This window comes from Chenopodium album, chromosome 15 (genome assembly GCF_948465745.1).
Source record: "Chenopodium album chromosome 15, dcCheAlbu1.1, whole genome shotgun sequence".
Lineage (NCBI taxonomy): Eukaryota > Viridiplantae > Streptophyta > Magnoliopsida > Caryophyllales > Amaranthaceae > Chenopodium > Chenopodium album.
In genome coordinates this window covers 20,535,073-20,607,161 of record NC_137848.1, presented here as the reverse complement: position 1 = coordinate 20,607,161, position 72,089 = coordinate 20,535,073, and the positions used below count along the sequence as shown (strand labels likewise).

Here is a 72,089-nt window from a genome sequence, read left to right as displayed (position 1 = left end):
CGAAAACACCTTTCCCCTAAGGGTTAACCATTCCCTTAATTAATACATTTTGACTTAGTGTTTTCGTTGTTTTGGGCGGCGAATCCATTGAAAATGGTTTTGAGGTTTGGTATTCACCATTGAAGTATCTTGAAAAAGAAAACGAGCAAGGGAAGATGAAGGTAAAAGCAGGGTCGGCCGGCTGGGAATGTGAAGGAAGGAGGAAAGGAAACCATTGATAATCATGGAGATGGGTCACAGTGGAGTAAGGAGGAAGATGATGGTGCTTTTTTTAAAAAAAAAAATTTCTAGAATGTAAAAGCTGAATTGAAGAAAAAATGGTCAAATTGAAATCAATGTTCTTGGGTTTGGGTAGGTGAGAGGCTGACAGCAACTAACCATATTTAATTTTGTCCACTTAACGCCCATGTAACACCATAAGTCCGTCCAATATATGTTGACAAAACTATCCTTACTTTTACACGCAAAAAGACGAATTTACCCTGATATAAACACCTCTTGTTTCAATCAGATATTAACCTGGGCATGCTCGAATTTAAGTAATGTGTTGCCTAATTTTTTACGCCTAATCTTATGCCTATCTTGACCTATTATGTTTTTAGAGTGTATACTCTAATGGGCTAAGCTTAGGGCTTGTTTGGCATCATTTTTGTTTTTCAGTTTCCTTTTTTTTTTAAAACCAAAAACAGGAAACAAGAAAAAGGTGTTTTCACTTTTCTGTTGTCAGTTTTCAAAATTATCATGATTTTAATAATTTAAAAAAAAAATTGATTCATTATGGGGCATATATCATATACTTTTAAAAAACAAAAAACCACAACAATGCCAAACGAACCCTTAGTTTCATGTTTAAGGTGGGTTTTTGGGTGAATTGGTGTCGATGGTGCTGCTGTAATTTAGTGTAGGGACTGTTGTATGTATGATTTTATTTGGGCATGTTCTCTCTTGAATTTTAACTCCAAAATGGTTTTATATGATGCCTATTAAGTGTATGTATGTTCCCCAATTTTTATTTCGCATTTAAAGCATATTTAGTTGGGTTTATATGATGATTTTTTGGACTTATATGGGGTGTTTTATGAAATTGTAGTTTGGAGTTTTGGTTTTATCAAATGAATTTATGGGATTTTTATTATGACTAAAATATATTAGCTGAAATTATATTTCAAATAAGTGATGTGCGAATTTTTGGTAGGGGTGAGCACGGATCGGATATCTGATCCGAAGCCCAGTTTCGGTTCGGATATCCGTATTCGAAAATTCCTATATTTGATATCCGGATCTGATCCTAAAACTTTCAGATATCCGAAATTCGGATATCCAAAAATTTCGGATCGAATAGCTCGGATATCCAATATCCGACCCCTTTAATAATATTTTTTTTATAAAAAATCCTTTTAATAATATTATAATAGTATTATATACATAATAATTTAATTGTAAATTTTTATTAAAAAGGTAAATTAAATTATTTTTGCAACAAGTCTCTAAAAATAAATACAGTAATTCAAATTCAAAGTAGACTAGAAATTTTAAAGAAATCAATAATACATCAAATGTTCTAAAGAAAATCAAAACAAAAAAAAAAACAAAAATTTATTATTGCAACTACTTGAACAACCATAACAACTCTTAAAATAGACTAGAATTTTTTTTAAAAAAAATAAAAAAAATAAAAAAAAAAAGAAAAAAGAATTTCACTAATTACAAAACAAAGATGGCTATCGTCGGTGTTACGAGAGCGGTTGTTGATGACGATTGTTGGAGAAAGGTGTTTCGTGGGCCGCTAGTAAAGCAGCCGTGGTTACGGTTGTTGATGAAGATCGTTGGAGCGGTTGTTGATGACGATCGAAGGAGAGAAAGGAAGTTGGTGGTGCGGTGGGTTGCAGAGATCGAAGGAGGAGACGCGGATGAAAGAGAAGAGATAGAGAGGGGTGGTGGAGGAAGAAAGAGAAGAAAGAGAGAGGAGGATGAAAGAGCAGATCAGAAGATAGAGATTTGAGGGGAGAGAGAGAGAGAGGGCGGTGATTTTGATTTAGGGTTTGTTAGTTTAGGTATTTAGGCTTTTGGGGATATTTGGGCCTTTGAGAGTATTTGGGATTTGCTGATTTAGTTTTTTTTTTTAAATTTCGGATAGGATATCCGACATCCGACTTTTTTTCGGATATTAGGATTCCGAAATTCCGATATTCGATATTCGATATTCGAAATTTTCAGATCGGATGCGAATCGAATTTTCGAATTTTTGGATTATCAAATACTTTTGCTCAGTCTTAATTTTTGGGTATTATAAACCCCTAAAGTAAATATTTTGATGTGTGTTTGAATATGTGTGAATTGTAATTGTATTGTTGACGTCGTAATGCTATAGAGAAGAATAACATTGTCTTTAGAATTACTTCGCCAAGATTTGTGAACGCAATTAATTGTTGATTCCGATAACTAATTATAGTCCTGAACTCAGACGATACCTTTTGTGATTTATTAAGTTGAAATGTATTTTGAATTGGAGTTTCAATTGAATTTAAGAAATTTGATTTTCTTATGCACTTCGAATTGAGTGTAAGACCATTTGGGGTTCTCTGCAGATTTCTGAGTGAAATATATTATATTAAGTATTTTAAATGATTTTTGAATTGTGTGTGGGGCCATAGTCGGGCGTGAGGCCGAGTTGCTTCCCAATGGTTAATGAACATACTAACTACCTGGATTGCGAGTCTTAGGTAGCTCAACCAGGGTTAATTGTTGTCGTCCGGGGGGTGTATAAGACCTTATAGGCTGTCTACCCATAACCGGAAGTTTGGCCAATCTTAGACATGGTATGTGCGAGATGACCGAGGGTTCGTCCTGACAAACCTTAGAAAGTGGATTGCGAATTCTGATGTTTTGAATGTTTTGAGTTTGAAATATTTATACTATGAAATTATTACTTATTTATAAGTTTATATAAATTATGATTGAAGTCAATTGTTTTAATATTGATTTCCCATTTTAAGTTTTTTATGAAATATTTCGTAGTTATTATGGTTTGATGGTTTTAAGTGATTTCTTTGGGTTTTCAAGTTGTTTGTGGTTGTGGTTTCTTTCTATTAATTTGAGTCTAAAATCTTCTATTTCTGATTTGAGGGAGAACTGTTAGTTACTCCTCACTGATTGTGGAACGTTATTATAATTTGCAGGTTTCATTTGTTTATTTGACCTAAGTGACGATGGGTTGGGAATTGAGAGTTTAGAAACCAACTTTTGGGCTTGTATGCCTTTCTTGTTAGCTGTTTGTTTAAGTGCTTTGAATTTGATTTAGTTTGATTTCAGTTTGGTCGATAAGGGTTGTTCTGCCCTTGGCTTTTGAATGTAGTTGATTTGCTTAAGTTTAAGTTCGTTCGTTATTTTCTTTTTCATCACTTAGTTTGCTCTTAAGTTAAAACAACTTAATTTGGAGGTGTGAATGAGTTAAACTTAACTTTTAGACCTAGGTTAAGCTTGACTTTGCCAATCGAAGTTGAGTAGCCTCTCATTCAGGCATATTTCCACTAACGCTTTCAGTTCTAAAAGAACGAGGTGTTACATAGCCTATGCTCGCAGGTTTTGGTGAGTGAACAGCAGCCCACGAGGTATTGTCGCTGCACATCCTTTGCTTAGCCCTCAATTCCATCGAGCATATTTGTGCCACGTCATCTTCTATCGTCCAATCATTTGACGACTTGTGTAATTTATATTTTCTTATTTCTTTTCTTTAATTATTTTTAGATTAGAATTTTGGATTTTATAAATACTCAAGGGATATTATTTTTCCCTTATGCCTTTTATATCTTTTATTATTTTACTTTTTAGTTTTCTCTCTAACCCTAGTTTCTCATGGCATCTCCATGGATTATGGATGATTCTTGGGTTTATTATTAATTCATTGAGGTATTTTTATTTCTATTTCTTACTTTTAATTATGTTTTATTCCTTAGATTTAGTTTTTATTATTTATTTCATGCTAGAGTAGTTTATTTCTATGGTTTGGGAATCCATGTTTATATAATGAATCTTGATTGATAATTTTAATATTTTGATTATTGATTTCTATAATTGATAGTGTTTTATTGTTAATCTTGCAACCCGCCGTTTGATTAATTATTGTTAATAAGAGTTTGAATCGAAAGATCTTACTTTTAGAGGCTTACTACCAATTAGCAATTTTGATTATGTTAGCAATTGAACTACATAAGTTGAATTGATAGCATTAAGACCCGACTGTAGGCTTAGCAATTGCTCTAGATTATTTGATTGATTGAATTTTTATTGATATTTGATTGATTTAGAACTGTAAACATGGTGAACCGTAACCCTAGGTCTATTTTTTAATTGTTTAATTTCTATTTTAATTTAGACTACTTTTCTATTCGAATTTCGTGACTTGTTTAGTTTCTCCAATTTCTTAGAGGTTAGATTGAATACCATCTCCTTGTGGATTCGACCCTACTTACCCTACTAAATTGTTAGTTGGTTTTGTTAAGAATTTATCTTTGACAGATGTACGACAACCTATCAATAGCATATTACTCCCCCGTTTTTAAATACTTGCTCCACTTTCCTTTTCCGGTTGTTTTTAAATATTTGCTCCATTTCCTTATTTAGAAAGCTTTCACAATATTTAATTAATTCCTCTCATCAAGTGGACCCAACAATATTAATTTCATATTCTCTCTCCTTCAATTCTTTCCAATACTTTTAATATTTTACAATTTTTTATTCTTCTACCGACCCCACTACCTCCATATTTTATTTTATCTAATTTCTCCTAAAACTCCGCGCATAAAGAAATGGAGCAAGTATTTAAAAATGGAGGGAGTAACTTATTTATTAAATGTAAAAATTAAACAATTAATAAGTTTTAGTCATAATTTTAAACAACTAAGACTGATTTTAAGGGGTTTCACATCGAACCAAAGACTGATTTTTAAAAATTCTTGACTCGGGTACCAGATTGGTCAATTTTGCAAGTTCGGACTGATTGTTGAACACTCCTAGTTGCAATAAATTTGCAACATACTCCACATTTTTTTTTGTTGATTTGTTTTCGAAATTAGAATAAACTTTAGCCTGCTCAATAGCCACTGGATGATTCTGTGGTAGTCATCCTTAAAATGACTATCATTAGCTTACTCAATAAAAAATTAGTACTGCATAATTATAGTCATTTTAAGGATAGAATTTTAACATAGTCAATAGTCAGGAAATTTTGTATTTTACCACCAAAAAATAACCCACTTTTTGAAATTATCACCCAATTTTTTTTATTTTAAATTACCACTCATAAAAGACCTACTAATTAGATTTCACCACCAAAACCTTTAAATCTAACATTTTTTTAAAAAAAATTTTCTTTGATTTTCGTGCCAAAAACATGCTCTTTAGAGGTTTTGGGGGGTCATTTTCGTCCAAAGGGTCCAATTGGAAGTCAAAATTGACAAATAATTAGCGAAAATGACTCATTTTACGTGTGTCACGCAAACGGAATTATCTTTCACTACGCAAAATAAGTTATTTCTAAAACAAGGTATCTTTTAGTACGCAAAACAAGTTGCTCCTCCGCTGTGTCCCCCCCCCCCCCCCCCTCCGCGTGGGTTGGGGGTTGAGATATCATGCTTGCATATCCATCATTTGAGTCTCTAATAATTATTCCCGGAATCTTTGGCGGCTCAGAGACTGGGCTAACTACCCAGAACGGCCGGTCCCACAGGTGGCTAATCATCGGTCCCCTTCTAGGAGGCCGAAGCCTTGACCCACCTTTCACCTTGGCTTGGCTACAGTGGTTAACGAGAACTTATAATCGAGGACTGAAAAAACGGAAGATAAGGAGAGGTCAAAAAATAGCTTTTTCTTAGTCGTAGGCCGGCTCCGAGATAACTTTAACTGAACTGCTCAAAGGACTCACTTTTTTGTGGAATGCTCGACCAGCGAGAAAAATTCTCACTCCCCCAAAAAGAAAACTGAATCAATCTGCCTCCGTCTTGAACACGTTCACGAACGCACTCGGAGTTCTGGTGACGCGTACTATGTAATCAGCCTAGCCTCTCCGCCCTCCGCTGCACCATCGACCGACTGGACCCCGGGGCACTTGCCGGAAAGGGAACTTTTGGATATTTTTACTTACCTCGACAACTTGATCCTCTTTTCCGCTCCAACCTTCCCCCATGGGGTTGGGGGGTCGCGTTCCATTCCCAATACTTTTCTATAGAGCATGTTTTTGGCTCGAAAATCGAAAAAAATAATTTTGAACGTTAAATTTAATGGTTTTTTAACGGAAAGTGATAAAATATTTTGTTTTTTTTTTGTTTTTTATGGGTGATTATTTAAAAGATTTTTTTTTAAAATGGTAATTTCAAAAAGTGGGTTGTTTGTAATTGGTAAATACAAATATTCACAATCTATCTATATGTTATACTAAAATAGGGTACACTAGCTCCATGGCTGACACATGCCCCTGTTTCAGTTTAGTTTATCTTTAGTTAAAAATTGTTACGTGTATATTTGTCAAAAATCCTATTCATATATATTATTGCATATTTTTACATAAGAATATTATATTATATTATAATACTTAATTTTATGGAGTTTTACATAATAATTTCCAAAAATAACACATGTCCCTATTTTAGTTTATTATAATTTTTATTTTTTGTTAAATATTGTTACAGTGTATTTTTTGTCAAAAAAAAATTTCATAAATATTATTGAATATTTTTACATAAGAAAATATTAGTAAAGTACTTATTTTATGGAGTACTATATAATCTTTCTCAACTGTAAATAAACATGTATAAAATCTTTTTCAAATAAATATTATATTTTTAACAAAAAGACATATATTTTGATTTGTATTAGTTTAATATAATTCCTTTTATAAGTTCTTTATATTATATGTGTAGGATATTTTGTACGTGAATTAACTTCAATTTTTAAAAATATTCTTATACGTATTATATTAAGATTACATTTTATTTAAATTAAGATACTAGCTTAGTTCCCAATATACTAAGATTTATTTAATAAATATAAATACTATTAATTAAATTTTAATAAATCAATTAACACAAAATTATGACTCTCATTCTTTAAGTTATGACATTGATCTTAGATTTAGCATTACTATACCCTACTAATTATATTTGTCACGAATATTGTCTCTATAAGCCTACATGAGTCAAAAGTACTAACTATTGAAATATTCTCGAATATAGACATTACTATACATTTGTTATGTACAATTAAAATTAGTCATTGGTTTAATAAGCAGATATAAGCACATAAACTTAAAATGATTTGTTAAGAAATCCTAATAACTTTTTTTTTTTACAAATATATAAATCCTAATAATTGACGTCTTACACTTTACTATAACACAAACTATGATATCATTAAAAATTATTCATCATGCATTTATATTCACCTTTTGTGTAAACATAATTACGTGTATATGTCAAATTTATTGTATGTTTGATATATATCATTAACAAAAAAAATTATTAACAGTAAAATTAATTATGAGAAAATACAAGTTTATCTTCTTGATAAACAAAATATGTTAATCAAATGACAAAAATGTAAATTAATAACAATTTTGTGTCATATATGAGTCTCATAGTTTTTTATTTATTTACCAAAATACCACGATAACTAAACAAAATGGCAAAAATGTAAATAAATCAATATAACTTTTTTGTCATGTATGGGTCTCACTATTTTTGATTTATTTACCAAAATGCCATGATAACTAGACAAAATTATTGATTTATTTACGATTTTGCCACTTAATAAACAAAATTTGTTTATCAACGAAATAATTGGGACTTCCTCATTGATTATATAAGATATTTTTACATACATTTTATCACTATATATATATATATATATATATATATATATATATATATATATATATATATATATATATATATATATATATATATATATAAACATATGTATATAAACATCTTTAATTTGTATAGTTTAGTGCATAAAATATTATCGGTTTCTCTATTTTTCTATAACAGTGGTCAATTACAAATTATGAATAATTAAAAAAAACTTGCCGTTTTATGAAGAATCTAGAAAATTTTAATGAATTAAGAAAATATTTATTATTACATAATAATCTTTATAGCCAATAAAAATTTCTATCCTACATATATTAGTCAACTTTATATTACAATTTAGTAAAAAAAAAAAAACTAGGTCAAAGGATGTTAACTAATTATACTTTTGAGGACAATGATGGTTATAGGGTATGAAAGAATGTTTTTAGCTGCAATATTATTGATGCCAAGAAAGTTATTTGAGCAGTTTTTGGCGCGGCTAATGTCTACACTATGATTATATAGAGGCTAATAGATTTAACTACATTCGAACACATCAAAAACAATTGAGGTCACAATTGTATAAGAATTTTGTTAATGTAGTTTTGAGAGGAGACATTGATCGATCCCTAATGTACAGGATTACAGATTGTCTTATCTTCGTCATTTGCTGATAGTGCTAGATATATGATGCAAACATTTTAGGATGCCATAGCTATATACATGCAGGTCGTATGGATATCCAGATCTCTTTATCACATTTACATGCAATCCAAAGTGACCAGAAATCACTAGATTTATTCATAAGATAGGACTTAGACCAGAGGATAGGCCACACATCATATGTAGGTTTTTTAAAATAATAATATAAGGCATGTAAGTGTATATGTACCACCCTATAAGAAAAACTATAATTTTCATTTTTAATATAGATTTTGGTACTAATTTTATATGTGTGAAACCATCATAGAGTTACTCGGTTAGTGTTATAGGGGTTACCCAGTTAGTGTTATAGTTGTTACTTTGTCAGTGTTATACTTTGTTATTTAAGGGTTACTAACTAAGTATAATAAGACTCTGTTCACTTCACCTTAAACTCTTAAAGATATAATATTTGGCAAAAATAATTTTAGTTTAGTATAAATAAGTTCTATTTGGTATATTTAATTTCAAGTCAGTAAAAAGCAGTTACTTTAAAGAAGAAATATAATAGAGAAACAATAAAAAAAAAATTATCAACATAATTTAATTCAGTAAAATTAATTTTAGTTCAGTAAAAATAATTTAAGTTCAGCAAACATAATTTAAGTTCAATAAAAATAATTTCATTTAAGCAAATATAAGGTGAAGTGAACCGGGCTTAGAGGTTACTCTATCAATATAATGGGGTTAGTTTGTAAGTGTCATAGGGATAATTACTCCGTTTTTTACAAGCGGTCACATAGTGTGACCAGCCGCATAGAAAATATGTTGTACTTGAGGGGTTCAGTTAGAAGTTACTTGAGGGGTTCGGTCAGAGGTTAGTTAAATACTCGGTCATTGCTTATTTAAGAGGTTACTCGGTCAGGGGTTACTCGAGGGGCTACTCGGTCATGAGTTACCCGAGTTACTCGGTTAGGGTTTACTTGAGGGTTTCGGTCAGGGGTTAGTTACTCGGTCATGGGTTACTTAAGGGGTTATTCGGTTAGGGGTTACTCGGTAATGGGTTACTCTGTTAGGGTTTAATTTAGGGGTTCGGTTAGGAATTACTCGGTTGTCATGGGTTACTTGAGGGATTCGGTTAGGGGTTACTTGGTCATGGGTTACTCGGTCAAGGGTTATTTAAGGGGTTACTCGGTTTGAAATAACTCGAGTAAACCCTGTTCGAGTAAATTGAGTAACCCCGGCCACACGGTGTGACTAGCCACACATAAAAATACTCCTATTTAAAAATGAGGTGACCCGTGGCGCAAATAGAAATGAGGGAAAAAAAATATGACTTAATGTGGGTATTGATTGTTAGTTCATTGAGTTGAATTATTTTCAAATATTTCCATACAATTTAAGAAAAAAAAAAAGAAAAGTTGTTTTTAAGTAGTATTTCGTATATCATTATTTTGACTTTTTGAGGGTTAAAAATGTATGATTAAGACATATTTATAAGTAAATTCATTATTACTCATTAAATCATTTTATTTTAATTTTTTTGTAAAATAAATAGAAGTATCAAGATTTGTAAGCCGTGCATCACACGGATGCTAATAAATACTCAATGTGCTCATGAAATTTCTCACACAAAAGTCCAATTGCTAATTAAGAGCACAAAATTAAAAACCCCAAAAGCCTTACTCTCTCTTTCTCCTCCACGCACGGCCATCGGAGGTCTTGCCACGAGCAGCAACGCTGTTGACCAGCAGCCAACGCCTTTATCTCTCTTCCCCTTTGCGATTGTCTGGCTCGGTTAGACACATGGCAAACTCTGAGCGACGAGCTAATTTAGAAGCTTTCCATGTGTTTGGGCTTTGATTTGCATTGACTTAAGGCACAAATAACCCTAACAAAGGTTCAAGGGCTCTTAGAACCCAATGAGATTCAAGTCCCAAAATGGTGGCCATTTTGACAACCAAACATCCGCCATTACCCAAATTCAAATTAGAAATTGTTAATTTTTTAGAATTGTTAATTAGAAATCACCTTTTATACATTATTTTATAATTTTGATTGTATATGATTTGATAATTATTCACATTTTTAAATTTCATTATTGATCAGAAGAAAAGGATTATTGATCGCTTTAAAAAAAATATGACTTGAAAATAAAATTTCAATTTAAATTAATAGTTTATACAATTATTTTTTTTCAATAGTTTGGATGGTTTGACTGTGTATTTTGGATTGTAAAACTTAATTATAAATATTAAACATATAAATAAATGCCTTTAAAGGTAATTTGTTATAAAACAATCAATAGCCAACAACCATATTTACCAAACAAATTTATTAATAGCCAACAATCAATCAACCAAAATAAAAAAGCCAATGCAAAACAACTAATTAGACCAATCAAGAAAAACAGTTAATTGCCAAACAAGGCTTATGTATTCAAGTATTTTAATAAGGAATTTTGTCAAATTATAGAACGACATCATTACCTTGTCCCCATAGAATGGCTTCGCCACTACACGAACAACAATTGAAGTAATTGAGTAATTCTACCAAAATTTCATTACGTGAAACTCATACTAAGTGCATAAATAAATTAAAATCTCCCTAAATTCAAAGTTCAAGTGTTTCTCTCCCCACAACAAGGATTGGCTCAAGTGGTTAGCAGTTTGATGTTGCTTAAGGAAAGTCCTAGGTTTAAACCTCACCGTATACATAAACTCTTTTTGGGACTTAGAAAACTGACCCACTATGAACCAGGTGTGCAACACAAGCCAGATCGATATAGTTTGGAGCTAAGCTCCGAAGAATCAAGTGGGCTCCTTAAAAAAAATTTGGCGTTTCACTCCCCAATAATTTTTTCCTCGTATTTTTTCATCTTTGTCAAGTAGCTTCAATGAAATGGGCTAAAATAAAAGTTATGACCTGCGCTGGACTGGATTGCAATTGATACCCGCGAAATTACATACTATCTCCGTTTTATATTATTTACAACGATTAGATATTTTTCCGTTCAAGTTTATGTCAAATCGTTGCAATTAATATGAATCGGAAGTAGTAAATAAAAGGAAAAATACACTTTAATAATCTCAACTATTGTCAGAGGTTTATTTTTTAATAATCCTAACTATGCCCTGACTTTGCCTCCAACAGTCCCAACTGGTCAACACCAAGTCGATGACTTGTTGTAACAGGTAACCAATACACGTGTCAGCACATGATTGGTCTAAAATAAAAAAATAAAAAATAAATAAATAACTGAAAATCTTAACAGCCACCACTACCTCCCCTTACGCCAATGCAAACGCCAAGGCCAACCCCCACCCCCAGTGGAAAACGGTCGGCCGTTTTCGGGGGGCCGTTTACCCTAACCCCCAAAAACGGCCGACCAGCCCCTCCTAAGCCCAGAAAACTAGCCTACCCTCCCTCCGTCGAAACAACCTCCCCAATCGTTGAAAACTGCCCTCCTCCTTTCCCCAACCCTCGAATTCCGCCCCCTAAGTGATTACGAGGGTGTGGGAGGGCTTGAGGAGGTGATGAAGGATTTTTTTTCTTTATTTCGATTTTCCGGTGAAGGGGGAGGGAAGGGAATAGAGTGGTTTAGGGGGTGGGGTGGGGCGGCTATGTGTATCACTAGTGGAAAAAATCTTATTTGTAACAAGCTATTCGTAACGGGCATATGATTTTCCGTTACAAATACATCATTTGTAACGGGCAAATCCAATGTCCGTTACAAAAAAGTTGTGACTTGGGCAGGAAAAGAGATATTCGTAACGGACAGATTGGTGCCCGTTACGAATAAGTAGTTATTTGTAACGGGCATTACTCTGCCCGTTACGAATAACCAACTAATCGTAACTAACAAGTTGTGTCCGTTACGAATAATGTTTCAAAATAAACCCTGAGTGTTTACATTCCCCTTTCTCACTCTCTCTCTCAAAATATTTCCCCTTTCTCTCTCCAATACTGAAGCATCTCCCGCGCGCGGTCGTCGTTCTCAACTCCATTGAAGCAGCTCCAAGCTCTGTTCGCTCAGTTCGGGTTGCCCATTTCTCTCTCTTGCTTTTGCTCCTATCATCCTCACTCTTCTCCTCCATTGAAGCGCACTTTGAGTTCTCCATTACACCGTACTCTGAGTTCTCCATTGAAGCACACTCTGAGTTCTCCATTGAAGCGCACTCTGAGTTCTCTATTAAAGCGCACTGCCGCCGCTCTTCATCTGCCGCCGTTTCGCTATCACATCTCCTCCCAGGTTAGTTGAAATGTCTGACGCATGCTTCGTTTTCCTACAGTTCATTCCATCTTTTGCTTACTTTAATTTGCCAATTGTGAATTTTAGGGTTATCATTGAATTTTTTTTTTTGTCCAGTTTGTTTATTTTAATATGTTTCCATGGTTTTATTGAAATGAATTATTGAAAAATCATTCAAAATCGATTGATTATGCAAAAGTCCTAATTAATTTCAATATAAAAATCGCAAATGTGATAATTCCAACCATTTTTTCTCTCTGTATTAGTCCTTAAATATGTAGTATATATTTTCTAAAGAAAGGGGGTTAATTGGTTAAAATGTAGTTATAATTGTTATGGGTCAATTATGGATGAAGGGTATTGAGGTTCGCCTGAACTCCATTTAATTCTGGATTTACTCTGATTTAATTCTGTTTCTTGGCCTAAATTGCTGCTGCTTGGTTGCCGTGACTCCATCTCTCACTGCCAAGCTCTCTCCATTGAAGCAGCTCAAGCTCGGTCCTGCTCAAGAAATTCCCAGCAGGTTCCTGTAAGCTCTCCTCCCCCGATTTCGTAACCCTTGTGTCAATTTGCTTAATTGCATTTACTTAATTAGGTTTTTTTTCCCCCAAATTAATTGATTGATTTTACATGTTTAATTTGATTTTTTTATTTTGCTGGGAAATGGGAGTGACTTGAAACTGATATTTCAGGAGCAGCTCGGTCCACAGCTCCCTCAACTCCATTGAACCAGTGCGGTCCTCTCCAATCTGTCTCCATTGAAGCAGCTCGGTCCTCATTTCAAGATGGTGATTTTTTGATGCTGAACCAGAAAGGGTTGCGGCTTAAATCTGACAATTTGGTATGAGTAATTAATTGTTTTGTAGCTTGTTTTTTTTTTGTTTAATTAGTACATTGCATTGAGAGTTTCTTTCTTATGATTTTTGTTTAATTTGCTTCCAATTTTCTGCCAATTCAAATTTGTTTTTTTTTTTTTTTTTGTTTAATTTTCTGTCAATTTTTGTTGTTTTTTTTTATTTTATGGATATTTGATGTAGTTTGCATTTCCGTTTAGTTTAATTTAGTTGAATTGTTGTTTTGATTTTGCATGAACATATCTCTGATTTGTTGATTGTTCTTGAATGTGTTAATATTTATTATGCATTATATCTTCATATGCCTAGGAGTAAATCTTGAATAGTCCCCATTTGGGACTGTTCTTGGAATTGTATTCTCACTTAGGATGTAAATGGTTGATTGTTTTTCGGAAGTAAAGGTAATTTCGTGTTAGCATTCCCTAATGTGTTCTCTGGGTACATACGTAATTAAGAAATTAATTATGTCGTGTATTTGGAGAACCATAGGGAAATGCTGCCGAAATTTCCTTAGGTCCGAAAAGTGGTCAACCATTTGCTAGTGGGAATACACTTCCAAGGATGGGTTAGGTTGGAGCGATAAGGACCTTTGAAATCATGCATTTGGAATGTGTTGATATGTGAAATTGAATATAATTTGTTTCTTGGGTGTTAATCATACATTGTTAGAAATGGACCGTCGTTGGATGTATAATGGTCCTCGAACCACACCAGAATACTTAGCTGGGGTCAACGAGTTCTGTAGAGTCGCAGTGCAACACCAATGGAGTACTCTCGTTGAACAAAGGCTAACCAAAGCAAGACCTATTTTCTGCCCTTGTCGTGATTGTAACAATGTGAAGAGGTGGGAAGACATTAAGAAAATAGAGGACCATTTGATTATTCGTGGGTTTATGCCAGACTACAGTCTTTGGTATTGGCATGGTGAAAAATTTTCTCCCATGGATAATTCTTCTTCTATTAACGACAATGGCAATGAAGCTGATGAGAGGGAGTCGAATGGGAAAGATAGAAGCCCCTTAGGCAATTTTGAAGCCTTTTTGGCTTTATATGCTCCCAAAAGTGAGTAAATGGTCCTATTTCATTGATTTCAATTCATAGAAACCAAAATATAAGTTAATTATGGATGTTGTGTGTTTTATTTTTATAATTTGGACCAATACATGAAAGATGGGAAAGATAGAAGCCCCTTAGGCAATTTTGAAGCCTTTTTGGCTTTATATGCTCCCAAAAGTGAGTAATGGTCCTATTTCATTGATTTCAATTCATAGAAACCAAAATATAAGTTAATAATGGATGTTATGTGTTTTATTTCTATAATTTGGACCAATACATGAAAGATGGGAAAGATAGAAGCCCCTTAGGCAATTTTGAAGACTTTTTGGCTTTATATGCTCCCAAAAGTGGGTAAATGGTCCTATTTCATTGATTTCAATTCATAGAAACCAAAATATAAGTTAATTATGGATGTTGTGTGTTTTATTTCTATAATTTGGACCTATAGATGAAAGATGGGAAAGATATAAGCCCCTTAGGCAAATTTGAAGCCTTTTTAGCTTTATATGCTACCAACAGTGAGTAAATGGTCCTATTTCATTGATTTCAATTCATAGAAACCAAAATATAAGTTAATTATGGATGCTGTGTGTTTCATTTCTATAATTTGGACCAATACATGAAAGATGGGAAAGATAGAAGCCCCTTAGGCAATTTTGAAGCTTTTTTGGCTTTATATGCTCCCAAAAGTGAGTAAATGGTCCTATTTCATTGATTTCAATTCATAGAAACCAAAATATAAGTTAATTATGGATGTTACGTGTTTTATTTCTATATTTTGAGCTTTAATTCTATAATTTGGACCATCACTTTTATTCAAATGATTGTTTTTATTATGGATTGTTTTTATTTTGTAACCTCATTTATATGGTGTTTTTTTTTATAGGATTATTGTCCAAGGAAAGCCCCGTATGATATTGACAAGTTGAATGTGGTTCGAGAACAATGGGCGCACTACTTTAGGACAAAGTATTTATTGAATGCATAACTATTTTCTTAGGTAGAACATTAGTAATATTATTAGTGTTGTTCGTTGTATGTGTTGGACAAATTTATACAAGTTCTTATTTGTAATATTATACTAGAATGTTTATATTATGTCGTATTAATTTTTACGAAAGTCGGTATAATTATTTATCTACAGGAACAGGTTTATTATAACAGGTTTTAATTAAAATATATTAATTATATATAAATACATGCTGCCGAAATTTAATCAAAAAAAAATTTAATTTAATGACTATTTGTAACGGGCAGGGGATTTGTCAGTTACAAATAACCACTTATTCGTAACGGGCGTTTTCGTTGCCCGTTACGAATAAGTACTTAATTATACACCATAAAACCTTATCCGTAACGGGCAGATAAAGTGTCCGTTACGAACAATGGGTTATTCGTAACGGGCATTTTTAGTGCCCGTTACGAATAAGGACTTATTTTAGTTCAAAAAGGACTTATTCGTAACGGGCATCTGAAATGCCCATTACGAATAACCGGTTATTCGTAATGGACAACGCCCGTTACAAATAATAATGGCCATCCGTAACGGCCGCATACGTAACGGACACTACCCGTTACGGATGGGCCCTTTTTGCCCGTTATGGATGGTGTTTTTTCCACTAGTGTATGGTGGTTGGGAAGGCCGGGCGGCCCTTATCAGGGGTTAAGGAGGTGGTCGGGTGACATCTGGTGGGTTGTGGGTTGATTTGACGGTGGGCAGTAGGTTGATTTCGCGGTGGAGGGCTGCTAGGCTTGAGATCCAACGAGAAGGATCTTATAATGAGAAGGATGAAATGTGCATTTATTTTGAACTAAATGTATATATGTTTTCTACAAAATGTGCATATTTGATTTTAGACCAGATACTTTTTTTTGCAATTTCTGGAAAAACGAAAACTTATGCACATTTTGCACAAAAAATATGCACATTCAATTTCGGTTAGATTTTTTTTGCACATTTTATTAAAAAAATATGCACATGCACGTAAAATCCTTCTCATTTTATGGAACTTCTCATTTGACCCTATATATATATATATATATATATTAGGATTATTTAAAAAATAAACCACGGCAATAATTGGGATTATTAAGGTGTATTTTTCCTAATTATTAAAGTGTATTTTTCCTAAATAAAATCCGTTGGTCAATTAAGAATTTATAGCCCATTGAAACATAGTCAGCCTTAATTAAAACAAACTAGTATAGCACCCGTGCGATGCACGGTTTATAAGTCTTAGTATAGTACTCATATTTATTTCACAGAATTTTAATATAAAATAATTTAAATAAGTAATAATGAATTTACTTACAAATATGTTTTAATAATATATTTTTAACCCTCAAACATATACAGAGTACTACTTGAAAACAATTTTTTTTTTTTTTTTTTTTTTATAATTCTTAAATTGTATGTAAGGATTTGTAAAATACTTTTAATATCTACATTAAGTCATATTTTATTCCCTCATTTTTACTTAAGGAAGCCCAAGTTTATCAATTTGATAAACATGAGATGTTTATCTTTTGTAAACAAAATGCCTTGATTTTCACACTGTACAATAAAAAAATATTTTCCAACCCACTTAGACAACTGACAATGACGGACGAAAATTGATGGACTTAGAGAGCTTTCTCCATTGAAGCAAGGTGGTGCAGCAAAAATTAGTACATGTAGACACCCAAATGTGTCTCCCCAAAACCAAACCCAGTGATGAATATCTTTTACGTCATTTGATTATCGAACGAAGTGAAAGTGTGAAAAGTCTAGTGATGTGGATGTTTTTATTAAAATATCTCTTTTTCTGTTTTCGAAAATAATCATTTTCTTACTCTATTTAAGAAAATAGCCAGTCCAATTTAGTTTGGTCTATGATAAGGGCCCAATAATAGCGTAGTTGGATTGGGCTCGAAAAGAGCTTTTCGACGATATATATAAGCTCAATTCCGATGAATAATGAGGAAGTTATGGATTAAACTAAATTTGGCCCGAAATGAATTTTATATGCGGCCCAATGATCTAGAGGAGTGCCTATTAATTATTATTCCTAAAGTTATTAGGATTGATTTTAATCTTCTAGAATATTTAAAAGGTTCTTTTAATTCTAATAGTATTAGGATTAATAATTATATTTTAAAGAGTTTTATTTGGAATAAAATAAGTGTTTTATGATAAATTTGATCTTAAAACTGTTTAACGCGGATTCTAATTACTTAATTATATTAGGAAGAGGATTCCGTACAAAAGCGCGTTTTATCTTTTAATTAGCGCCAAACGACAATATCTGTCGCCAGGCACTAATGGTTGTCGCCTGGCGCTGATGTATGTCGCCTGGCGACAGATGCCAGTTTTATTCCGAATAGGACTTGATTTGTTTCCGGCCTATTTTTCTATAAATAGGGTCCTAGACCTCCGTTTTCCATCATCAACAATCATCAAGAATCATCAATCATCTCTCTCTATTCTCTCTCTAAAGCTAGAAGCTTTCTTTTTCTAAACCTTCCCTCATACAAAATTCCACATTCACAAGTTCTAAACACACCTATCCAAGTTCGAAATTGCTTTCGCCCTAGACGTGAAAGGTTATAATTTCTGAAGGTTTGGTCCCAAATCTCTATTATTTAAATTAATTGTTTGATTTATTATTTTCCTTGAAGTTACTAACGCGTGTATTTTGTTATTAGAAAGAGATACGAGGCATCGAAGTAAGTAATTGCTTTAATTGTGTTATTTTGATATAGAAATCGTGCTTTGATTATTTTGATTCCTAGTATCATGTTAGGATGTTTTATTGCTTCCTAGTATTATGTTAGGATGTTGTATTGCTTCCTAGTATCATGTTTAGGGTAATAACTAATATCATGTATGTTTTTATGGGATGCTTCCTATTCTTGCTTTATATCATGTTAGTATCATGTTAGGGATAAAGCTTTGATCTTTATGGTTTAGTGACATGCTAGGATTTGTTATTAATCTTGTTAGTATCATGCCTAGGATCTTGCTAATATTATTATGCTTTGAGATTGAGATTATTATGATGATGATTGTGATTATTATTATGTTGCTTGATATATATTATTATTGTTATTGCTTGATCACGCCCTCTCTTGCAGGTTTAAAGGGAATTTGTACTTGTAATCACGCTTAATAAGATAATTAGTAATCTTGTTTAGGCTAATATGATTATAATTCAAGTGATCGCCAATAATAGATTTGTTTGTGCATTAATATTCAACCAACATAGATTAAACAGGTTTAGGGTTAATCTATTGATTGTATGTTAGTCAGAAAGCGCACATGAATACGAGAAGACTAAAGTAGAGGCCTATTTAGGGCAGGTTCAATCTCTTTTAGGTTAGATTTGTACTCATCAATGCCTTTTTGTGGAAGAACTACTTCCATTATTAATATCCCTTGACAGCATATCAATCCTATAACCATCGATCCTCGCCATATAGAAATATTCATCATCACCATCCTCAAAAGATATAATTAGTTATCATCCTTTGTTTTACTAAATCGTAATACAAAGTTGACTAATATATGTAGAATAGAAGTTTTTATTGGCTATAAAGATTGTTACATAATATTCAATATCATAAATATTTTCCTAATTCATAAAACTGTACAGATTCTTCATAATTAAAATGATCAAGAAATACTTGGTATTATTTTTTTTTTACAATTATTCATAATTTGTAATGGACCATTATTGTTATAGAAAAATAGAGGAGCTGCTAACTATAAAAAGATGTTTATACATATGTTTTATATAGAGTGATAAAATGTAGAATAAAAATATCTTATATGATCAATTTTACCGTCATTTTTTTTGTTTTTTTTTTTTATTTTTATTTTTATGATATATAATCAAACATACAATAATTGTGACATATATAAGTGATTATGTATACATCGTAGTAAAGATATAAAATGCCAAAAATATTAGAATTTTCTATGTATAATTTTTAAGGAAAACACAATCATATTTTTACAAAGATGATTTATATTGTTTAAGATTATGCTAGATCGAACTAATTCATTTACTTAACGATGGTTAACTAATTAAGAAATAACATACACTATACATATATAGTCATAAGTTCAAATATAGATAATAGTAGTTTCTAGTAATGGGTGGAGACCTAAAAATAATCATGCAATGTAATATAAAATTGAGTGGGTCTATGTAAGAATCATGCCCAAAAAAAAAAAAAAAAAAAAAAAAAAAAAAAAAAAAAAACCTACGTATATAACTGGTGAATTAAATGCATGATACATAATTTTTCAATGATCACATAGTTTGAGTTATAGTAAAGTGTAGGGTGATTTCCATAAAAAAAAATTAAAAAAATTAAAAAAAAAATAAAAAAAAATAAAAAAAAATCAAAACCTACGTATATAACTTATGCACATTATGCACAAAAAATATGCACATTCAATTTCGATTAGATTTTTTTTGCACATTTTATTAAAAAAATATGCACATTCAGAGAAAAATTTATGCACGTAAAATCCTTCTCATTTTATGGAACTTCTCATTTGACCCTATATATATATATATATATATATTATCCTTTCAGCAGGTAACCGGTTTTTGGGGCTGTTGGAGGCAAAGTTGAGACATAGTTAGGATTATTAAGAAAATAAACCACGACAATAATTGAAATTATTAAAGTATATTTTTCCTAATTATTAAAGTGTATTTTTCCTAAATAAAATTCGTTGATCAATTAAGAATTTATAGCCCATTGAAACATAGTCAGCCTTAATTAACACAAATTCCCTTAGTATTATCTTAAATTTCCTAATTTTGTTACATAATTAATGGATTTTTTTTTTTTTTTTTTTTGATGGAAATTAGTGGATATTTTTAGATAAGCATTTCTCATTCCAAAGAATAATGGATAAAATTATATAATGTGGCATAATCAATTATCGATTCATTTCCTAAACAATCAACCAATTATGTTTGTCACAGTAAAATTTTCTTAATTACATTCACATTATTATACCTAAAATCTCCTTAATGAATTCACATTATACGGAATATTTCATACCAAAAATATTCACTTTATAATTTCTTTACTATTAATAAAAAGATTCATTCATTTTTGTAAACAAACTAGCCATCAACTAGTACCTCTGCCTATATATACACACACATTCATTCAGCAATTTGCAAGCCTAGCACTTTCTTTATATTGTCATTAATCCCTCAAATATTAGCAAAAGCCATACTTTGTAAACCTACCAATTTCCTTTTGCCATCGTTAAACAATATACACACCATAATTTTACAAATAAATTTTATGTATGAATTAATCCTCCATTAATTCTAGCATAAAAAGCCACTAATTAAGATATTCCTTCAACCAACGTTTATGCAATGGCTAGCAAAAGCAAAGTTAAACGCGGTAGTCGAGTGCCAATTCCTAGCCAAAAGCCGTTCGCTACAACCTTGACGTCTAACCTCAAGGAGACGTTTTTCCCTGATGATCCTTTTAGGAAATGGAAAAAACAGCCATTTCAAAGGAGATTACTTCTAGGATTACAATATTTTGTACCAATCTTCGAATGGGCGCCTCGTTATCAATTCAAGTTGTTCAAAGCGGATTTGATCGCCGGGATAACCATTGCTAGTCTTGCTATTCCTCAAGGAATTAGTTATGCTAATTTGGCTACTTTACCTCCTCTTATCGGCCTTTGTAAGTTGTTTTATACACCAATACTTTATATTTTTCTATACACGCGTTACATAATGTCACCAAATGGTCTTAAAATAACATATACGTGGTACTTTATTTATCATTGACATTAGTTTTTGAGTAGCAAGAGTTCATAATTTACATAACAAATAGATAAAATTAGAGTGATTTTTGATTAAATTAGTGACAGATTTTAGGGTAATTGGTTATTAATTATTGAATGTGCTATTGATAGAATCAAGGTGAATTTTTATCAAATTAGTGACGAATTTTAAGGTGATTGGTTATTAATTAGTGAATTGGATTTGTGGTAAGTTTATGTGGTTAGTTTATCAGTTTATGTGATTTGTAGTTAGAGAATTGCACTTGCATTTGAAAAGAATTATGATACTCCATAATACGGAGTACATTTATATGACTAGTCATTTTGCCAGAAAAGAAAAAAAATAAATAATACTCCGTATAAATATATATTTGCGTAAAGTAATTTTCTTTTGGGTAACTTGTTTATAGAAAATTTCATTGTCCACATAGTCATAGAGATGACATGTTAATGACATAGAAGGTCTAATATACATATCTTTTTTTTATAAATAGTAAGGAGAAGGATCTTGTTTTAATCCTCATTAATTTTTTTGGTTTAGTATTTACATATATGGTACATGGAGGTAAGAAGGAAAGTTAAAATATCCTAACCCTCAAGCGTCATAGTTATAGGACCTTATGACCTCATAATTACAAGGTGAATCCATAACCAGTTACACCAATCCGTATTTGATAATAATTAATATATTCATTGTATTGATCAAAGCCAATGGGTCAAAATTATACTTTGTACACAACCTTATCTAACACTTATTTATTGGTGCCACATAAGATATTACTCATCATATCTATTTTTACTATCTTTTTAATAGTTTTACTATGACTATGATAATAGAAATGGTAGTAAACCAGGGAATGAAATTAAAGAAAATTAATAAATATTATTGAAATTATGGTATATATTTTATATCAATCACTAAAAATTTGGAAATATATTTCTTGCCATTTTATTGTTTGGCCATGTTCACTTTACCTTATTTTTACTCAACTTAAATTATTTTATTATATAACATGTTCACTTTACCTTATTTTTGCTCAACTTAAATTATAAAAACGAAGGCCATAGTATATTTTCATACAATAATATCGTGCTTATTACTTATTAGTTATTACCATTACAAATTATTCCTTTAATTTTTATTTGAAAAACAACACAAGGTAAAGGGTGCACATATATTTATTTTGACAATTTTTATTCACCTAATTCATATTTATTTTAGTTGAAAATGAAATAGATAGTCTTCATATATTTTTGAGTTGATAAGGTATTTATTTTGGAAATGTAGACTCAAGTTTGGTACCACCATTGGTATACGCAATGATGGGGAGTTCAAGAGATTTAGCTATTGGCACAGTTGCAGTTGCATCTCTTTTGTATACTGATATCTTGGGTAAGGTCGTCAGTCCCACCGATAATCCTAGAGAATATTTACATTTGGCTTTTACGGCTACTTTCTTTACTGGTGTTATTCAAGCTTCCCTTGGCCTCCTCAGGTAATTCCTTCGTAAAACACAATCACGTGAAATTTTGTTAAATTTGTCTTGAATTTTACTTTTCAAATATGCAACTTTTATACTTAGTGATTTTTGTCATGCGGAATTTGAGATATTTTAATTATAAAATTACATTGAAATTCGTGTAGATATCAAATTGGATAAACATTAAAAAACAAAGAATATTTCAAATTAGCTTAACTCTATAAATGACATGGAAACTCCTTCCTATACAATATAGTACCTCCGTTAAATGTTATGTGTAACTTTGAGCCATTATTTATGAGATATAAAATATTCCAAATTTGCACATAATATTTAACGGAGGAAGTACATGTTCATTATTACTTGAATTTATATATTGTTTGTACATTTTTTGTGAGATAATCACATTCAAATAAGAACTTTTGGAGATAGGGATATACACATTTAAGTTTATACTTCATATTATTTTTATTGTAATGGTACTTTGATTTTTATATCTTTTATAATTAGAAATTTATGGTATGATGAAAAATAATATTCTATCTTTTTGTGGTCCTTCGTGATTTTTTTGGCGACTATGATATTATTAATAAAGCTATAAAAATGTAGTAATATTATAGTATAAAAACAAAAATGAACTAACATTGACAAAAATTTGTATGTACAGACTGGGATTTATTGTGGACCTACTGTCGCACGCCACCATATTAGGGTTCATGGGAGGAGTTGCAACAACTGTTAGTTTTCAACAGCTTAAAGGAATTTTGGGATTAAGACACTTCACTCACAGATCCGATCTTATTTCAGTTCTAAAGGCTATTTTCTCCCAAACTCATGAGGTATTTTTTTAGCACAAAATATCAAACTTTCATGTACAATAAATTTATGTGTAACGGTTGTTAAATTCATAAAAAGAAATACTATATATACAATTTTACATGTGTGTTATGTTATTTGAACTCTTCATTTCACCTCATATTGCCCCATTAATCCCAACTTTGTCTCGTCCGTCAATATTAATCCCTACTTTTGATTATTCACTATCACTCTCAACTTTGCACCCTATTAATTCTATTGCACCCAACCGGTCATCCAGCTTGTTATAGGAGGTTACCATACACGGGTCAACGTGTGATAGGTCTGATTTTAAAAAAAATGAAAATCAAAAATAAAAAACAAAAAATTCAACACCGCCAATACCCAGCCGCTGCCACCCATAGCCAAGCCAGCCCAACCCTTCCCCTCGGAGCGCCGATCACCGAACATTCCCCCTTCCCCTACCCCGTTGCCGGTGCTGCCCCGACCACCTTCCTTTTCCCCTTCGATCACCACGCGAACCAGCATTAATTCCCCAAATCCCAAGGAAGGAGGCCACGAAATTAGCCACGAACGACCGAAATCGGCCGATTTAGGGTTAAAATCAACCCTTTAGTCTGAAATTCGGCCGATTTCGGCCATTTTTGGTGGTCGTATTCATGGAGAAGTGGTTGTTTTCGGTGGGAAAACGGTCAGTTTAGAGCTAGGTTTCTCGTTAGTCGTGGGCTAGAGAGGGGGTGCGTCCGACGTCGAGGTGGGCCAGGGGTTGCGCTGCACTTCTTGTGGTGTTGGTAAGGTGGCTAGGTTGCGCTGCTAGTGGTTGGGGCTGAGAGAAGCTAAAGAGAGGTGGCGATGGTGGAAGAGGTTGAGGGAGGGCTGTTGGGGATTTTTTTTTTATTTTTTGTTTTGTTTTGTTTTGTTTTTTTAATTTTTAACCTCTTCAACCGGTTCCAAGTAATTTTGGTGCAATAGAAATTAATAGGGTGCAAAGTTGGGAGTGATAGTGAATAATCGAAAGTAAATATTAATATTGGCGGACGAGCCAAAGTTAGGATTAATGGTGGCAATTTTTCTTTTTTTTTAGTTCAAAAACATGGAATCTTTTCAAAAAAAATAGTCTAATTAGACGCTTGGACACGTACTCATGTTGGATTGAGTACTCAACTTCAAGTAACATAGTATAGTATATGTCTTTCAAATTATTAAGTTTATTGTAAGATTTGCAAACATAATAAAAGTAGATAGTATTGTAACTTTGTAAGTACTTGATAGACCAAAAAAAAAAAAAAAAAAAAAAAAAAAAAAAAAAAAAAAAATTATCATATAACTAATATATAAAGCTAAACTTTTAGCCAGGCCACGAGACAGCGACACTTGGCATTCCAACTTTTCGCCAAGTGTCGCGCCACGTTGGATAGATTTGGATAGACTTTGTACGATAAAAAAGTTAGTTTAGAATTTTATTTTCAATCATATTTGGATCGTACGATAAAAAAGTTCGTTTAGAATTCTATTTTCAATCATATTTAGATAGAATTTTGGGATAAAATTGTTACTTTAGAGTTTTACTTTCGATAAAATACCAAATACAAAATACCAAATACGAGTAATAAAATTATTAGTTTAGAGTTTTATTTATTTTCGTAAAAATACCAATATTTCATATGTACCCATTGAATTGTAATTTTATTCAAAAAAAAAAAAAATTAGATTATAACTCTCAGCTCAATAATTATCATATAAATTTATTTTGTATATCATAATATTTTTTGGAGTAAAGGAAGTAAATCAAAACGTACAACCTCCATTTATAATATATTCTAATCGATTAAAATACTACCTCCGTTAGTTTCTTATTAGGTGCAACAACAAAGGAATATTTTATGTCTCACGAATAATACCCCTTTGTTGCACATAATAAGAAACGGAGTTAGTAATATACTTCACAATCGGGTAGGATCGCAAGTCATTTCGGATTAGGTCACAAGTCATACGGGTCGAGAAATGTTCAACCCTAGCCCTAAAGTTTTGGGTTAAGGTCAATTTAATAGACTCAGAACAATTTTTTTTTTTTTAAATTTACTTTTGCTAATTTTGAGAAGTTTCTAATATTGCATGCTTACTTTGGGTTTTTTTTTTTTTTTATGTATTTAATCGAATATTTTCACCAATATTATTATTAGCCATTAAATGCCTACTAATTTAATTCGTCATAAAAGCACATTAATTCCTAATTTATTTTGTATTAATGACATATTTTAAAATTTAACATATAGATTAAAAAATTATCTTGAAATTGAATAAAACAACCCGGACATCGCACAGGTCACAAAACTACTTTTACATTAAAAAGTAACATGTCAACTGTCGCCAAATTGATCAAAAAAAGTACTATATATGACAATTAACTGATAGAGAATGACAAGGAAGTATGTTAATAACGAGATTAACACCATTTATCACTTGCATGACTAAGGATTACCTACTTAATTCAAGAGCTAACCAAATATTTGATATATTTAATTTGTTTAATTAAGTAGCTAATCCATAATAATACTAATTTTGATCTTTTATTTGTTGTTATAGTGGAAATGGCAACCGGGGATTCTGGGTTGTAGCTTTCTGTTTTACATGCTGTTGGCAAAGTTCTACGTGAGTATTCATGTCCTCTAAAGTATAAACATTTGTAATTATAAATTCAGTTTATTTAAATTTCAGGTTTATAATTTGTTATTAAGTAGTTTCAGATTTATAATTTGTTAATAAGTAGCTAATACTACCAAAAAAATATATTCGTAAATATGTTGAAGCATAGTCTTTCTAAATAACACACCACAATGATAAACGAAGAGAATTAAAAATTTTACAAGGCTTGTATTACTCCTGGCTGGCCTATTGCCTTATAGTTTTGGGATTAAACCTCCATGCCGCCATGGGTGTTATGAAGTGGACTATCTTACTGACGGTATAGAGCTGAGTCAGATTTACAGTTTCATGGGAGGGAGAGTGCTTAAAAAAACATAAGAAATTAAAGCGATCAATATAATACTTTGATCAAACTTATATCGACCCAATTAGACTTCCAATTTTCAAGAAATAGGTACCTTCTTACAATTATTTTGGTGACAAAGTCATTTTGTTCGTAAAAATATAATTATGTACTCCTTCTATCCCCTTTTTTTTGGCACCATGGGCCTACTTTATATTAGAATTTTGTGAGTTACATGGTGCAATGAAATGGGGACAGAGGGAGTATGTTATACCAATTTTCAAGTGATAATGTCATTTGTTTATTTGCAGTTTTTTAGATATGTAAAATTATTTGAATTGAGAGAATGATTGACCAAAAGATTAACATTTGAGATACCTATAGCTACATTAGAACTTTCTAAGATACACTCGTATGTGTAATATGCTAAAGTGCTAAACTAAAGTTATCGATATCAATCCTTTATTCCGTATGCAGACTAAGAGAAAACCGATTTTCTTTTGGATAAGTGCAATGGCTCCCCTCACATCTGTTATTCTTGGAAGCTTGCTGGTCTACCTCACCCATGCCGACAATCATGGTGTCCAAGTGGTAAGTAAGCATGTATGTTCTACATCATATATGTTCATATGGTATTTAAACAACTTTTTACACAAATTGTTTTGATGTACTGTTAGATCGGACATTTGAAGAAAGGACTGAACCCGCCATCATTTAGGTATTTGGCATTCGGATCACCCTTCCTTGGCAGTGCAATTAAGACGGGAGCCATTACTGGAATCATAGCATTGGCTGTAAGTTTGATTAACTAGTCATCTGAACAATATCATTAATATGATTAGTATGCAGGTGTAAATGCATAATGCAGTAATATTCTAATCAGTCAAATGAGAAACATTGGATTTATTTGATGCTTCATTCGTATAATTGCATGAATGCTGTCCATGAATCAAACGTGCTTAATCCTATTCGTGCATTACATTGATCATTATCGTTTTATAATCAGTAAGTACAAGTGCAAGTACAACTTCAGTAAATTTAAACACTTTTTATTGATCTTAGTAAAAAAAAAAAAAAAACAGAGGATAATTTGTCAAAAACAACCTTTTAAAGTGCCTATTTTATTAAAAACAACCTTTTAAATTTTTTTTTGCAACTTCAGACCACATTATAAATTTTTTTTACCAAAGACAACCTAATGCTAGTTTTCGGCGTTGACTTTATTTTTCCGATGTTGACCACGAGTGTGTGAGGCACGTGACCTCATATATTGCTAATTATACCCCTTTCCCCTCCAATTAACTCCTATTAAAACCCTTCAAAGTGACAAATTACTTTGAGAGAGGAGGGGATTTAGTACGAGTGAATTGGAGGGAAAGGGGTGTAATTAGCAATATATGAGGTCACATGCCTCATACACTCTTGGTCAACATCGGAGAAATAGAGTCAGCGCCGAAAACTAGCATTAGGTTGTCTTTGATAAAAATAAATTATAATGTGGTCTGAATTTGTAAAAAAATATTTAAAAGGTTGTTTTAAATAAAGTGAACACTTTAAAAGGTTGTTTCTGACAAATTTTCCAAAAACAGATATGTATGTCAAAAATACCTGTAACAATCAATCAGGTGATCAGCTCAAGAGAACATGGCTTATATCATATGACCCTTACAATTGTAACAATATAGGAAGGTGTAGCAGTGGGACGAAGCTTTGCATTGGTTAAGAACTATCACATTGATGGAAACAAAGAGATGCTCGCGTTTGGGCTAATGAACATTGTTGGCTCATGTACTTCTTGCTATCTCACTTCAGGTATGCCTATGTTTTTACTATTGGATTTTATAACTTTCCTTACATGTCGTCCCTAAAATTTAATCGCTGTAACTTACAGGAATATTTTCAAGATCAGCAGTGAATTTTAATGCAGGATGTCAAACAGTGGTGTCAAACATAATAATGTCAATAGCAATGATCATAACATTGTTGTTCCTAATACCCTTTTTTAGTTTCACCCCGCTTGTGGTTCTTTCGTCTATTATAATCAATGCCATGCTTGGCCTCATCAAATACGAAGAAGTCTATCATCTATGGAAGGTTGACAAATTCGACTTTATCATCTGCATAAGTTCCTACCTTGGTGTCGTCTTTGGCAGTGTGGAGAATGGCTTGATTACCGCGGTATGTTATGCAAGAACAAATTTGAATCCCCCTAAGAAAAACCAGGCTAATGTGACATACTGATATGTATTGCAGACCAATGGTGTATAAAATATAGCTACTCTGTATTCTGGTTTTTCAAGAGCTCTAAAAAAATCTTATATTGTTTGTGTGCAGTTTTGCCTATCTGTAGTGAGACTTTTGTTAGTAGCGGCAAGGCCTAAGACCGTGATGCTAGGAAACATACCAGACACCGCATCCTACAGAAACATCCGACACTATGAATTGTCCCAGAGAGTTGCTGGGATTCTCATCCTACAGATTGATGGTCCGATCAACTTCGCTTGCACTAATTACCTAAGAGAAAGGTATGCGTATTATGTGGCTAGTACTAGCTCCCTTTGTCCAAAATTAATAGTGATATCTTAAAATAAAACGTGACTGTTTAATCTGGACGAAGATAGTATTAAACTTACTGTAAGCTGCTTATTTAAGCTCAAGATTAATTCTATCACATTCTAAATTATTGCAGAATCATAAGATGGGTTGATGAAGAAGAAGATAGAATAAAAATTTGCAGAGGACAAAGTCTGCAGTATGTTATACTTGATCTAGGAGGTAAAGTTACACGAAGTACATTATTTCAATCAACTGGTTTAATTTTTCGAATGTCTAAATGATTTCATTTGTTATCGCAATCAAATTCAACCAAATCCATACAATTACTCTGATGAAGTTTACATAGTAAAACATATCTATAGCAACTAGACATTTCTTTGCAGCTGTCGGTAGCATCGATACCAGTGGGATCAGCTTGTTAGAAGAAGTAACAAAACTAATTGAAAGAAAGAGTTTAAAGGTACAAATTTAGCCTTAAAATTCACACTTCTCTTTTTATTTTTTCTAGACTGTATTTACTTAGTTTTGCTTCTGCTACTGCAGCTGATATTAGCAAACCCAGGAAGTGAGGTATTCAAGAAAATGCATCTTTCCAAGTCTATTGAAATCTTCGGCGAGGAGCACATACATCCCACAGTGGCTGAAGCAGTCGAAGCATGCACATTCATGATGCAAGCGAGTGAATCCATGTCCACAACCACACAGTCCGAAAATAATGATCCAGCAGATCAGGTTTAGTTCAAGGGAATCCTTTCTCAGCCACCACAATTCTTGCTTGGAAGAGCACTGAGTATCAAGAGTTCAAGACTATCAACGATGGTAATCGATACACATTTTGTAAACTATGTGTAATCCTAGATTCCTAGAGAGTAAGAGAGTCGGGGGTTTCTTGTTTCATACTATGCAGTGCCAATGGAATGGCATTTTGAAAGATCTGATTCTTCTTGGCTAGACCAATATCACATGCATTGTTTTTTAATGTCTAGGAAAAGTTGTAATTTCTAAATTAGTAATGGTAAAGATGAATAATGAGGAGCAAGAGAGTTCAGCTATCATATACGAGTACAGAGGAAGTAAATTTTTGTCAATCTTATATTAGTACAGGTAGTGGTGTTAATCAGCCGTGTCTGCTCGTGAACTGCGTGAGACTCATCTTGGTCAAAGCTCAGAGATCTTAATGAGCCAAGCCTGAGCTATCCTTGGCTCGACTCAAAAGCTCATGAACAAGCTCAATTTTTTGTATACTAGTTTACGTTCTCCCTGAGTTGCTGAATGTTGGAGCTTTCATTCATAGTTTTTGTTGTTGAAGAACCAACAAAAGATGGAGAAAGAAAATAATCTCACATCAAAAGATAAGAGCAAGCGATAAAATACGTAGTATAAGTTATAAAAGCAAAATTTGAGCCTTGTTGATTTTGGGTTTGACCTTGATCAAGCCTTGAGAGCCAAGTTCACCTTTAGGAGTTTTGAGCTTGAGCCGAGCTCAGTTTTTCAAGCTTAACAAGCTTTGAGCTCGATTTGAGCCTGGGCTTACGAGCTTCGAGCTCAAGTCAAGCCTACCTAAGCTTAGTCTTGGCTCGGCTCATTAACACACCCAAGTACAGGTAAGTAGAGTAGTGTGGAACAGTATTAAGAGTTCATCCCTCCGCCTAACTGACAATTCTATTTTGATTCTAGAGATTCCAAAGTAAATAAATATGAAAGTACTATATACTCAATTGTTATTAAGAAAGCATATTTTGTGTAAAAAATTTGAATATATTTATGCTTAAATGTTGTATTAAAACAAAACTACAAGTATCATTTACATATGAGCATCAGTACTAAGTAATTTATTTTTCATATCCTCATTAGTAGGGGCATTTTGACAATTAATTTTTTAATAGAAACAAAACCCTTCACAACTACAGCATCTCTCATTATGACCTGTGACAAAAAAGTAACTTCTTATGAATTTGACAACTAAATCACAACAATAAAACGCATGTAACAAAAAATTCAGCTCTTCAACCCACTTAGCTTAGCACAAGCAAAGAGCCACAAAAACTGATCAGATGGAAACTCATCATATCCTTTGCCAGCCACTCAGATACGCACGTAAAAATATCTTACGTCATTGTCAGTTCATACACAATACACTCGCTAACTAAATTGAATGGACAAGACTAAATCTGCATGCTACCCCTTCACCCAAAAACAAAATCATCAGCAGTACATATGAGCCATTAGGCAGATGATCAATGAAATATACTGTGTATTTTCGAGCAATTGCTCATAAAAGAAGATCTTCTCCATTGGCAATCCAGCAAGATCGGCCACAAATGCCATGACAGACAAGCAGTTGACATGGAATTATGACATTCAAACAGATTTTGCATTCTCATCTGAATCCAGGTCATGCAATAATCCACAGTTAGTCACTTCAAACTGTCATGAAGCGCTCAGTCATTCTTTAAAAAAGATGCAGATGTAGTTCATGGGCACCAATGTCTCAGTCATTCTTTAAATAGACGCGGAAGTAGTTCATGGGCACCAATGTCCAAAGCCTCAGGATCCCTAAAAGATGATTAGCATAAAGCACCATGAGATTGCAGCATAATGCCATATATCATATAAATAACATCTTTTGGGACATCAAGGTTGATATAATCATAGTTGGAATATGAGATCCATGTACAAAGAACTAAGAGCCTATTTTCTTTATAAATTATTTTTACACCTCTTATTTTCACTCACAATTACACTTTCTCTATTTTATACTTCCTCCATTTCTCAATTGATGCATTCATGCATCTCTTTTCTTTTTGGATGTTTCACAATAGATGCATCCTTCTCTTTCTAGTAAAATTTTATTTTAAATTACTATGTTGCCCTCAACTTAAGTGGGGACAAAGACCAACTCCACTTTTACTTTACATGCTATAATTAAAGGTTAGCACTGAACAATCATGTAAATTTCGCCCCTCTTTTTATTGGTTTGTTTGCCAATTTTCGAGAATATATCAATTGAGAAACAGAGGAAGTATTAGTTGTCCCACTTTGACTTTTGACACCATCCACAAAACTTACTTCAACCATATTTGATGTGAATCGAGTCCCCTTTCTTATAACTATCTTTATTGCTTTATTTAGGTACCCTCTTGATTTTACCTTACTCTTAAAGTGGGGGTTTTACAAGTGAGTTTTTAATAATATTTTTATTACTTTCTTAGTAGTAGTTATGGGGCCTTGGGCTTCCAAAGTTGTGTTAATTAGTTAGTGGGCTATCTTAGTTCATTAATTAATTATTAGGAATTTTATCTAGTTTGCTTGCGGAGCAAGTAGGATAGATTATTTTTCCTATATATACTAGTTGTATGTCAATTATTTTGGGAGGATATTTATAACAAAAAGTTGAATTTATTGAGCTTTTGCTTGAAGAGAACTTTGTTAAGGTTCAAACTAGTTGTTAACTAGGATTTTGAGATCCTTGCTCCTAAGATCAAACTTAGAAGTCGTTGCCTTCTAAGACTATCCTTCGAATTTCCACCATTAAAATCACTCAAATCCTTCCATCAAATTAAAACCGTCAAAATACGCATCAATTGGTATCATAGCACGGTTTCGGTAGAAATTAAACTGGTAGCGATTGGCCGGGAATTTTTGAGTGATTCTTTTTGCGCTGGATTCCAAAAACGTCCATCTACCACGTCCTAAAATTTCGTGGCGTTTGGATAAGTAACGAGTTCTACACAGCCTAAAACTTTCGGGGTTGCTGCACTGATCCGCGAGAAGAAGCTACGTTCAAACTCACAACTCCATTAAACTTGCTGCAAGAATTTGAAGGTATTTCTTCTTGTTGCTTGGGTTGTGTTTTGCTTAGTTTTTTTCATCATCCATACTAGGGTTAGGGTGTTAAAAATCACAATATTGCTCCTAACTCTAACAATTCGAACAATGAAGGGAAGATGATTGTTGTTACTCCCGAACAAGCTGTATTGGCCAAAAAAATTTGTTTCAAGTGCCAAGGTGTGGGAAACATTACTAGAGATTGTGGCAACAAAGTGACGGTATCCAAGAAGGAATATAGAATGTTGTTGGCTTATCTTGACCAAAAAGAGAAAGAGAAGGAGAGTGCATGTTTGCTCAAGAGGAAGAGTTTGATTTTGAAGAGTTGAGGGTCAAGAAATACTCCTGAACCTCACCATATTGGTATCTTAAAGAGAGTTTTGCATACTGATTTTGTTCCTCCTACTACACATGAACAAAGGAAAATTTTGTTCCATACTATATGCAAAGTAGGTGATAGAAGTTGCTCGTTGATCATAGATACGGAATCGTGCACCAATGTTGCATCTACTAGGGATTATCCTACTCCTTACGGGCTTAATTGGTTACATGATAGAGATGGACTACAAGTTAAAAGGCAAGCTTTGGTAAACTTTTCCATAGGTTTATATTCTGATAGTGTGTAGTGTGATATTTTACCTATGACTGCTTGTTCTATACTCTTGGGTCATCCTTGGCAATATAATCGAGGGGTGTTATTTAATGGTGTTACAAATGTTGATTCAGTGAAGGTTGGGGACAAGAGAGTCCAATTACATCCTTTACCCCCTAAGGCGCCACCTATTCAAGCTCCTGCTAGAGAGTTGTTGATTATGCCTAAGCTTGATAAAAAGGAAAGAAGGGCTAATATGTTGTCATTGAGAAACCAACATCCCTTTGAGATTGGTGACTATGTTTTCTTATCTTTGAATGCTCAAAAAATCTTTAATAATTCAAGAGGTAAGAAAGAACCATTAGAGGAAGGACCTTTGAAGTTTGTGCATAGAGAGAATTATGATACTTTTCAAGTGCTTCTTGGAGCGGGAATTTGTGCTACTATGAGGGCTAATGACTTGGTGCCTTGTCTTCCGAACGAAACTTGAGGGCAAGTTTTTTTTTAAGAGAGAGGGAATGATGTGAATTGAGTCCCCTTTCTTATAACTATCTTTATTGCTTTATTTAAGTACTCTCTTGGTTTTACCTTACTCTCAAAGTGGGGGTTTTACAAGTGGGTTTTTAATAATGTTTTTATTATTTTCTTAGTAGTTATGGGGGCTTGGGCTTCCAAAGTTGTGTTAATTAGTTAGTGGGCTATCTTGGTTCATTAATTAATTATTAGGAATTTTATCTAGTTTGCTTGCGGAGCAAGTAGGATAGATTTATTTTTCCCATATATACTAATTGTATGTCAATTATTTTGGGAGGATATTTTATAACAAAAAGTTGAGTTTATTGAGCTTTTGCTTGAAGAGAACTTTGTTAAGGTTCAAACTAGTTGTTAACTAGGATTTTGGGATCGTTGCTCCTAAAATCAAACTTAGAAGTCGTTGCCTTCTAAGACTATCCTTTGAATTTCCACCATTAAAATCACTCAAATCCTTCCATCAAATTAAAACCGTCAAAATATGCATCAATATTATTTGCTCAAATATATGCACTAAGACAAATTAACTACAATTTAACATGATAATAATCTTTAAGCAAATAATCTTAATTTTTTAAAATTTATTTTTATGTGAAGTTGCAACACTTGCCTAAAATAGATGTTCTTTTTAGTTACAAGTCTTACAAATTTACTCATGTTCGTAAGTTTTCCCTATCAATAATACCAAAAGTACCCCATATGGGGACTAACGCCCACCAACTCTCTTTTCATTATACAAAGGCTTCTTTGTCTAATCTCATATCCCATGAGGGGAACAAAATCCATTAACTCTATTTTCCTTAATCTTCGTACCCACACCTATGTTGCAACTAATTTTAATTGGAGGAAGTATATATATCCCCTCATTTCAAAGAATTTTACACTGATTAAAAGAAAAAACTAGAGTCAAAATTTTGAGAAAAAACATAGCATGAAGAGGAAAGGCAAACTTATATTCTTCCTCTTCGGGAGCTTCAACAAGAAATCAACCCTTACGAAAAAACAATAAGAATGTATTGTCTTCTCCAATATAGATTCTAGAAACTATAGAAGTAGCAGTTTACAGGAGATAAAGGAAGTGCGCGAAATCCTAACTACCTACCATGTGGTCACCAAAATAAAGTTTGCAATTATAGTTGTGAGAGAAAACATATAAACTTGCAAAAATAAGAATAAAAAATAAACATTCACACTCGGTGAAATCCAAACTGAAAAGAAAATAGGCCAAGATGTCACTGTTCACTTATTTCATACCAAAATGTCAGTAATGTTTTCCTTATACTAAACTGACAAGAGGGTGGGTTTTTTTCTTTTTTTATAAAAAAAAAATACCAAAGTGGCTAATTAGCCACCTTGTGTCATACTTTTGTAAACTTTAGTAGAATACAACACACAAAAAAATAGAATGACCTCTGTTGGATTTAATGATTTTGATGATGACACAACCTCACTTACTTACATACTAATAAAGGCTTGATTGTTTGAGTGTGTGATCAGTGCAAAGACTAGGAGAATTAAGTGTCGAGCAAAGATACCATGAGGAACAGGAAAGCCAGAAACAAAGCTATCCAAAAAGAAGAGTTCCCTCACAGGAACTGGCGCTTCAGAAATGAAGACTGGAGAAGAGAAGGTTCCCTCAGGGAACAGAAGCTTCAGAGAAGAAGCCTCATCAGAGAAGAGAAGTTTCTTCCAAGGAACAGAAGCCTCGGAGTAGAAGCTTCATCAGAGAACATGAAGACTAAATATATTTTATATATTTTAGGATTTATGTAAGTATAAGATATTAAATGGCACTCGAAAAATCTGTGTGGAATTGGTCTAAGAAGATAAAATTGTGCATGCTAGTTTTTAGGAAAACGGTTGCTTTCTAAAACGTTTATCTTTTGAAAGGGATTTTATTTCTTTCTGAATTTCGAAAATATCTTGTGCAAAAAGATTTTATTTTATTTTCTTATTTTCGAAAATATCTTCTGAAAAAATAAAATCACCATGTTTTCCAAAACTTGCGGCCTACTCTCCCACGTTCTTCTTCAAGTCGTGGTTCTGCAAAATTGAGGAGTTCATGGTTCCTTAAATTAAGGGACATGATCTTCTTAGTGGGCATGAGTAGTGGCGTAATGGGTTTGCAGCACAATGAAGTTTTTCCAAGGCGTTTTGTGATCTATAAATAGCTCTTGATTTCTGTTGGAAAAACTCGTCCTTGCTCACATAAGTTTTCAAGCTTTTAATTGAGTCAAGCGTCCAATTCCACATAAGTTGATTAGAGTGTTCTTAATGTTCTTATACTAGAGTTTGTTTTTCTTTCGAGTTGTAATTGGGGAATGGGGAAGTTCGAGTGAACATTTGTGTATGAGAAAGAGAAGAGAGAGAGAGAAGAGAAAGAGAAGAGAGAACAGAGAAGTGAGAAGAGAGAAAGAGAAGAGAAGAGTAACAAGTTGGGTGACTTGTTCCTTGGGATTTCAAGTTCGTTGAGGAACTTGAAGTTTGAGTCTTTAGTTTGTAATAGGACCATTTGCCCTATTCTAGTGAAGATTCTTTTCCCAAAATCCCAAGTGGTCGTGGTTTTTCTCCTTGTTAGGGCCAAGGAGTTTTCCACGTAAAATCTCTCTTGCATTCTTTAGTTCCTTCAGTTAATCTCTCAGTTCCTTTAGCTAACTTAATTTTAATTCCGCAAAAAGTTTGGCTAAACTCTCATACTACAATTCAACCCCCCCTTCTTGTAGTATTCATTGAAACAACAATTGGTATCAGAGCCTAACTTCTAAGAGAATCAGGAAACCCTGAAGAAGAAAGGTCTTAGAGAGAATGAATACTCACGAAAAGCTCGAGGAAGGATACTCAACTCAGAGACCTCCTATGTTCAACGGGAAGTTCTATACCTACTGGAAGAACCGTATGGAGATCTTTGTCAAGGCGGAGAACTACCAAGTTTGGAGGGTCATTGAAGTTGGTGATTTCGAAGTCACCAAGACAAACGCTCAGAATGAGGTAATTCCTAAGCCCATGTCTGAATATGAGAAAGAGGATTTTGACAAGATGGAAATCAATGCTATGGCTGTGAAATTGCTCCATTGCGGGCTTGGACCTCATGAACATAATCGTGTTATGGGGTGCAAGAACGCTAAGGAAATCTGGGATTTGCTGCAGATTACTCATGAAGGAACTAATAAGGTTAAACGCTCAAAAAATCGATCTACTTATGTCTAAGTATGAAAGATTCGAGATGCAACCTAAGGAAACCATCCAGGAGATGCTAACTCGTTTTACTAACATCATAAATGAGCTGGTTTTCCTTGGTAGACAGATTCCTACAGATGAGCAGGTTAGGAAGGTTCTCAGAAGTCTTCCACAGGACGAGAGATGGAGAGCTAAGGTGACAGCCCTACAGGAAACTAAGGACTTCACCAAGTTCAACATCGAGCAACTTGCTGGCTCTCTCATGACCCATGAGCTGCACCTTGGAGTCAACACTGAACCCATGAGGAACAAGGGGTTGGCTCTGAAAGCAGAGGAGGAGGAAGACTCAGAAGTGGACGAGGATGAAGCTGCCATGATCGTTCGAAGGTTCAAAAGGATATTCAAGAAAGGCCGCACCTCAAGGAACTTCGGGAAAAAGAACTCCAATGCCAAACCTGACTACAACTGCCACAAGTGTGGATCCCTAGATCACTTTATCAGGGATTGTCCCCTCTGGGAAAATGATAAAGGAAAAGGAAAGGGCAAGGAGCAAGGAAAGGAAAAATTCAGCAAAGCAAACTTTCAAAAGTCGGACATGAGAAAAGCCATGATAGTAGCTTGGGGTGATTCTGACAGTGAAGAAGATGAGGATGACCAAGAGGAGACAGCCAATTTGTGTCTGATGGCCAAATCAGATGATGAAAAGGCCTACCTTGAGGAACTCCACAAAGAGGTATTTCTTGATCCTAAACAGCTTAAAACTCTCCCTAAAGATGTCTTAATAGATTTGTGTCTAGAAGAAGAAGAATTCTTTAGAGAAACTTGTGGGAAACTGAATAAGTGTGAGAAGGCTCTTAAAGTTTGCAAGGAACATGGCACTTGGTTGGAAACAGCTTATGCCAAGTCCCAAAGCAAATTGCAAGAGCTGAATATTAAGTATAAACACATAAAAGAGATAGCTGATAGAATCAAGAATGAAAGTATTCTTCTGAATGTTGAATTAACTCAGTATAAGCTCATGAATTCTCATATCAGTTCTAGCAGTTCCTCGAGTGATCAGTTGCTTAAATTCAATGTTGATTTTGAAAATCTGAAAAATGAACTTTCGACTTTAAGGAATAAAAAAGATCAACTTGAAAATGAACTGAATGCTAGAAAGGATAGGAGTATTGACCCAAAAGTTATACCCAAATGGATTGCTGAAGCTCAAGGAAAAAGAACAGAAGGACTTGGTTATATGACAAAGAGAAAAGGTAAACAAAAGAAATATGTTGAGCTTCCTAGCATGAAGATGTGTACCTTTTGTGGTAAGACTGGACATCTCTATGGTCAATGTTGGAATAGAGAAGAAGCTAATAAAAGGAAAATGAAACAAGTGTGGGTCAAGAAAACTGATATTGCATCCACGTCAAAGGAACCCAAGGTCTAATGCTTAGTTTTCTTGCAGGTTCTAGTGAGGGGGAACAACTCGTGGTATCTCGACAGCGGGTGTTCAAAGCATATGACAGGTGATAAATCAAAATTCCTCTCACTAGAAGACTACCCTGGAGGAACAGTAACCTTTGGGGATAACAAGAAGGGCGAGATCATTGGAAAAGGAAAAATTGGAAGATCAAAATCTCATTCCATTGATAATGTGTTCCTGGTCGAGGGCTTAATGCACAATCTGCTCAGTATATCACAATTTTGTGATAAGGGAAACTCTGTAAGTTTTACTTCTGATTCTTGCAACATCATCAACAACAAATCAGGAAAGGTTGTTCTAGAAGGAACAAGAAGAGGGAATACATATACTGTAGACCTCAACTTAATCCCAAGGAACAACCTTACATGTCTGAGTGTTGTTGAAGATGATCCCCTGCTATGGCATAAACGTTTTGGACATGCTAGCTTTTCATTACTGGACAAACTAAGGTCAAGGAACTTGGTTGTGGGACTTCCTATTATCAAGTTCCTACAGAATAAAGTTTGTGATGCATGTGTGAAAGGCAAGCATGTTCGTTCATCTTTTAAATTGAAGAAAATGGTGAGCACTACAAAGCCTTTGGAACTAATCCATATGGACTTGTGTGGTCCCATGAGAATTCAAAGCAGGAGTGGCAAGAAATATGTTTTGGTTATTGTTGATGATTATTCCAGATTCACTTGGGATATTTTTCTTGCAAGTAAAGATGAAACTTTTGACGAGTTTGTTGCTTTTGCTAAGAAAATACAGAAAATCAGTGGTCACTCACTAGTCCATCTCAGATCAAATCACGGAACTAAATTTGAGAACTCAAGATTCGATGAGTTTTGCAGGGAAAATGGCATGAACCATAACTTCTCAGCTCCAAGAACTCCCCAACAGAATGGGGTTGTGGAAAGGAAGAATCGAACCCTTGAGGAAATGGCTAGAACCATGCTGATTGCAAGTGGATTGCCAAGGAACTTCTGGGCTGAAGCCGTGAATACAGCATGTTACATTCTTAACAGAGTAACAATCAGAAGCATCATCAACAAGACTCCCTATGAACTTTTCAGGGGAAGGAAACCAAACATATCTCATCTTAGGGCCTTTGGTTGAACAGGAAAAAGATAATGATTTTGAAATAGGATTGATCAGAGACAAAGATGAAGAAGAAGATCAAAAGCAAGCCAAAGAAAAGCATCCTGCAGCAGAAGAAGTACCTCAAGAGAATGAAGACGTTCCTCACTAAGATGAACAGGTGAATGAGGAACAAGCTGAAAAGGAACAAGTAGAGGGAACAGAACAAGAAGCTCCTCAAATTGGAGTTCCAGCAAGGGAATTTCATCCCAAGTCGTTCAGGTATCAAGGTTCCCATCCTACTGATCTCATAATCAGTGACATTGGGAAAGGAACTCAAACCAGATCACAAATGAGGAACTTCTGTGCGTTCCAAGCATTTCTATCCATCCTAGAGCCTCGAAATCATCAAGAAGCCTTGGGAGATGCTGATTGGATAGTAGCCATGCAAGAGGAACTTAATGAGTTCGAAAGGAACAACACCTTGAGCTAAAGCCTAAGGAAAAGAAGATCATTGGGCTCAAGTGGGTGTTCAGGAACAAGCTGGATGAGCATGGTACCATTGTAAGGAACAAGGCAAGGTTGCTTGTGAAAGGCTATAACCAACAGGAAGGTATTGATTTCGATGAAACCTTTGCTCCAGTAGCTAGATTAGAAGCTATTAGAATCCTAGTAGCTTTTGCTTCTTTTATGGGTTTCAAACTCTATCAAATGGATGTGAAATGTGCTTTTCTAAATGGTTTCTTAAATGAGGAGGTGTTTGTAGAACAACCTCCAGGTTTCGAAAATCCTAAATTTCCAAATCATGTCTTCAAGCTTGATAAAGCTCTTTATGGGCTTAAGCAAGCACGATATGAAAGGCTCTCAAAGTTCCTCCTGAAAAATGATTTCAAAAGGGGAAAGGTTGATAAAACTCTTTTTCTTAAATCTAGAGGAACTGATTTGTTGGTAGTACAGATTTATGTTGATGATATTATATTTGGTGCTACTAACAATGATTTGTGCAAGTACTTTGCTGAGCTAATGGGTGGTGAATTTGAAATGAGCATGATGGGTGAATTAAATTTCTTCCTTGGACTCCAAATAAAGCAAACAGCAGAAGGAATAATGATTCACCAGCAGAAGTATATCAAGGAACTTCTGAAGAAGTACAACATGGAGAATGCCATGACAAATCACACACCTATGGGAATAGCAACGAGACTTGATGATGATCCATAAGGAACAAGTGTGGATCAAACAACTTATAGAGGTATGATTGGTTCATTGCTATATCTAACAGCCAGTAGGCCTGACATCTCTTTTAGTGTTGGATTGTGTGCTAGATTTCAGTCTAACCCTAAGGAATCTCATCTAACGGCTGTTAAGAGAATTTTGAGATACCTCAAAGGAACAGTAACCTGTGTCTGTTCTATCCCAGAAGTGATGACTTTATGCTTAGAGGATTTACTGATGCTGACTATGCTGGTGACTTAGTCAACAGGAAAAGCACCTCAGGTATGGTTCAGTTCCTTGGCTCTTGTCTAGTTTCTTGGGGTTCCAAGAAACAAAATACTGTTGCATTGTCTATTGCAGAGGCTGAGTATGTAGCAGCAGCTGCTTGTTGCTCTCAAGTCCTTTGGATTAAACAACAGTTGCGTGACTTTGGTATTAAATTTAATTGCATTACTATCTATTGTGATAACACTAGTGCAATTTGCATATCTAAAGATCCAGTCCATCATTCAAGAGTCAAGCATATTCATATAAGGCATCATTTCCTTAAGGATAATGTTGAAAAGGGTTTAATTAAGTTAGATTTCTGCCAAACTGACAATCAAATTGTAGATATATTAACTAAGCCCTTGAATAGAGAAAGGCATGAGAAGATGAGAATGGAACTTGGGATGATTAAGTTATACTAAGAAAAATGCATCAAGTTCCCTCAGGTATGAAACTCAAACTGACGTGCTTAAACTATTGTATACTGTGCACAAGTGTTATATGTTTAATTACATAGTTAAGGCAAGTTGTGAGCAGGAGTAACATTTACTAATGGGCATGTAAATTTGAAAGTCATAGATATTAGAAGTCCAAAATTGATTGCATGAGCCTTGTTGAACTGTTCCGTGTATCAAGTTGTATTTGCAAGCAATTTCATTGAATTCAAAAGATAAAATTGTTGTGTTTATCTGATCTTCAAAATTCCAATTTTTTTTATCTAAACACTAAATTCGGATGAATATATCAAAATTCATCATTATCTTTTGTTCAAAAGTTGCCCACATCCATTACTCTCTTGAAACACGGTTTACGTTTCCCTAAGCAATAAATAGGAGTGTCAAATCAACTAAATTCACCTCACCTCCCAAACGACACCTCACTTCCTCAAGTTACCTCCACCATAAAAGCATGTCAGCCTCACCAAAATTTACACCTCACAAAAATTACCTTCTCTCTCATCAATCCGATCAAAACTTTTCACCAATGTCTGTCTCACCAAAAACCCAAGTTGAAGCCGAAGCAAACACAAACCCTACCCAAGACATCACCATGGAAATCATTCCGGAATCTCAAAATCCCGAAGCCTCCAAGCATGAATCCCCCACTGGATCTAATTCTTCTCGCAAGAGGAAAGCTGAAGACATGCAAGAAGAAATCGAGAACATTCCGGAGATGGGTGTCAATTATCGAGACAAACCGGCTTCCATGAAAAAGCTGGAGAAGATCAGTGACCACTTTGTGACAGGTTTGGCACTCAATTTACCTTGGTGTAGATCTGTTAAGTTGTATGAATTGCTAGATTTATTTGAGGCTCAAAATTGGGTAAATTTGTTGGGTGAATGCTTCAATCGGAGTTTGTATGTTGATGCTATGAAGGATTTCTGTAAAAGCTTTAAATATTCTAAAGGTGTAATTCATTGTTGTATGCTTAAGAAAAACATTGAATTTGATGCGATGTACTTGGCTGAGTTGTTTGATGTGCCCAACACTGGTTATGATATCTATTTTAAGAACAATGTGATAAGAAACCCTCTTCCTGATGCAAATATTGATGAGATTGTGGAGTATTTAGGAGGTGACCCGGAGGAAACCTACATAAACCACAATGACCTAAACCCTCTTGACAAAATCCTGTTAAAATTCGTGTTCAATGACATTATCCCTCGTTCTCAAAAGAGAGACAGTGCCAACAAGCTTGACTCTGTCCTAATCTATTGCCTAGCCAAAAAGATCCAAATCAACTTTCCCTCCATCATGATCCAACACCTTTCCCACTGTGTTCCTAAGGGATGGAAGGTGGGATATGGTAACCTCCTTACCTATGTCTTTGAAAGCTTTGGTATTTCCCTAAGTGATGTTGAACCCCTGCCCCTCAAAAACACTGAGTACATACAGCCTATATTCCTTGAAAACCATAAGTTGAGGGTTGTAGATGGGTGTTTTGAAGTTGTGCAGGAGGAAAAGGAGAAAAGACCTAAGGAAGTGAGTGCACCATCTGAGGGGGAAGATGAGAGGGCTACTGCTATGGTTGAGGGTGTTGTTCAGGAGATACAGGATCAAGAGGAGGAAGAGGAAAAGCAGGTGGAAGAGACAGGAGTAAGGAAGAAGAGGAAGAGCCTAAGGTTGATGAAAAAGAAGGAGGCCCCAGCACCTATCTGCATTGATATAACTGGGGGTACAGGAGGACCTGCAGAAAGTTACCACCTCTCCTACTTCGGGCAAGTATGCATCTGCAGGAACAGGTTTCGCAGCTTTCAGTTCCCCACCTAAGGTTCCCAGCGAGGATGTGAAGGAGTTGAAGGAGATGCTCCAGAGGGTGCTGAAGGAACAAGAGCAGTCAACGGTGAAGATGGAGGAACTGAAGAAGAGTGTGCTCACTCTTGATGCTGATCTGAAGAAACTGGTCCAAGAGCTCAGAACAGGGGAGATTGTCCACAGTGAAGGACATTGTGTCTCAAATCAGCAAGAAGCTCGAGGATCTTGCTGTTGATGATGACCAGAGCACTGCTTCCTAACCTCTCTTTCCTTGCAGCCTTTTATGTTGATGAAACTTTTGTTTATTTGTTTTTGGGAAACAATTTTTAAATTTGGTCTGTAATATTTTGGGCACTCTGTTTTTTTGTGAACTTGCAAATTTGGTACATTGGCCGATGTTTTTAAATCGGTTTTGGATGATGAATGTCTATAATGCTTTTGCCTATATGCTTTGTGAATGTTTTCTCTATATATGCATGCTTCTTGTCTTAACATCAGACCACTTGATGGTGCTGTGTTATGGTATACTATGCTTGTATGTTGGTTTTTGATAATGCCAAAAGGGGGAAAAGATGCAAACTATCCAAGGAAACTTAATCATTCTATGGTCTCTGTTTGAAGTCTTCTCAGCAAGCCTACATCTCTACAGGTAGGTATATGTAAATACAAGTTTTTCCATTTTTGCAATTTTTCTTCTTTTTGCTTTCTGTCTTTATTCTTACTAAGTAGTTCCCTTTTTGCATTGCATTATATTTTTGCATTTTCCTTCTTTAGTTTAGGATGGATTATCTTTGTTTCCTTGTAAGTAAGTTTGGATTGTTTGTCATCATCAAAAAGGGGGAATATTGTTGGATTTAATGATTTTGATGATGACACAACCTCACTTACTTACATACTAATAAAGGCTTGATTGTTTGAGTGTGTGATCAGTGCAAAGACTAGGAGAATTAAGTGTCGAGCAAAGATACCATGAGGAACAGGAAAGCCAGAAACAAAGCTATCCAAAAAGAAGAGTTCCCTCACAGGAACTGGAACTGGCGCTTCAGAAATGAAGACTGGAGAAGAGAAGGTTCCCTCAGGGAACAAAGCTTCAGAGAAGAAGCCTCATCAGAGAAGAGAAGTTCCTTCCAAGGAACAGAAGCCTCGGAGTAGAAGCTTCATCAGAGAACATGAAGACTAAATATATTTTATATATTTTAGGATTTATGTAAGTATAAGATATTAAATGGCACTCGAAAAATCTGTGTGGAATTGGTCTAAGAAGATAAAATTGTGCATGCTAGTTTTTAGGAAAACGGTTGCTTTCTAAAACGTTTATCTTTTGAAAGGGATTTTATTTCTTTCTGAATTTCGAAAATATCTTGTGCAAAAAGATTTTATTTTATTTTCTTATTTTCGAAAATATCTTCTGAAAAAATAAAATCACCATGTTTTCCAAAACTTGCGGCCTACTCTCCCACGTTCTTCTTCAAGTCGTGGTTCTGCAAAATTGAGGAGTTCATGGTTCCTTAAATTAAGGGACATGATCTTCTTAGTGGGCATGAGTAGTGGCGTAATGGGTTTGCAGCACAATGAAGTTTTTCCAAGGCGTTTTATGATCTATAAATAGCTCTTGATTTCTGTTGGAAAAACTCGTCCTTGCTCACATAAGTTTTCAAGCTTTTAATTGAGTCAAGCGTCCAATTCCACATAAGTTGATTAGAGTGTTCTTAATGTTCTTATACTAGATTTTGTTTTTCTTTCGAGTTGTAATTGGGGAATGGGGAAGTTCGAGTGAACATTTGTGTATGAGAAAGAGAAGAGAGAGAGAGAAGAGAAAGAGAAGAGAGAACAGAGAAGTGAGAAGAGAGAAAGAGAAGAGAAGAGTAACAAGTTGGGTGACTTGTTCCTTGGGATTTCAAGTTCGTTGAGGAACTTGAAGTTTGAGTCTTTAGTTTGTAATAGGACCATTTGCCCTATTCTAGTGAAGATTCTTTTCCCAAAATCCCAAGTGGTCGTGGTTTTTCTCCTTGTTAGGGCCAAGGAGTTTTCCACGTAAAATCTCTCTTGCATTCTTTAGTTCCTTCAGTTAATCTCTCAGTTCCTTTAGCTAACTTAATTTTAATTCCGCAAAAAGTTTGGCTAAACTCTCATACTACAATTCAACCCCCCCTTCTTGTAGTATTCATTGAAACAACAACCTGGCAGTGTTCCTTCTGGTCTAACAATCAAAATGAGCCACAAAAAGTCAAACCTTAAAACTATAAAAATAACAATGACACAAGTGCTGTACTGACTAATGAATAGACTAACAAAGATAGTCAGAAGTCAAAAAACATCACCTGCACAAGGCCTTTCCTTTCTCATTGCTACAGGGGATGAACCATAATTTTCGTAGAAACGGAGACTCGAATTGGACAAAGAATCCATCACTCTGCCCATGCTTCCATTTCCTAAAACCTTGACCTTTCCAGACCTGCAAATAAAGAAGCTTCTACCATCAGAATGCTACACACTTTTTAAAAGTATATTTCAATAAAGGACAAGAAGTCCACATTAGTCCTTTTAATCCTTTCTTCCCAACCATATCACTCGCAGAACAGCAAAGTCATATCTTAAATCCTACCTCAATCAAAGGAAATTGTCTCATTGTATAAAGCAGCAATGATGAGTAACTATATTGTGAAATGCTTTATTCAAATTTCACTCCTTGTTTATAGTCAAAATATTATGTGAAATCAATAAATTTGTTCAAATAATACTACCTTTGATTTTAAAGTTCCTAACACATTTCTCTCAAAAAAAAAAAAGTTCTTAACACATGTGACTTACAATCACAAACTCCGCTTTGAGTTTTGACCATCATTTGTAATTTATATACAAGTAAAAAGATTAAAAGATATTCATGTGAGGCCTTGTAAAATTCGTCTCAGTATGTATTGGAATATCAAATTTTTAATTATTCACAAATATATATATATAATTAGAAATATTAATGGTCTACATTGGAAAGCATGAAATGGTAAAGAGTTAAGAATTTTTAGAAACAAAGGTATTACCTTATAATTAATTTTTTTTATTAGTTTGAAGAAACCTTATATTTAACTTCAGAGAATGATTTGCCCTTATCACTATAATCCAAATCAGCCTACAATTTATATTTTTTAAAACGAGACTTGGGTATGGATGTGACAGGTATCAGTGTTCAATTCACCATGGCTTAATACATAGGACATGGGGGTGATTACATCAGTGATCATTTTCAGACACAAGAGCAGGCAGCAGTATTCCAAGTTCTTGAATATATTTTAACAATAATTTTAAAAAAATACATAACGACTTAACATAACTCGAGGCACATTTTCCAATTAATAACATGATTTGTGTATTTGATTAGAAAATAGAATTCATCACATATTAGCTCCCTAATCAAGAAACTCTAAAAGCCTCAGATGCCATAGCTCATACCAGCACTAAATAAGTGTTTGGGAAGAAGCAACAAGGATTCTTCACATAAAACCCCCTTTTTAAGTATGATTCTTGTCACAAACCAACTATTAAGAATTCTGATGAGGAAGATGAAATATCTCATCATCCCAATTTGATGATGATTATTTCATCTTTCTCATTAAAAACAACTCATTGATTGATAGCATTCATTTTTTTTTCATCAAAATAATGATTATAAGATTAAGATTCACATTAAAATGACATCAGCATCATCAAAAACCAACAGGAGAGATTCCTGCCAGGATTTATAAGCAGAGGCTAGATGGTCCCTCCATTAGACCCTCCTGGAAACATAATGATTATCTAACACTACTAATAATCTTGAAGGAACTATACAAGTCAATTTAAGCAGCCCAAAGAACACCATGTCTTTTATTTTCATTGGAAAGAACAGAGTATCAAAACCCCCTTGTAAAAAGAACTCACAAACAAGGTTACTGCAATATTAACAGGCAAACCTACTGTCACCTTCAAGGTACCTGAGGGTAAGATATGCTGCTTTTGGGTGTGATTAAGCAAGCAGCTTTGGAGAATGAATCCACAGCATATTGCCTAAGAAATGAGAAGAGGTTGTTGTGTGTATGGGGTGATTCAAATGCCTGGAATATGAAACAATCAGTAAAAAGAAAAAATATGCATATAATAAAACAGCCTGGAGATTCATGATTCTATATCCTTAAAAATGAAATTTCAAACCAGATACAATAAGTTGACAATAATATCGCTTAGAGTGAGTCATTTCAGAAATACAACCATCGTTTTTAAAAAGACTATTTTCTTAAAGTAAATACTTGTGAAATCATTTGAAGTCCCAAGAAGATAAGGTGTGAGACTGAGAGTAAATGGAAACAGTCAAAACCTTATCTATGTTCACGGCAGGGGCATATTTCTCTGTATCTGTCTTTTCTTTGTCAAGAAGAAAGAAGACTTGAGGATCCACTTTTGAGGCTCCATGCCATGTTTTTACAGCATTTTCCATAGTTTCTACAAGAAATGAGAACAATACACCACCCGACTCTTCACCTCCATACTTCTCAGCCTGCAAATATAGAAAATTGATTGAAATCAAGCCCAATTTATCAGTCAATTTAATGTCAAAAGGAAGCAGAGAACATCTAGGCATATGGTATTGATATGTAAAGTTACTATATACTATAAGCTGGATGAGACCTGATATAGAAAACCTAGAAACTTCAAAAATACTCCCATCTTTCCAAAAGGTTCTTCGCATTGACTTCATGTAATATCCAAGATGCATCAATCCAAGCGTAGTCAAATAAATTACTTGTTAATGATCTTATAATATGCATTAGAAAAGCGACTTTGGCAATCAGGTTTGCAACAATGTTAACAGTTCTCCATGTTATATGAGGAAACATAGTGAAACATGTATCGGTTTGACTCTAAAAGTCAGATCAAGACAATCTATTTGGAATGAAAGGACACAGCAACTGTATTATCAATGACTTGTCGAATTTCAGTTTCAAAACCTTACAGCTAATAAACTTCTAAAGCTTTCAATTTTGACACAATGCAAGTTTAAGCTTACCTGGTGATGGTAAATATCAAATTAGACAAGAGATTTACTTCAAAAGAATGATATAATAAGGAGGAACCTAGAAGCACCTCAGCACAGCAACCAATATGTCTTCCTAGCATTGAACAGGGAACCAATATATTAAGTAACATCAAATAACACATTATATGTCAGTTGGTAGCACGGATCTGCCTGAAGCTGCCATCCGAACAATAATATGCTTCAAAAGGCTCATTCTACTTGAGCATCTAGAAATCAAGAACCACCAAACCATAAAGACTCCAATAATATGCAAGCCATCTGTACAATAAATGAATGTAACACGACGATGGGCTTTTATGTAATTATCCTCGAGCACGTAAGCACCCAAACAGACCTAAAGAAAAATTCTATCACAGCCTTTAAGGTTGGAAGGTTATATCTTAAGGCTCTAAACTTTGAAGAGTCTGAACACTCTAAATTTCATCTGCCAACATATAACCTGTCTTTTATTGTGTCCATGAAGCATGCATCAGTCAAGCCTCAAAGACTATGAAGCCATAGGAATTTTCCACAGGCACCATCTGAGACAGTTAATATGTAGATATTGGGAGGTGCAGAAGCACAAAGTTTGTTATAGAAAAACATCTTTGGAAGTTATGAACACGTTTAAATGCCCTTTTCTAAAGAAAATTCAGATGATAGTGTTATGAATTGACCTAAGGGAGGGGAATTATAGGTAGTGCAGTATAAGTAAGCTAAAAATATCTTGAGATGGAATAATATCCATTAGTAAGGGAAAATGAGTAAGAAAACGTTATAAATACAGGAGACTGTCAGAAAAGAGAAAGGCATCCCAAATGTCAATATCTTAGCTTAGTTTAGCTTTTGAGAGTGAGTTAGGCCGTTCGATAGCTAGATATTAGATCCTCTATTTTGCTGTAAGTCCAAAATTATCCATCTAAAGTAAACCTCACATTAAATTTTAATGTAGAAATCACAGTTTACAACAGATAGCCAACTAGCCAGAAGCAGCATCAATAATGCTGTTTAACTTTAATCAACTTCTAATAATTTAAGTTGCTTAAGGAGGGACAGACAAGGTGACTTGTTCTTATGGGAGATGTGACAGGGAGACAGGCTGTGACAATGGTTGGTTACCATGAAATGTCCTTGGTGATATGATAATGCCCATAAAGAATTAGTTATCCGTTATTGAATGTGGAGAAGACAATTCCAATTTCCACACTTCACAAAGTTCACAGGCCAACCCGCGTGCAGGTCTAGGGACTCAAAAGAAGTCCTTTCATTTCATAAGTTCCAATAATCGACAAATTGTAAGTCTTCGGCATAAAAGTAAATATCCAAATGAATCAAACTAAAGTTATTTTACTACCAAGGCATCAAAAGAACCCTAGTTACATGCCTCCAACTTAGGCAATCTAAATGTACAAAGATACAATATTTAGAAGCAGCACTGACTTACCATTTCAGATTTCACTGTACTCAAGTGCTTCACCACGTCAACATTGGATCTCATCCTTTCTACTTCTTCAGCTTGCTTCTTATCTCTGGCCATTTGTGATATTTTCTTTATTTTTTTTGACACTTCAGTACTTTGTGGATTATATTGCAATGCAACTTCAAATGCCTCTAAAGCCTACAAGGAATAGAAAAATTGTCATATACAGAGAAAACTTGAGCACTTAAGATATCAGCGGATGATCCATCCATCAAAAGATAATACCTGATCATATTTCTCCATGGCTTCCAAGATGCATCCTTTTCTAAAATAACCCTATATGGAACAAAACAGAATTTTAGAATTAAGTAAAAGAAATATGTCATTAATATATGTTAATCAACATATACCTTCTCCCAGTCTGGACGAAGACTGATTGTCATCTCAGCATCAGCCAGTGCTTTGGTGAGTTTGACGAGGTTAAGAAAAGCTGCAGCACGATTGCTGATGCCAAGTAGGATAACAAAAATAAAGGAGAGGAGTATCAATATCCAAACATCACAAGGGCACCAACATAAGAAAGCATTAAATTTCAGCCAAGAACCTTGAACGGCACTACATTTATTACGAGAGGTTTGACAAAGTTCACAGAAAAATCCACTTCTTTAAATTTAGTAAAATAGACGGAAACTTTGTTATTGGTACAGTAAATTACATTCTTATAATTGGTGTTAGGAGTTAAACTTAATAAACTAACTTTGTGCACCTTTTACACAAAAAATATGTGGCTTATCAACATTGCAAAGTCCATCCAACATAAAAACAACTATAAAGGGTACAAGGCCTATTCAAGTTTGTTGTACAGAATGACAGAAGAAAAAACTCAGGATCATCTGATGCACAAAACTAAAACCTAGGTGCCCTTTGGGTACCATCAAACCTCAAGCGTAACAGCCGTAATCCATAGACATTGCGAAAAAAATCCTAGCACATGCAAAGTATACTTCAACAGCAAATAGATTATAACCATGGTGTATAGGGAAAGGAACTATGCTAAACACAAATCCAACATTCCAACGTATTTCTCATTTGGAGAAATACCATTGGGTCAATAGAAAATTTATATCCCCTGAAATAACCTACTTTTTCAACTCACTTAAAATATTTAAATCTACCTCTAGATATTTCGGGTTTCAAAAATCAGTGAGTTTCATATGGTAATTGAGGGTATTAGTTCATCAAATATACATTATGCTAATCATCATACAAGAGGTTGGCATGTCTTGAACTACAATATAAAAAGACAAGTGAATGGTATGAATAAGATTCCCTTGCAAGCATTTGACAAACAATTTTGACAACAAAAGTGTACATTGCCATGTTTTATTTATTTATTTATTATCTGTTCTTTTTAATTTATCTGGAAAGTACACCTCAAAATGCCTTCATCCATTGCAAATCCTTAGGCTAACGGCAATGACTTCCCAAGAAAAGGTATGATGCTTCAACACATGAAACTAAAATTTATAGAGAAAAAAATGCCTACAATGTCAATTAAAGCATCCCATATACCCCTGGAAACCTTCGATCAGGAAAGGTAAAGCGAACATCTTGATTGATTATTAGGAATTTGACTGTGCACCAGAACCCATATGGCCATATCTAATGGAATGCATTATTTTCCATACCATTCTAGAGACCCTTTATTTCTCATCAGCAATATAAATCAGCATTTTTCCTTACTCTTTATGAAAAATAATGAAAAAAAAAAAAAAATAGAGAGAAAATAAGGAGATGAACCAGTGGGAAAATCAATGATAGAGATTAGAATCATTGAAAAACCGAGAGGAAATAGGTAAGATTTTAACTAGAAGAACCATAGTAGGGAACAGGAAAAATCTCAAACACAGAAAGCAGATCAAAAATCTGCAGGTGGTGGTGGTTCATGAAGAGGAACAGTGAAGAAGACACAGGAAGAACCTACCTCAAGAATTAAGATTTCAATTGCCGGTAAGAAGCTCCAATTTCCCTAATAAATTTTCTTATAAAATGAGTGTTAGGGTTTAAATTCTTCTTGTATACCTCCAAGCGGTTCCTTATCTTCACTGCAGCTAGGACAGTTCGATACAATGAGGTCATTGCATCAACGCATCACTCCTAAGCATGCTTTACATACTGAGGATGAACCAACCTCATAATTATTATCCTTATAACTTACAACAGCTAATCTATAAATGGGCAAGAAGCCCAAACTGGAATCCACTCCACCCCTCCCCCCTTGGCCCAAAACATGGACATGTAGAATGTGGAAGATACAATACAACAACAACAACAACAACAACAACAACAAAGCCTTAATCACAAAATGATTTGGGTTCGGCTAACATGAATCGTCATTAGGAATCGTACGATGAGAAGAATGGACAAAACCATCATTTAAAATAGTTTGAAAAAAAGTGAGTAATTAAAAGAGCATTTAAGAAAAATTAAGGGAGTTTTATGGGAGAATCAAGAATAAAATTCAAAAAAAAATTTAAAAAGTGGTTAAAATGTTCAAGTTGAAAACATACAGATTTGAGAAAACTTTTGCAAAGGAAAACAATACAGTTCATAAAACATTGGTGGGCTAAAAATAAAATTTAAAACGAAAATAAATTTTTAAGTATATATAATTACGACACATTGTTGACGTGAATTTTTTCTCTCACGCCGCCCTATCCAACACCATATTTTCCTCAATCCCCAAAGCACTCATGTCATTCTCAATTACCCTCTTCCAAGTTTTCTTAGGTCTTCCCCTACCTCTCGCGATTCCAACACTTTGCCATTCTTCAAGCCTCCTTACCAAAGCGTCACTTGGTCTTTTTCATACATGGCCAAAGCATCTTAAGCGATTCTCCTTCATCTTGTACTCAATCGATGTAATATGTTATTTTTTTTTTTTTTTTGGTAAGTTAAGTAATATCATTAAAAGAATTTAGAAATGCTTATTACAATGTTTTAACACAAGACCAATAAGAATTAAACTAATGTTCTAACCATCTTTGCTATCTTTTAATATGTTATTTAAAAGTTGGAATATGTTATTAAAAAGTGAATAAGTAATCGATGCAGAAGATGCAATATGTTATTTGAAAGTTGGATAATTGATTAGCTTTCCACAAACCAAAGACAAAACCTCCACTAGGAAGCCTATGTAAATAAGATGTATCAGAACTGCAGAAGGACAACAAGATGTCATAGCCACCTTACACTCCTCAAAAGGAAATCAATTCCTAACTTTGACTTCTCTTCATCATACCTTCAAAATTCTATTTAATCAAAAGGTTAATGACTGGACTGTGTATGTGTCTTGTTTTATCAAAGCCCATGGCTAGAATCACAGTGACTTTCCGACTGCTTTTATTCGGCCCAAGAGTCAAACCCATAGATTCCATCTTTAACCAATTAAGAGGCTTCCGTAGCATTAGGCCAATATGTTAATGAAACCTATTATAGAAAAGGTATTACATGGGTTACATGGCTTCACAAATACATGTCGGAAAACAAAAGAGCAAACCTCATTCTCTATTTAATCAAGAAAAGCTAAAGCCTTGTCCTCCTCTTGAAAAAAAAAGCTAACATGAACACAGAGAAAAAGTATTTGTGCTCAGGACTTAGAATACAGAATTTCATGCTTTTTAGCCAAGTGTGAACCCCTTCTCTAGTGAATATCCAAAATTTTCTTCATAATTCATACTTGGTGGTTTTTTTCTAATAACCATTTCAACAACGACAAAATGTGTTAGGGATCAAAGGGAAAATTACTCCATGTCATAATCAATCATCTGTCTAGGTCGAAACATAGTAGCACAATCCACTGCAAACAATAACATTTAATTGGTAAAGGTCCCAATGCTGGTAAATGCGCTTTGCAGGTCACCGGTTCACCCACGTAGGCAAACATAAAACAATGTATGGTACAATCAAATTGATCTAAGAAATCATCATCCAAATAAAGCAATTGCCAATAGCTCAACGGGCTGAAACAATTAACAAAAGGTAAAGTTTGACAGTGTGTCAACCACCTTAACCGAACGAAGCAGTCATAAAAAGGTAAAAAATTCATCAACACCAATAAGATTACTACTCAATCAGCCAAAGAAAACATCATAGTCAGAATTCGACAAATACTAGCCAGCTCAACTCAATGAAACAATCCTCAAACAGCAAACTTTCCCGGCCATTTCATACTTTAATTAGCAGAAAATGTAGTCCAAAGACAACATCACCGGGTTTGACAACCGCCAGTCAGATCAAAAACCGAACAAACGAAGCAATCAGCAAACAGTAATTGTCACTTCAACAACATTTTATCAATAATTGGCTAACCAAAAACATAATTCTGTACAAATTCCAAATCTATATCAAAATTTTACCCAAAAAAAATCAAAAAAATGAACAATTAAAGCAAAACGAAGAGAACAAGAAGAAGTAAACCTATAAAGAGTGGCGTTATTAGGGTCCTTCTTGATGGCTTGAGTATATAAAGCAGCGGCTTTAAGGTAATTACCAGCTTTGAAAAATTCATTGCCTTGATCTTTGAGAGAGATTTCCCCACCTCCTGCTGCTTCTGATCCCGCCATTGTAGTCCTTCAAGAATCCTCTGTTGGTGGATTAACTTCTGTAAGTTGTTTGATTAGGGGTTTAGGGTTCTTAGTCTTCTTACCAAATGATGGATCTAAATATTTTACTGTGTTTTTTTAGCTTTTAGTTATGAATACTAGTATAGCATCTAGAGCTGTCAAAAGCTGACCCGACCTGATATACCAACCCGAACCCGATTATTAGCCGACTCGTCTGAACCCGAAAAAATGGTGAATCGAACCCGACCTGAAACCAACCTTAAACCCGAGTTGACCTGAGTATTTGAGACCCAAACCCGAATATGAACCGACTTGGAGATGACCCGACCCGAATGTAACCCGTAAATTATTGACCTGAACCGAAGCCAACCTGAACCGAAATTGACCCAAACCCGTTTTAACCCGTCAAAACCCGAATTTAACCCGACCTGTTACTAACCCGACTCGAGTTCAACCCGACCCGAATTTGACCCAACCTTTTACTAACCCGACTCGAAATTCCACCTCGACCTGCTACAAACCCGACCTGAAATCAACCCGACTTGTTATTGACCCGACTCTAATTTTACCCGACCTGTTACTAACCCGACCCAAAATTCAATCCGATCTGTTACTAACCCGACCTGAAATAAACACGACTTGTTATTGACCCGACCTAAATTTAACTCGAATTGTTTCTGACCCTATTTCAAATCACTTTAAATTCATTTAGACCACCTTATTATTATTTATCAAAGCATTTTGTTTAGGGAGACCAAGTTGGTCCAGGCTAGCAAAAGAAAGAAACATCATCCTCAAATTTAAGAGTTAAATATAGTATATATTTGTTGTATGGTCAAAGGAGATAATTATCTTCCTAAATTATAGGCTATAGTTCCCTGGTATGTTGCCATATATATTGTTATATAGTCAAAGGAAACAATTAGCTTGATAAAAATGATAATTACGAAGTATCTATTTATATTTAGCTAGAGTTTAGCCTATAATGATTGACAAAGGCATGTACATTGTATATGTGTAGTTATTTTCTTAATGATAAGGAAGGTGTTTCGGGGTTTTTGAGTCCCTTGGGAGAGTTACAACACTAAGACTGGATGCTCGCTTGGATGCCTGTACCTGCAAAACAACGGAGCACCGAATGGTCGGTGGTCCGCCTCCAAAGCTTAAGTTAGTCTAAGTTCGAAGAATAAGGTGCGGAATGTAAAGGTTATCTGCTCGGATTCCGAGCTCGGGTGTACTGTTCTCTTGAGAGTGACAGTTCTGACAATGATTAGTAATCACTGAATATTCCTCAGAAGGAGTGTAAAGGATTCTTTTTGTATGTATCACGTATTGAATGTATGTATGTGTGTATTGAATGTAGCCATAAATGAGGAGCTCATCTCTTATTTATAGGCTTCTCGAAAAACGTGCAATCCCTAGGGTTTCGTGCCCTAGGGAATATTCACGCAGCTTTTGCAGGCTTCGGGATTTGGGCCTGAAAGCCGCCAATCCCAGGTCCTGTTATCCGTCTGCCACGTGTCGTTCCCTGAGAGGTCCAAGGTGGCGCCCCTTTCAGTGACACGTGGCGGACTCTGATTGGGCCAACTGGCCTAGGGTATTTTTACCCAAATCATTTGCCTCTCACAGGTGACACGCGCTTGCCACGTGTTGCCTGTGATAGGTGTCAGCATCCGATTGGTCGGATTTTGAATAGTTACTGTGGAGGGAAAGTTTTAGGGTTTTTAACCCCTCTATAAATAGAAAGTTATCACCCCCGGATTTTTTACACCTTTGCGAATCTTTGACTTTTGACTTTAAGAATCTCAAAATTCCCTAAGTGTTTCTTAGCTTTCAAGCATCCGACACTCGGCCCGCTGTCCGACCGTTCTCAGCCAACCAAGCGTCTCTCACCCTTCTTCTAAAGGTAACGCCTGTTTCTTCTTTTACTTTTCATTTTTTCTTTGTTTTTCGAAAAAATGGTATCCCCACCGCATGCGGCACAGCATAGGATAGTGATCAGCCGGTCACCGGGGATGGCTGAATCTAGAACTTGCAGTGCCGACTGCTTGGCCAGCGACTGTGCTTTGCGAACTTCTCCGAATCCGACTGGTTTTGTGTCTGTGCAGGACACAATGGCCAGAACCAAAAGAACAGCAAGAAAAACTAACTCCGATGGATCTTTTTTCCCGTCGGATGGTTCAACTCTTTATTCTGACGGCTCGATGAGGGTGCCTCGAAGTGAGGTGTCGGAACACCCTGATAGCCCTTCTTATCTTCCTTCTACCCCCACCTATTACCATTCGCCCTCTTCAAGCGGTACTCCTAGTGATAGGATACTGGAGGAGGCAGATGAAACCTATGCAGCCGGGCCTTCTGAACAGGCGCCGGAAGAGAGTCTAGGGGAGGACCCTGCTGGCACCAGTCGGCAGTCCCTTAGCTCTGATGACAGTTCTGATGACGAGTCGGCCTCGTCATCTTCTTCAGATAATGCCTCCGCCTCTTCAGGGGAGGCAAGGACCAGAATAGATACTGCCAGGGAGTCCTTGGCAGTTGAGAGGGGGGAATCCTGGGCCGAGCCGAGCGCTTCCAGGCGCTTGGAGAAAGCCCCCTACCATCATCATGTTCCGCAGAGCAGGCGGAACGCCATGGCAAACGACCTTACAAGTTTTAAGCGTAAGGTTGTTCTGGGCCATGGCTTCACTTTGTGCGTCCCCAATAAGGACGACACCATTACTTGGCCGAGTATGGCCAGCTATGAAGACCGAGCATTCGGTTGTTATGAGGCGGCCTTTCAGGCTGGCTTGCGCTTCCCTCTCCATCCGGCCGTGGAGAGGATTTTGGATGGATACCAACTTGGTATCTGGCAACTCGTACCCAATTCCTGGATCAATATTCTGGGGTACGTTGCCGCCTGCGAGATGCTGGAAGTGGAGGCGAGCTTTGAAGCATTCGCCCACATGCATTATCTTAGCAGGGCGCCTGCTAGGGGTGGCGAGGGCTGGTACACCTTGACTACTTGCAAGGGGTACATGATGGCTGTCGGCAAAGAGGACAAGTGGAAAGACTGGAGAACTAAGTTCTACATAGTCAAAACTGCCGACCGCCGCCTGAACCAAAAGTATAACAGATGGAACAAGGATCCACCTCTCCTAGCAGGCAGGAGTGCATTGCCAAGCCTTCCTAGACGAGCAAAGGAGGAGATCATGGACGCGGGTTTGTTCACCGTGTCTGTGAAGACGAATGATGAGGGGGACAAGGAAGTCACCCCTCAATGCTATCTCCCTTTGTACAAATGGTTTGAGGAAGGGACGTTCTTGGCCGCTTGTGGGCTAAGTACTGAGATGCCGAGAGGTAGTCGGCCGTCTGTTTAATATGCCTTTTTTATTTTGCTTGTCTTCACTTGTTAAATGTGTCTAACACTTGATTCTTTTTTACAGACAAAGCAATGGAGAAACTCTCGGCCTCCAGGAAGCCGGCTGTATCTGCTGCCAGATACAGATCAAGCGTCCTTAACAGGACGGAAGCCACCACTGCAAGGGTGGAAGAGCAGCAACCAGCCGGTACCCCAGGGTTGAGATTTTTATACTTAGCATTTTTCTGATTAATGCTGAATTTTCGCCAAATGTTCTCTGACTTTGTTTTGTCTTCAATGATGCAGGGTACCTCCTCCAAATCCCCGTCCAAACCATCCGACCCTAAGCTCCAAAAGACTAGGGCGGGTGATGTGAGCGCATCCAGCAAGGGCGGCTGGAAGCACATTGCTCAAAAGCCCAAGAGAGCCCCAGACGCCTCTACCGGTGAGAAGAGGTTTCTGGGGGAAAAGCCCCCCTCTTCTTCCGGTAAGGAGAGGCTTTTGGGGAAAAGGCCCGCCTCTTCTACCGGTCAGAAGAGGGTTCTGGGGAAAAGGAGGTGGATGAGGACGACGGTAAAGATCATTCGTCCTCCCTTTATTTTCTTTCAAGTTATCCAAACTTGAACATTTTTCTAACTTTTTCCCTCTTGCAGCTCCTGTACAGAGGCCGACTGTAGTTCAAATGGCCAAGTCCATGCTGAGGACGATTGATCCGGATGATAAAGCATCCGTCAGAGGAGTCGGCACCCTAGACCTTGATGGCATTCTAGGGAACCTTTGTGAGGTATAGACTTAGCCTTGAATCACTTTTACATTCGTCTTTTTTTTTTAAAGTCTTTGTCCGCCTGGTTCTTAACCATCCGGCTTCTTTTTGCAGGCCATGCTGCGCGTCCAAGGGCTCGGGAAACCCCTCAAGGAGAAGTCCAAAGAGGTAAAAGCTGCTAAGGCTCAGGCCGAGTCCGCCTTGGATAGGGCTCAATTTGATATTGCTCAGAATGAATTTCTGACGCTTGATATGATGTATTCGCAGTCGGAGGCCAATCTGCAGGTGAAGAAGGATCTGGACTCGGCCCGCCTTCAGGTCTCCAACCTCAAGAAGGAGATCAAATCCCTTAAGGCGGAGCTCGAGCCCCTTCAGGACGCCAAGGATGAGGCGGAGAGGGCCCAGAATAGGGTGAGCCGCCTGGAGCAGCGTCTCACCAACCAGGAGCACCAGCTGAGGGCCAAGTTTGAGTCCCGTGCCGAGCAAGATAGATCTGAACTGGTCAAACAAATGATCAGGGACAATGAGGCCATCATGCGGGACACTTGGGCGGCTGTTCAGCCAGGCTCGGACTATCATATTTGGAAGTCCAAGTTTGATGAGCTCAGCAAAGCTCTCGACGATCGCCTCCTTGAGGAGATGGAAGAAGCTTCCAAGGCTGATGCTGAGGCCGAGGCTGCTGAAGGCTCTGGGTCCGACTCTTCTGGGGAGTCGTCCTCTGGGGAGGAGGAGGAAGATCAGGCGGAGGAGCGAGAGAAAGATGATGAAGAGCAGCCGAAGGACAACAGGCCGGCTGCCAATGAAGAGGCTCTCCCCTGATCTCTTAAGCTTTTTATTTTCTGTTTCTGCGGCCGAATGGCCAAGTACTTGCTTTTCCGGCCTGTGTGTCGAGTATTTATGTATTTTTACCGACCGAGGGGTCGGGTAATTTGACAATTCCTCTGGCTCTGCCAGATAACAATTTCAACCAATCGTCTGGTGGCAATTGGTCATTTTAATTTGAATCATTCGGCCATTTGGCTGAAGTTTTTCATATTCTGTCCTTTGAATTGTTTTGAAATTTTTGCATGTTTTTTGTCCAAGTATTATAACCTGTATACCATGCGAATGTTCTTGCCCCTGGACGGATGTCGAGTGGTTTCGGTTTATGAGATTGATTGACTTAGAAATTATTGATACTTAGAAGAGTATTCATGGTTTCTAAGTCAATCAATCACTATGGTGATTGCCCCAAACCACGCGGCAGACGTCCATCCAGAATTTGGCAAAAATAAGTGTTCATTCGGCCATTGGCTCGAACAGAACTCAAATTTCCAAATTAGCTGTAATGCTAAGGAAAAATCCCCGCTTGTTCTGCCCCATAGGCAAAAACAGGCGCATCCGGCCATTTGGCCTCCTTGAGACTAAAGTGCTAAGTCTGGGACTTAGCTAATTTCCGTTAAAGTAATTCGTCCGCCTGTCTTGCCCCATAGGTAAGGATCAGGCGGCATCCGGCTGATAGCCTCAAATAAGTGCTAAGTAGTTAACTTAACGCATTTTTATTAAATTACTCCGCCTGTTTGCCCCTGAGCTAAAATAGGCGCATCCGGCTTTATGCCTCGGTTAGCCTCTACTTATGAAACAGTGACCATTTCCAAATTGTGCTAGAACAGATAGAAAATCCTGGCCTTTTAGATTTCACTTTCGATTAAAACAAATGACTGCGAGTGCTGCCTTAGCATTCGGTTGGGCCGCTTGTATATTCGTAGAGCAATGTGCCACCCAAATGGGAGATGCTTCTCCTCCGCGAATTCACCCAAATGGGCGTCGCCGGTTATCTGACTCATGTTGGAGCAGACGGTCATACTCATGTTGGAGCAGACTGTGACCATTCGGTCTCTTTTTATTTTTATCTGGCCTTAGGCCTCGTAATTGATTAAGTAAATGTTGGTATAAACTTAATAAAATTTCGTAGGAACGACTGTTTAGAACAATCGGCTCCTTCAAAGGGTTTGGGGCGTCTGCTGTTGGGACAGACGCCTTTCAAACATATTGGCCGTCTGTAGCTGGTATAGGCGGTGCTGAAAAGCATAAAATAATAAAAGTTGAAAAAGGAAGCATACTCTCATTAACAAATCTTTGAGATAACAAAATTGGAGTATTTACATTCGTACTTAGAAGTAGTACTTTTTCAAGTTGTCTACATTCCAAGTTCTGGGCAGCTGCCTGCCGTCTGGTTCTTCCAGGAGGTAGGTGCCGTCTCTTACTTCCTCATAGATTCGGTAGGGGCCTTCCCAATTTGGGGTTAGCTTTCCCTGCTCATTCGCCCTACCGACTGCTTCCATTTTTCGTAGCACAAAGTCCCCCACTTTGAGAGGACGCTTGTGTACTCTTTTGTTGTAAGCCCGAGTCATTCTCAGACGGTATATCTCATGGCGCAAGGCAGCATTGCCCCTGCGCTCTGGTAGTGAGTCCAATGCTAGACGCATGGCCTCCCAGTTCGCCTCCTCGTCATACAACATGATTCGAAGAGTCGGCTCATAGTGCTCAATGGGCAAGACAGCTTCTGCACCATACACCATAAGGAATGGGGTCTCTCCAGTTGCCCCTTTAGCAGTCGTCCTGATGGACCAGAGGACGTGTGGTAATTCATCCGCCCAAAGGCCACCAGCCCGTTCAATTTTCTTTTTAATCCCGTCTGAGATTAACTTGTTAAAAGCCTCGACCTGGCCGTTTGCTTGAGGCCGGCCGACTGATGCGAAGAAGCTAGAGATCCCCTGGTCTCCCAGCCAAGTCTTGAGTTGAGGCGTTTCAAATTGAGGACCATTGTCAAAAACCATAGACATGGGCACCCCGAAACGAGTGATTATGTTCCTCTAAATGAAGGAAATGACATATTTTGTCTTAATGTTTTTGACCGCCTCCGCCTCTACCCACTTAGTAAAGTAGTCCACCGCCACCAATATGTAGCGCTTGCCGCCTGGTGCAGTTGTATATGGCCCCAGAATGTCCATGCTCCATTTGGCGAAGGGTATTGGGCTGTGGATGGCCGTCAGTTCTGTAGGCGGACGATGAATGAGCTTGCCAAATTTTTGACATTTGTCACATTTTTTCACCAATTCCATTGCATCCGACTCCAGTATAGGCCAGAAGTAGAGCCGCCTGGCTTTGGCAGCAAGGGATCTGCCCCCTATATGGGAGGCGCAGAATCCCGCATGCAACTCTTCGAGGACTTCCTTACCCTTCTCAGGGGTAACACACTTCAACAGAGGCTTCAGAAAACCAGCCCTGAAGAGTTCTCCTTGTCGCAACTCGAAGTTAGCCGCTCGTTTTTTCAAAACAGCCGCCTCCTGTGGTGAGTCAGGGAGCGTGCCGTCTGTAAGGTAAGCCCAGATGCTGTCCATCCAGGTTGAGCTTCGATCAAGAACTCCAATGGGGTCTTCCTCAGAGATACTCCTTTTTTCCATGACCTCCCAGAAGACTGACCGAGGCGTTTCACAAGAGGCGAATGATGCCAGTTTGGACAGGGCATCCGCCTGATTGTTGGAAGACCTGGGCACTTGACTTAGAGTAAATTCTTCAAGTGTCCCAACTTCAGCCTTGACCGCCTGCAAATATTTTATCATGGCCGGATGAGTGGCCTCGTACGTTCCATTGACTTGGAGTACGACCAATTGAGAGTCTGAGCAGGCGTCAATTTTCTTTGCCCCTGCTGCCTTGCAGTACCGAATGCCAGCAAGCAGGGCTTCATATTCGGCCTCATTATTAGAGACCTGGAACTTGAACCGTAGTGCATATTCAAATTTGTCCCCCTCAGGAGACTGACAGATAATCCCTGCACCACAGCCGTTCGCAGTGGAGCTCCCATCCACATACACTTTCCAAACCTGACTAGTATCATCCGGAGCAATCGGCGTTGTCATTTCCACAATGAAGTCTGCGAATGCTTGCCCCTTTATTGCTTTCCTGGGTTCGTAAGTGATTTCCAACCCTTGCATTTCAATCGCCCATTTGAGCATTCGTCCAGAAGACTCCAAGGTTGTCAGAGGCCGCTTGATCGGCTGGTCAGTATAGACCACTACCGCATGAGCCAAGAAGTAAGGCTTCAACTTCTTGATGGCCATGTAGAGAGCGAGACCAAACTTTTCAACCATGGGGTACCGAAGCTCAACGTTCCTGAGAACATGGCTGATGAAATAGACTGGGAGCTGAGTGCCGTCTCTTTCAGCTAAGAGAACAACGCTGAGGGCATGATCGGAGACGGCCAGATACATGAAGAGCGTCTCTTTGGGCAAAGGGCTAACAAGCCTCGGCAAAGAGTGCAAATGAGTTTTTAACTTTTGAAAGGCCGCCTCTGCATCATCACCCCATTCAAAATTAGTCTTCTTCCTGATTGCCTGGAAAAAGTAGAGACACTTATCGCCTGACCGACTGAGGAATCTCCCCAAGGCCGCCAGACAACCTGTAAGCTTTTGAACCTCTTTCACAGTTCGGGGCGACTGCATGTCGATGACCGCCTGTATTTTCTCAAGATTGGCCTCTATTCCCCTTTGATCAATCAGGAATCCGAGAAACTTCCCAGACTCAACACCAAAGACACACTTTTTTGGATTTAGCATGACCTTGTGCCGCCTGAGTGTGGCGAACGTTTCTCGGAGATCAGCAAGATGATCCGCTTGTTGTTTGGATTTGACTATCATGTCATCAATGTATGCTTCTACATTCCTCCCAATCTGATTAATGAAGACCGTGTTAATCATTCTTTGGAAAGTAGCAGGCGCATTCTTCAAACCAAACGGCATCACAGTATAACAGAACAGCCCCTGATCAGTGACGAATGCCGTCTTTTCTTGATCTTTTTTCCACAGGGGAATCTGATGAAAGCCTGAATAGGCGCCCATGAAACTCATCAGGGCATGCCCGGCTGTTGAATCAACCAGGCTGTCGATCTTTGGCAATGGATAACTGTCCTTCGGACATGCCTTGTTCAGGTCGGTGTAGTCAACACACATCCGCCAAGTACCATTCGGCTTTTTTACTAACACAACCTTAGCTACCCAATCAGGGAAGTTGCATGGCCGAATGAACTTGGCGTCCAGCAGCTTTTTAACTTCAGCTGCTGCCGCCTGACTTCTTTCTTTGCCGTGATTTCTTTTCTTTTGCCTAATGGGCTTCTTTTTGGGATCCACGGCAAGTTTGTGGACAGCGAGATCCGGGCTTATGCCAGGCATCTCTTCCACGTCAAAGGCAAAGATGTCTTTGAATTCTTTCAGAAGCTGGTGCAAAATGTCACCTAGCTTAGCAAAAGCAACCGTCCCCACCTTAACAGTCCGCTCTGGCCGAGCGTCGTCCAGAGGGATATCAATGTGTTCACCAGTCGGCTGGGGACGGAGATTATCCGACCGTTCCCCAGTCAGTGATTGCTATTGCTTCTCTTTTTTGACCGCCACTAGTTGATCAACTTTTCTCTTTTTCTCAGCTGGTGGGGCCGCTTGGTCTTCCCTGTTATCATCAAGGTCGACTGTTTGTTTACCCCGGAAGGTTGCTGCGACCGCGGGCTTGACATCCGAGAGATAGCACTCCCGAGATGTCTTTTGGTCCCCGTTAAGGGAACCGACTGTGCCATCATCCCTCTCATACTTAACGAGCATGAGGGTAGGAATGATGACGGCCTTGCACTCGTTAAGAGTGGGTCGACCAAAGATGAGGTTGTAGGCAATAAGCTCTTCAACCACGAGGAAACGGATGGTCATATGCCGACCGTTTCCCTTTTGCCCCAGCCGGATGGGCAAATCTATCTGTTCGACTGGGTGCACGATTCCTCCCCCAAACCCTACAAGGGTGTGAGAAACCTCCATCATGCTGTCTGGCTTGTACTTGAGATTGGACAAGCATTTGAGGCTGATGAGGTCAGAGGAGCTGCCTGTGTCGATCAAGATTCGACCAACCAGTTGGTTGGCCACTTTACATTCAATGACCACAAGGTCATCATGCGGCCGACGGACTTTGCCTCTGTTCTTTTCGGTGATGATGACCTCGGGGAAGACGGATGTGCCTGCCGCCTCTCCTTCTTCAACAGAATGGATCATCTTTTTCAGATGATCCTTGGTGCCCCGAATGGTCGGGCCACCCCCGACGAATCCGCCTGCTATGGTATATACCGGATCTTCATCGGTGTCGGTACTAACAGTCGACCGGGGAGCCTTCTTTTTGGACTGCCCCTGATTCGCCTTTGAAGTCACTTTGGACTTCACATAGGACTTCAGCTGTCCTTTGTCGGCCAGACGGTCAAGCTCTCGTTTGAGGCTGAAACAGTCGTTGGTGTCATGGCCGATGTCTTCGTGGAAATGGCAATGTTTATTTTTGTTCCGATTTTCAACGGAACCTCTCATTGGAGTCGGCTTCTCAAGAGTCAGCCGGTCCTTTATTTCCATCAAAATGGAGCAGCAGTCCTTTATTTCCACTTTGGACGTACGGTTTCCACTCTTTCTTCTTCTTCTGGGCCGGATGATCAGAGTTATCAACGGCCCAGACTTGCTTTTTCTTTTTGCTCTCTTCTGGCTTGGGAGCCGGCTGAGCAGGCCGACTCTCCTTCTGTCGGTCGGACCTCTTAGAGTCCGACTGCCTGTTGAAGGAGCAGAGCTCGGTCGCCTGTATATAGGCCTCCGCCTCTCGCAGCGCTCCTTGCAGAGTGAAGATTTGTTTTCGGACGAGTTCGTACTTGAATGTAGAACCGTCCTTCAGACCTTTGAAAAAGTCTGTGAAGGCGACCTCGTCAGATAGCCCATGGATCTGGATTCGTACCAGATTGAACCGCCTGACGTAGGAACGCAAGCCTTCTCTATCTCCCTGCTGTACATTGCCAAGATCAAGGCTTGTTTTCTTGGCAGGGATGTTCATAGAGAAGTTGGAAGCAAACAAGAACGCAAGCGTCTTGAAGCAATTGATGCAACCAGCCGGCAAGTTGCCGAACCACTGTTGGGCTATGCCCTTCAGGGTGGCTGGAAAGCAGCGACACCATGCGGCATCATCCAGCCCTTATAAATACATGAGGTGGGTGTATGCTAGCAGGTGGTCTTCAGGGTTGGTGGTCCCATCATAGGCTCCTACCAACACATTTTTAACCTTGGCCGGCTGTTCGGCGTCGGTTATTTCCTTAGAGAAAGCAGAGGGTTGGTCTCCAAGGTGCTGCAGCCTAAGCTGCCAGTCCATGGGCTGATAGCCGCATGCCGCCTGTCCTCCAAAGAAGGCAGGCTGGATGTAAGGTTGAGCAGGCGTTTGATACAATGGTTGGGCCATGTACTGAGCCGGCTGGATGACATGAGGTCCAACTTGAACCCGGGGGCTGCTTATTGGAGTCTCATGCACAGATTGTGAATACCTCAACGAGGTATGCTGGAAGCTGTCGTGGTAAGTCGACGTTGAGGCCGACTCTGAAAGCTCATTCCTCTTCTGCTCGATGTAATGTCGAGCATCAGAGAATGTTTTCTTGTTACCATCCGGCTGAACATGCCGAATGGCTTTCCTTGCAACCGTTTCTGGGAAACGGAGTCTTGAGAGGTCAAACTGAGGCCGAGCCGTGTCCTTGGGATGAGGAGTCGGCTGTCGGTCCCTGATCGATTTGCGCTTGCCCGTCTGGGCTGACTTCTTGCTCGACTGTTCCTTGGCAGGAGTAGCTGACTTCTTGTTGGTGAGTTGTTTTATCTCACCACGGAGAGTGCTCACAAGCTTCATGAGCTCGTCTCCGGTTACTGGGTCTGACCCTTCCGCATGGGTAGAATCAGACGGCTTCTTTGAATGTCCGGCTGATTTCCTCGGAGCATTCTGAGAGTGAGGGCGCTCCCGCGTTTCCTTGCTGCGGATGCGCCTGGAGATGAGGGACCCATCTCTGGCAGTATAGGTTTCAACGTCACCGTTGTCACCTGAATCATGGTCCGATTGGACCAATACTTCGTCCAGGGACCGATTGGTCTCTGGCGGTTGTTTGGTCTCCGGTGGCCGATTGGTTTCTGGAGGCCGATTGATTACAGAAATTGGTACAGTTTCCAAAGAGGCCATCTTAGAGGTACTCTCCCCACAGACGGCGCCAAATGTTTCGGGGTTTTTGAGTCCCTTGGGAGAGTTACAACACTAAGACTGGATGCTCGCTTGGATGCCTGTACCTGCAAAACAACGGAGCACCGAATGGTCGGTGGTCCGCCTCCGAAGCTTAAGTTAGTCTAAGTTCGAAGAATAAGGTGCGGAATGTAAAGGTTATCTGCTCGGATTCCGAGCTCGGGTGTACTGTTCTCTTGAGAGTGACAGTTCTGACAATGATTAGTAATCACTGAATATTCCTCAGAAGGAGTGTAAAGGGTTCTTTTTGTATGTATCACGTATTGAATGTATGTATGTGTGTATTGAATGTAGCCATAAATGAGGAGCTCATCTCTTATTTATAGGCTTCTCGAAAAACGTGCACTCCCTAGGGTTTCGTGCCCTAGGGAATATTCACGCAGCTTTTGCAGGCCTCGGGATTTGGGCCTGAAAGCCGCCAATCCCAGGTCCTGTTATCCGTCTGCCACGTGTCGTTCCCTGAGAGGTCCAAGGTGGCGCCCCTTTCAGTGACACGTGGTCGACTCTGATTGGGCCAACTGGCCTAGGGTATTTTTACCCAAATCAGAAGGAATATATTCCCTCAATCTTTAAAAGGATATTTTTTTTTCCATTTTTCCTCGATCTTAACGATAAAAATTTATGAATACTACTACTTTTTGGATGCATGTACATTCTTTATTTAAATTTAGTAATTACGATTTACGAATACTATTACTTTTTAGGTGCAATTTCATTTCATTCTATATTTCAATTAAGCAATTACAGTTTACGAATACTACTACTTTTTAGGTGCATGTGCATTCTAACTGTAGTCAATTACGGTTTGCGAATACTATTGGACCTTAGGCTTGTTTGTTTTATCTTATATTGTATATAAAACAAATTATAATTTCAGATAAAAAAAGTAAAAAAAAATAATATTTTGGATAATGATTGAATGCGAGCATGAGTATATGTCAATGACCTGATGATAATCTGTGTAACACCCCCGATTCACTAACAAATAATAAACAATATTTGAATAAAATAGCGGAAGCATACACCTAAATTGGAAATATTACCGCCACACTTGACAACCTGTCAAGTGCTAAGGCTTACAAAAATCCCAATAATACAACCCAATAAGCTAGGTGAGCTATTTATACAACTCTACAAACTCGTTATAGCATACTAATCGAAACACTTGACCTCCTTTAGCAACGATCATCACTTGATTAATCTTCTTAAACAATCTTGACTGCTCACCATTAAGGAGAAATTCTAAAATAGATCGTCGCAGGGCCACCATAAGAAAAAGACATGGCCGCAAACACAAAAGCACAACAAAACAAACACCACACATCATCAAAAGCTGAGTAATCACCACATATCAGAATATTATTAATAATAGAATAATTGACAATACTAGCTTAAGTTAACAATTAATATAATGTAGTTCGAAACTACATTACACATTGATACCTCAAGGGTAAGATAACTCTATACTCTTAAAAGTTACCATTGTCAAACCCTACCTCGAATAACCAAAAAAAAAAAAAAAAAAAAAAACTTTACTCAAATCTCTATCCCATAGGTGTGCCATGCTCATTGTTCTATACTTAGCCTTGGACATGAGTAATTCGAATAACAAACCAACAAGTATAAAAACTTGAATACTCTCAATAACCAGAAAACACCTTGAACAAGACTACATACGGGCCAATTCCCACTGTAAGGGACCATAGAAAAATAAATAATAAATATTGTACCTCATTCTTAACTCATGATCATTATCTCTTTAACAATATGCCAAGGACTAAGGTTTATATCGTCGAGCCTCAAACCAAGAACAAAATAATCATTCTCAACCTTTAGATCTCATACTTGATCAAATAATCATTCACAAACTAATAGATAATATCTCAATAATGGCACAAGTTCCCAAATAACTTATCACATCATACTCGATTCACAAAGTATCTCAAATCTTACGTTGCAATAATACTAATACCCAAATTTAATTAACTCACAACCCAAAACTAATACTCTGCATTAACAGCCCTAAAACCTCAATAAAACAATACTCCCTATAGAAACAACATTAAAAACCCTAGAAATTATAACACAAACAATTAACGACAATTAAATCATATAATACAATATATACACAATCAAACAACTCCAAAAATTAAGATCGTGTGATTACCTTAATAAGAAAACTATAAACAACACCAAACGACATACTGCTTATTAACGATAACACGGCCAAGGTAGCTTCCATGGACTTGTGCGGCACTTTAATTCTCCAATCAAAGGAATAGGATTGTGCTAGACCAATCAACTGATCTTTATTATTTGTAAAATATGAAGAATGAATTGGTAAATAATTGTCATTCTTCAATCAAACATGTGAAATCTCACGCATAGACGAATAAGAAATATGGGCGTGAATTAATAGGCAAATAATTTATATAGAATAAGAATAAGTCCTATGTAAATTAAATAAGATTTTAAAACTTTCCATAGTCTATAATAAAATATGAGATTAGAAAAGTTATTTAATAAATAAATAAATAATTTTTTTATAAAATATATTATATAAAATCATAAAATATTTGGGTATTACAATTTAACCCGAATAATTTACCTAATCCCGGTGAAGACTTGACTTGTTTGGAATCGAGAAATTGGTGACCCGAACTAGAGCTGTTAAAAGGCTTTTAACAAACTGACCCAAAAAATGTACCCGAACCCAAGATGACTCGACCCAAAATCAACCCGAAGTCCAAATTAACCCAATATTTGATACCTTAACCCGAACATGACCCGACTTGGAAATGACATGACCTGATCATAATCCGCAAATTATTGACTTGAACCAAACCCGACTTGAACCTGAACATGACCCGACTTGAAAATGACCCAACTGATTGTAACCCGCAAATTATTGACTTGAACCGAACCCGACTTGAACCTGAGAATGACCCGACCTGATTATAACCCGCAGGTTATTAACTGAACCGAACCTGACTTAAACCCGAGAATGACCCGACTTGGAAAGACCCGACCTGATTATAACCCGCAAATTATTGACTTGAACCGAACCCGACTCAAACTCGAGAATGACCCGACCTGATTCTAACCCGCAAATTATTGACTTGAACCGAACCCGAGTCAAACCTGAGAATTACCCTAACCCGTTTTAACCCGTGAAAACCCGAATTAAACTCGACCTATTATTTACCCGATCCGAATGTAACTCGGCATTTTATTAATTCGACATAAACCCGACCCAAACCCGATAAGATGTATGACCCGATGTGACCCGAATCAAGCATGACCCAACCCAAACCCGACCCGCATATGTTACGCATTAACCCAAATTGACTCGACCCGAGTTGACCCGACCCACCTTTACCCGACCCAAACTCAACTCCTTTACCCGAATTAACAGCTCTAAATAGACCTGACAAACGGATCATTCGGATCGGGTTCGGGTCGAGTCATTTCGAGTTAGGTCAATTTCGGGTCAGCAAATAATCAGGTCAGGTTCGGGTTGGGTCGGGTCGGGTCAGTTTGGGTTTCGGGTCAGCACTTCGGGTCAAGTTCAGGTCGGGTCAGTTCGGGTTGAGTCAGTTCGGGTTGGGTCAGTTTTTAGGACCAATTTTCGGGTCGGGTCAATTTTGAGTCGGGTCAGTTTGGGTCGGGAAGTCAAAAATAATTTCACTTAAAAAAATAGTTAGAAAAAAACGTTAGTACCTATTACTTAGGAAAGAAAGAAGCCTTAAAAAAAGTAATTCACCATTTCACCCTATTTACTTCATGAATCGGGTCACTTCCGGTCTGGTTAGTTCGGGTCGGGTCAATTTGGGTTCAAATCGGGTCGGGTCACTTCGGATTTCGGGTCACTTCGAACCGGGTCAAGTCCGGGTTTCAGGTCAAGTTTGGGTTTCAGGTCAAGTTCGGGTCAGGTCATTCAAGGTATTGGGTCACGTTCGGGTCAATTCCATATTGGGTCGGGTTTAGGTTATTTTGGGTTCGGGTCAGTGTTTTCGGGTCACGGGTCAAGTCATTCGGGTCAAGTCATTCGGGTCGGGTCATTCGAGTCGGGTCAGGATTGTTAGGAATAGACACTAGATTGTGTCTCCCTAAAACCAAACCCAGTGATGAGTACTTTTCATGTCTTTGATTATCGAGTAAGGTGAAATGTTGAAGAGTCTCGTAAATTTATCTTTTTCTAATCCCTTTTCTAAAAATGTATTAATTCAAAAATTATTCTTTTTGTGTCCTATTTATAAAAAACGTCAAATCAAATATAATTTGGTCCATAATTTGGGTCTAATAATTGTGTAGTTGGGTGAGGTTTGAAAAGAGTTTTCAAATGGTATATTATATGCCCAAATCCGAGTTATAACGAGGAAGTTATGGCCAAAATACTAAACTGGGCCTAAACCAAGCTTTATATGCAAACCCATTAATCATGTGGAGGGTCCATTAATATTAATTATACTTCTAAAAATAATTAGGATTTATCTTAACCTTCTAGAATTATATTGAAGGTTGTTTTAAGTTCTGTTTTGGGGTTTTTATGTCTCTTGGGAGAGTTACCGCTCACATACTGGATCCAAGCGCCTGAACTTGCAAAACAACAGAACTCCGGATGTTCGGAGGTCCGCCTCCGACGGTTAAGTTAGTACAGGATCGGAGTAGAAACATGCGGAAAATAAATATCTTCTTGGATTCCGAGATGAGGTGTTTTCTCTGTTTTCGAGAATAGTAAATGATGTAATGATTGTAAGGTGTCCCAATAATTGGGGGAATCTCCTTATTTATAGGATCCTCGAAAGGTATGCCCCTGCCCTAGGGTTTGATGACCAAGGGAATTGGGCTGCGCCGTTTTGTGGCTAACTCGGGAATTCGGCCTTGAAGGCTGCCAATTCCTGAGGGCTTATTTGCTTGACAAGTGTCAGCCCATGGGAGGTCTACTTGGAGACCCTTTTAGGTGACACGTGTCGCGCTCTCATTGGGCCATGTGGCGGGGTAGAAATACCTAAATCATTTGCCCCTCATGGGGGTGACGTGGCATGCCACGTGATGCCTGTGACAAGTGTCAGCTAGGCATTGGTCTGGCTTTTCACCATTTACCATGGGTAA

The 72,089-nt window shown here is 36.8% G+C and overlaps 2 protein-coding genes across 2 annotated transcripts; one reads left to right on the top strand and one right to left on the bottom strand.

The window, feature by feature from the left end:
- Positions 1-21,037: 21,037 nt before the first annotated feature.
- On the top strand, positions 21,038-30,039 carry LOC145580963 (sulfate transporter 3.1-like). Its single transcript, XM_081638041.1, has 12 exons — positions 21,038-21,356; positions 22,748-22,955; positions 23,608-23,779; positions 26,343-26,408; positions 27,223-27,336; positions 27,423-27,539; positions 28,431-28,557; positions 28,637-28,923; positions 29,080-29,270; positions 29,435-29,520; positions 29,685-29,761; positions 29,845-30,039. Exons 1-12 carry the CDS (start codon positions 21,038-21,040, stop codon positions 30,037-30,039), a joined length of 1,959 nt encoding a protein of 652 aa, XP_081494167.1.
- Positions 30,040-31,356: 1,317 nt separating this feature from the next.
- LOC145582065 (uncharacterized) lies at positions 31,357-54,861 on the bottom strand. The gene is made up of 8 exons (XM_081639096.1): positions 54,638-54,861; positions 50,569-50,662; positions 50,444-50,494; positions 50,183-50,356; positions 48,040-48,219; positions 47,660-47,779; positions 46,013-46,146; positions 31,357-31,857 (listed from the first exon to the last, which is right to left on the bottom strand). The coding sequence occupies exons 1-8, from the start codon at positions 54,781-54,783 to the stop codon at positions 31,797-31,799; spliced, it is 960 nt and encodes a 319-aa protein (XP_081495222.1). The 5' UTR covers positions 54,784-54,861; the 3' UTR covers positions 31,357-31,796.
- Between the last annotated feature and the right edge of the window lie 17,228 nt (positions 54,862-72,089).

Excerpts from the sequence above, each read along its gene's own strand:
- LOC145580963 (XM_081638041.1), top strand. The coding sequence starts at position 21,038 with ATGGCTAGCAAAAGCAAAGTTAAACGCGGTAGTCGAGTGCCAATTCCT. Across the intron at positions 23,780-26,342 it reads TTTTCTCCCAAACTCATGAG|TGGAAATGGCAACCGGGGAT; the intron begins GTATTTTTTTAG and ends TTGTTGTTATAG. Across the intron at positions 28,558-28,636 it reads TTCTTGCTATCTCACTTCAG|GAATATTTTCAAGATCAGCA; the intron begins GTATGCCTATGT and ends TGTAACTTACAG.
- LOC145582065 (XM_081639096.1), bottom strand. The coding sequence starts at position 54,783 with ATGGCGGGATCAGAAGCAGCAGGAGGTGGGGAAATCTCTCTCAAAGAT. Across the intron at positions 50,495-50,568 it reads TTCGTCCAGACTGGGAGAAG|GGTTATTTTAGAAAAGGATG; the intron begins GTATATGTTGAT and ends TGTTCCATATAG. Across the intron at positions 46,147-47,659 it reads GCAGCATATCTTACCCTCAG|GTCTGGAAAGGTCAAGGTTT; the intron begins GTACCTTGAAGG and ends CTTTATTTGCAG.